The following is a 53,560-nucleotide window of genomic DNA, read 5'->3' on the forward strand; positions in this document are numbered from 1 at the left end:
ATGTGCTTTCTCTTCTAATGGCTCTGAGTCCTTCCCAACAAAAAAACATCACAGTAATTGGTCACCTGAGGAAAAGATTGTTTGGAAGTCGGAGCAAAAACATCTTTTAATGAATTTAACAATGCAATGCGTGTGCAATCACAATTGTACCACCTGTGAAAGGAGAAGCAAGCGATTCTGGAGAGAGAGTGATGAAGAGCCACCCCTCACTGGTTGAATCCAGAGAAAATATGGTGTGGAAGGATACGGATACTGTTTCTTAGCTGTAGCAAAACAAAACTTATAATATCAAACAGCAGTAAAGAAACCACATGCACACAGCTGCAGCAACTAAATCATAACATTTTTCCCAGGAACAGAAGAGATTTACCTTAAATTTGTACATAAGCCACCAAGGAAGGTAACATTATCAAGCATTTCCAGTTATGTAGCAATCGAAATAATCCAACTGTGCTAGCAAACTTGTGTATTTAGGTCTGTAGTAAATGTTATATGTCGTACATACAAAGGACAAATAATGAGAAAGCAACTAACTACTGTTGCAGCTGCAAAAAACTAACATGCACAGAGGACGAGATGGTTTCCCAGAGCTAGCACACCAGCTGTGGACAAAGTTACTGACAACTCTCCAGCTTCAACAGCTAACATCACACTAAGAGTGACAGACCGTACAGTATGAATAATGTCCGTGGGAAATGACTCTTAGTGGACATGTTGCTTGCTAACTAAGTTGTTTTGCGATTTGCTATTACAAATGGATACTGACCTTCGCTCTGTCAAACAAATATAATGTTACCCATGTGTCAAGCAGAAAAAGGGCAACATGAACTTTCAACCCGAGAGTTGCCATCAATACAACCAGAACAAATACTGGCTAGCCCGCGCAATACTGCTCAGTCTACACTGTTGGAAAGCCTTAATGCGGACCTTAGCCTTTAGCATTTCTTTGTCAACTTTGGCCTTCTGACCTTCTTCACTTTGATTGATGCTCAGCCTCCTTCTTGACAGGGAAATTACGTTGTGGAGTACACACAGCCTTCACACCGCTGATGGTAGACGATGCATTCACCTTAATGTTGCTGCTGGTCTCTCATCTGCAGTCCCAATCAATCTTTTTCAAAACCCTGCACAACAGTGAGGGTAAACTGCTGGCTCACCTTTCCATGTGGATCCTGAATTGTCACTATCCATTTGCCTGATTCACCGTCTCTGGCACTGTTAGATGGTATCAAGCCACAATCATTTCAAATGAACACGTAGGACCTGACAGGTGGTGATGATATAGGGGATGAGTTTAGCTAACGGGGCTGTGTTGGTTTGTCAGAAAGAAAAAACCTGGTAACAATTGCACAGTATATGTCAAATATTGTATGTGGGGTTGAAGCGTAAAACTGGATGCAGTTATATTGTTTCCTACCCGACAGCATTATCTTCAGTAGACTGTTAATATAGTATTTGTGAAACCTGTGTGTGTTGTTAAGACATATATGTAATGTGCAGCATGTGTCCTTTATCCTTCACATTATCCTGCTTCTCCCCATCATCCCTCAGCAGGTGAAAGTCACATGTGAGCGGCTGCACCATTTTGTAAACTTCCTCAGCACTTAACTGCAAAGTATGGAGCCAATGAACACTGAACAGTGATGCTGCATTCCTCCTCCTCTACTCATTTTGAATGCCTATTTTGTATTTTAGGAAGAACAACAGCCTTCATGATGGATCACTGACATTTCTGAGTTCATCTGCTTCCAATGTAATTTGACAAAGTTTGATAAGACTAAGAGAATGGTCCCTTTTTCCAAAGTATCACGTAATCCTTCAATAGAGGCATTTGCATTAAAATAAGAAAAAATGGACAAGACAGCAGCAGCAAGCTTTGAATATAAAAAAGTCTTCATATGTTAAACCCTTTTACATCCAGTTCAGTTGTTGAGGTGGCCCACGCAATTACATCCAACTAATTTGATATGTAGACTCTCGTAAAAATTTGCGAGTAACATTTTTTAAAGATTTAAAACAGTGTTGGAATGCTGGGTTATGTAAAGTGGTCATGCGTATAGAGACAAACCCAGATAGAATGACAACCTAACTGTGCAGTTCATACTAAAATACTAAATCTTTTTCAGCTCCACAAATTCATAAGAACCCATGTGTCGTACGAAGGGCAATCTGGTTTGATTTTGGTGACACCCTGACTTTTCCTCTTGCACCACCTGGTTCTCTTAGAACCCTCACAAAAAATCAGCAGGTCATTGAAAGCACGTTAGCACGCTGACATTAGCGTTTAGCTATTTAGCTAGAAAGGCTACACCCAAGTATTGACTTGAAGTCTTGTTAGTACAAGATTATAAAAGTGGTCCTATCCCTAATGCAAAACAGGAGGAGGTAGATTGCGAATGATTTTAGAGCATCACAAACACAAATAATATAATACAATTAAATGTTCTACAATGATACAAAAGAGTGCTTCACTGTATTGCTGCAGCAAGAAAGTGAAATAGGAGCAGCACAGAAAGTGCACTGACCCAGAAAACATTAGGCCCCTGCTGAGCCGGGGCTGTACTCATGATAAGTCAGCACTGAAAATTACTCTGTGTTTTTTTTCTTCTTTTGAATGTGACATTAAACCCATACTTTGGAGGCATCATCAGCCTCTAAATTACTGAACTCAACTAAATATTCCCTTATGCACTCGAACAGCATTAAATTGCACAGTGCCAATGGTGCCATAGAAGCATGAAATAGATATTGATCCCTGTGTGCGATTCTTATTTTTTCTGCATTTGGTCTCTTGCATGGGTTGTTGATGTAGTCATACAAATAGCCGAGCAGCTTACAAGAACCCACCCTTATTTTTATTGCAGTTTAAAAGCACAAGATTTGTCACATTAAGTGATTGTTAACAAAATGTTAATTTATTGAAGAGTTGTAAGGTAAGTTTGCAAAATAGATTCACTTTGTGTATTTTTACAAGTAGTGTATGTAAGCAGGACAGGTCTTTTCAGAGCAAATTGATCAGTTAGGGCCTTGATGGAAATTGTATCAAATTGTCAATGTCATATTTTATGGCCTAGAGAAAAAATTACGATCTTTAATATTTATAAAGTTCAATGAAAGGCTTTACAGATATTTGATTGCTCTCATTCAAGGACACTTTCAAGGGTAAACACTTCTGTCTCTGAATATGGAAGACAGCTGTGCACTAGTGTTGTAATTTTCAAATTTCAAGGTTGTCTTCTTCCAAAAACACCGTGAGAGACTGCGACTCATTTGAAGATTGTATCCATTTTATCCATCCATTCGCATTTCTACTTGTATATTGTAAGTCTGCTAGAATAAGAAATAGGCCTAAAGCTTTCTCCTTTTTTCCCTGAGAAAATAGAGATATTTTGTGACAAATGCACAAGGCTTCTGTTCATGTTCAGTGCCCATTGTTATCACTGAACATTTTCTGCAGATGATGTGACCGAAATGCTTCTTGACCCAGTTGGACAACGCATCAGGAATGCTGCTCCATGCAGTGACATTTAAAATCACAATCCTCACTGTGGAAGGAGCTGAACCCTGACGTGGCCCCATCAGTAAATGTTTAAAAGAGTATGTTTTCCTCTGGCATTTTCCATGACTGTATCAATAGGGAGACAATTATTCTGCTACTATTAAAGAAATCCCCCTCAAACTAATGTATATGTCAGAAGAGCCTACATTGAATGTCTATTATAATTATATATATCGCATATATACAATCATAGCTTTAACATGAACCCTCTTCCAATAATCAGACGTCTGTGACTTTTAGAAATTGTTATGACATTTAAAGACTGAACACATATTGAGTGTTACCCTTTACTCTAACAGTGCATGTGACAAAAGTGAAATATTTCAAATTAAAGTGACATTAAAACTTCCTCATTTGTAAATGCATTTTTAAATAAAGCAACACTCTGTTTTAATGGCACGAGCTGCTGAGAACAGCTTGACATCCTGCTAAAAGATCGTACATTACCACTGATAGTCTCTTTAATTGTTTTTTGTCATGTTAGCATTTGCAAGGTGTTTTGTGGTGTCCATCAGGGATTCAATTTACGTCCTCTTTAACTGACAGTTTTTCTAAATTCCATCCAAACAGAGTAGTAGGGCCAAATTGAAAAAAAAACAAAAAACACTGAGAGTTAGAGAATACAATCTTAATAATATGAGAATAAAGTTGCAATTTAATGAGGACTAAAGAACTAATATATCCAGAAAAAGATTTTAAAAAATGTGGAAATAACAAGCAAGGAGAGCTTGTGCTTGCCTGCATTCCATAGCTCCAAGTTTTTATCACAAATGTCATTGTCTCTTGAGAAACTACGAAACCCCTTTGAATAAAAACTCGCAATAGTCTTACACCCCCAGCCATTTCAATTTCCTCTTCCACAAAAGAGGCAATTTACTCCAATTCGTGTGGTTCTTCCTTTGGAATAGACTCAGTTTCTCGCTCAATCTGTTCAAAGTCCTGATACTTGTGAATTTGTGGAGCTGATGTGCCAAAAGATTTAGTATTTTGTTATCTGTGAAACTTATGCTTAAGTAAAACTCAACAAGATGCTCCACATTCCTCATTTTAACACAGATGAGAGGCTGATCTTGTCATGACTCTTAGCTCTGAGCTCTGAGAAAGAGTTTGGGGATCTTTTGTTGGACTTGTACCTGTGTTTCCTTGTGTTTAGATTTGTGTCCATACTGCTTTGTGTGTTTCCTGTTTTATTTTGAAACTTGTGTGTCTGTAACTTTAGCTCCTGCCTTTGTCCTGTTTCCTTCCCTTGTGATCGTCTGCACCTGTTCCTCATGTGTTTCACCTGTGTTCAATCAACCTCCCCTGTGTATATAAGTCTCTGTGCGTCTCATTGTCATTCAGTGGTCACCGTCTTTTACTGTCATGTTTCCAGCGTCTTCTTGCGCCAACTTCCCAGTGTTTATAATGTATTTTTAGTTCAACAGTTTTTGTACAGATGGTCTTTTCTAGTTTTCAGTGTATTTTCAGTTTTTAAATTTCTTTGTAAATACCTTTGCCTTAATGAAATTACACTTTCCGCTAACCTTGCAATTGCACACCTCAACTGTGACAGATCTTCTGATATTCCCCCCTCTAATATGACACGTGGCCTAAAATTATGACTTTAATCTTGAAATCTCTGATTTATCCCCCCCCCCCATTGAGTGACCCTAATACTCGTACACCAACATGTGCTGGAAAAAGGTAAAGCTTTTGTTCTTGTTTACATGCTCTAGAATCAGTTACAGTTTTGATAGGATGGGTCAACAAAATGTAACCACTGTTTGTTCACCATCACTGCAGTTGTTCCTACACCCTAACAGAGTGGTTATCATTTTGACCATGAGACTGAATGTCTCATAATTTTAACAAAGCAGTCATTTCTACCCAACTCACAATGTTTATATAAGAACACATTTTACTCAAAACCATCATCTTTCCCTCAACCAAGTCGTCATCGTTCCCTTTGAAACAGATTGGAAAGGCCCTTAGAAATGATGTCCTCCTGCAGATTGGAGCTTCAGATCAGGGGATGCTTTTATGCATCGTTCCTCAGGGCATGGATGAACAACGTACTTGTGATTTTCAGACAGTCGCCAATGTCTTCAGTTTTATTGGTCCTTTTATGAAGCCACTTATCTCCGTCTCAAGGTTCTCCTCTGTTTGCTCATAGCTGTAAGAAATATTGATATCATTATGGATATTACATTTTAATTCAGTATGAAACCACTGGGAACACAACACTATGATGCATGTCTATCCTCAATGGAAGCTTTTACATCTCCAGGCAAATGTTATATTACAGTGTTAGTATGTTTAATGTTCATGTACATAGAATTAAAGATAGAATGATCTGTAGGAGTACAGTAAATCTAGTAGGTTTGATGTGAAGTGAGAATCACTAGGGGAAATATCACCTCATTCACTCGGCAGCTCAGATGTTGAAAGCATAAGTCGAGCACTATTATCTTATTGGCATCACACTCAAAACTGCTGTAATTTGTGTTGATTGCTTAGCAGACCTCGGAAACTGCCAACATGCAGTGTGTGAAGAAATAAACCAGTTAATATCAGATAACCAGGGAGGATGAACACATTTAAAAAGCTCTGCACACAACGTCCAAACATTAAAAAGTGACAGTATATTGTAAATCTGTTTTTTAAGGTGAGCTCACCAATGACGAGGAATAATTCTGAAGTAGCTCCACATTACCACAGGCCAAGCAAACGTGCACGTTTACAACGGGCACTGCACCAGTGTTTATAATCTGCAAAAAATGAAATGCAGTTTGTTGTTTCAGGTGGTTTAGTGGTGTTAGTACTGCTACTGTAAAGGCTTTATAATAGTTTGTGGACGGACTGCATCATCCACTGAATAGCAACAGATCTCAGCCTCTCTTGTTTCCTGTGGTCCGTAACGTTGTTGTTCTCATTAAGCAGCATCCTGATGCTCCAGTCAACTCAGGTCTGGACGAACAAGAATAGTGCAGTATTTAATGGGGTCTCTGCGTGTGCCAGGCTTGGCCTTCAGAGCGATGGACATGGTTCATAGAGGAGTCGCTTATCCTTCAGCCCGGCCCTCCGTGATGCCTTATTATCTGCAGCAGCTGCGTACAAGGTGAGCACAAATTTATTGATTGTCACTGCCCTTAAATGGCAAGACTCCGGGGATGTGTGAATGCATGTAGAAGCTGGAGTTGGAATGTTTTTTCAGAGCGAAAATAGACGAAAAATGCTGGGATGTTTAAATTCTGCATTTTTCTCTGTGGAGCCCTGTGGTGACTAGCAACAGCCTCCTGCTTTTTCTTCACTTTTTAAAAAACTGAATATTTGTAGCGTCCGATCAGGATGGAAGGGAACATTTTTGTGCACGAAGAGAAGCACACCCCAGCAGTACATGATGGAAAGAACGTATTTCACACAGGGTTGACCTCCATCTAGTGGCTAAACTGATTCCCGCTTGAAACGCATTAAGATTAATGACCTGTGACACAAGACAATGGTGGAACTCAACTAACACCAGAGGGCCACAGAGAGGAAAGCTGAATGGAATATATTCCAAATATTCTTTAAAAGGGAAATTGGGGGGGAAACCTTCTTTATCCTACACTAATAGCACCATCAAATCCTTGTATGCAATCTTCTAGTAATTTATAGAGGCTTTCTTGAAATGATCTGGTCATGTCACCTTTATTCAACATTCTCCATAAAACACTGGTTAAAATCTACATATATTTACCATTTAGAACATGTATTAATGCAAATTAATACACAAATATAATCAAGAAAATGACTGTTAATGCTCTCCCCCTCTCCTCCCCCTCTCCCAATCAATCTCTCCTCTCTCCCCTCTTTTCCACCCTTCTTCCCTCTCCTCCCCAGTTTTCTCTGCTCACCCCAACCGTTCGAGGCAGATGGCCGCCCACATTGAGTCTGGTTCTCTTGGAGTTTTCTTCCACCTGAAAGGATTTTTTCTTTTTTTTTCTCTCTGCACAGTCACCAAGGTGATTGCTCATTGTTGGGTTTCTCTATAATTTAAGATCTTGACCTTCTATGTGATGTGCTTTGAAATAATGTATATATTATGATCTGGCGCTATACAAATGAAATTGAATTGATGAAAGAGTGAATGCCTTTAAAAAACAATTCATATTCAGGTACTGTAGGATGTAGTGTTGTGACTGGGACCCTTACTGCTCTAATTTAATTGCAAAGGAGAGCTATAACTATATATGTAAGACTGCACTGGGAAAAGCTGCAGACAGAATCAGGCGATGGATTAAACAATACTTTAAACGGATGCTACAGTGCTAAAATAAGGATAATGTAAGTTAAGAACAGAGACAGTTAACAAAGGAACAAATTACGATGGCATTTAGAACAGTCTTAATTTATTTCAGGTATATATTTCTCAAGTTAAACGTCTTTTGCAGACTAGATAACTGCACAGAGCAGAACAGACTTGGACTGTGTTTATCTAGCGTTTTTCTAGTATTATCAGTAACTCAAACATTCACACAGCATTTTTCTATCGCACACCATTCCTACACTGCACAGGAGCTCAGTGTCTTGCCCAAGGACACTTGGAATGCAGACCAGAGGAGCTGAGGATCGAACTCCAGACAACCCACTCTATCTACCGAGCCCCAGCCGCCACCGTCTCTCATATGTACAGAGAGGAAGTTTGCCCAGAATAATTATAAAAACATTTATACAGATAACACAGGTCATTTCATTGACAGCAAGCACCTGGCAATGCAGAGCAGTTTACTATGGTTACAAAGAACAATTGTGGTGATTCAAAGCCAACATCAAATCAAAACTGGTGAACTCTACATTTCCTAAAACGCCAGCAGCAGCAGCACTGACCAAGTGATAAAGGGTCTTGAAAAGCGAGGCACATTCATTGTGTTCCCCTTTTTCACTGAGCACAAAGTCGGCTTCGCTCACAGATGTGCAGTTCAGTGTTGTTGTTGACTTCTGCTTGTGACTCTGTGGCGATCTGAGCCACTGCACAATAACCTCATCTTTTCCCCCTTAAATATCATGTAAATGGACTATTAAAGAGAGAAACCCTGGGATAAAAGCTCAACATGTGAGTAATATACAAACTAAATACCAGAATTCACAGCCACAATAAGACTTGAAACATGGTTGCAGGCATTCTCAGCCTACGTGAACAAACAGACACTGAACAATAAATGAACAATTAATATTTGAAAATGTTTTCTTCTGAATTGCATTTTTCTTTGTCCCATAATTAAAAAACTGCTCTTTCGTTTCAGTCACAGATTCGACTAAGCGTTCCAAGCTCTGGTTGGTTAAACAGCTGCTTTGGTCGTCTCATTACTGTTCAGTCTACAATTCTAACACATCCTCTGAGGATCCATGCAACAACAGACAGTCCAAGCATGAAATGTAAAGCTGTTTCCTTCAGTTAATTTGTGAGCTTCTTCTAATGTATTCAGTTTTTATTTGCTCACTTCTGTTTCAATCCCATAATAACATCTCATCGCTGCGCTCATGTCATCAGCATTCGCCAAAACTACTTTTCTGTCAAGCAGACTGTATCTGAGCGGAAACATTAATTAGCCATTTCATTTTTGTCAGGACATAAACTGTAATTTGTGGAAACAAAAACTGATGATGCACTAACTATTTACGGTCATGACGATTATTCAGTCACCCTGGACTTAGCTCTCTGCGACAGTTAGAAGCTGTCTAATAATGTGAGGGTTTATTATTTCTTGATCATTATGCTTGGTGTTAACTGCTGATATAATTTAAAAACTAGAATTCTCAGATGTGTGAACTCCTGTCAGGGCTGTGGTCGGGAGTTTAGCCTGGATGAGTCAACACTCCAAAAAGGCCAGAAAGTCTTGTAATCATGACTAATGTCACCTATTAGGGTTATTGCTGAATTATAGTTTCAGCAAACTTGACTTTAAATTCAATTATTTTATTTTAATGTAAAATATTCCAAGAAATGCTCCCTGAAAAAAAATTACTTATCTCTTTTACTTCTTCTTTTACTCTTAGCTTTTCTGTTTCCCCAGCGCTACATCAAAGTCAGCAACTAGCTCGTAAACATAATCAACCATTTAGCAACAGAAATTTTTCCTCAACAGGTAAATGTAGACTGAATAATGGATTTATCGGGGAAACACTGCAGTAGATTATTAGGCCCAGACATGAACAATCTGGGGAGGAAGACTGGTTTTTCTTTTTTTGCATTTCAAGAGTAAAGTGGAAATATTGAAAATTAAGTCGAAATGTCTGGCTCTATTACCCTGTAGTCCAGACATCACCGCTATTGAATATGCTAATGTTGCTTCACATCGGCTGTATGTGTGATTATCTTACAAATACTGTGAAAATAAAAGGTGATAATATGTCGTCGTTTCTGTTGCCCTCAGGTGACCAACATTTCAAGCAGAAAACTTTTTACACCAGGCTGTAATTCGTGACTAAAGGCCTTTGCACTTCAATTCAATAATATTTGTATAGCGCCACATTAAAAGATACATATTTCAAGGCACTCTACATGTTTTCAGGTTGAGACCCTAAAATTATAGACAAAAAAAAAACTGTTCCTACGATGAGCAAGCACTTTTGCTACTGTGGAGAGAAAAAACCTTGACGCATGAAATTGCAAATAAGTTGGTGGCAAATTTTGACATACCTGACTATTCACATTAAATGAGATGCGATTCAGCAAATAAATTATAAGGACGGAAGAAAATTGTGCCTCGGGAAAGGAAAGATGAAATTTACATGAAGCAATGATGTTCTGGTCTTTTAACGCGATAAAAACCAAAAAAGATGAAATACCTTGGTACACAATTTGTATAAAGAGAGGAGAACTTGGTTCAGGAGCTTGAACTGTTTCACAGCCACGTATCAGGACGTTTTTTGTCACCTACTTCTTGACCCTAGCTGCAAGTCGACTACATCACATCCTTTTAAAGATAAAAATAACTTTGAGTGATGGTTTAAGACAAATATATTAAATTAATCAACAAATAAACTTTAAATATGACTACACAGAGGAGGCGATTGTTCTTCCTCTACTACTACTACTGTTTTGAAATGTGACGTCAACAACACGTATTCTGATTGCGTAGACGTATACGTGTCTGAAGCAAAACTTCGGAAAAATCAACCTTGGTCCGAAAATATAAAAGTTGCTCGCTTGTATTTTGTCACTGATTTAAAAGCTTGAATTGACTTGATACAGGTTTCAGAAATATTAATTAAGAGCAAATTAATGGTACAAATGTCTAGTGTGCAAAGGCCTAAATATATGTTTTAATACCTTTCTTAATATTGTGCATAACTTATATCATGCCTGACACAGAGGTCTGGAGGCAGGACTGCATTAGATTACGGTGCTTTATGTTTTGTGTTAAGAGTTGCCCTCTTGTCTCTGTCATTGCAAGATGAACCTTGAGTCAGACTCTTTTCTTAAGAAGATAATAACAATCCTGATGAGACTTCTAGTGACCCAGACCTTTTATCTGCTTCTTCCCTTATGGTATATATATATGAAATGTTTCTATTGCACTTCAAGGTTTTTGGTTTGACTGTTGTAATAAACTCATTTATTAAAGTAAAGACAACTTAGACTCATTAATTCTTTTATTCACTTTACACCAATTAGACATTCAACCCTCTTTCATTAAACACGTGTCCAGAAGATTTTCTTCTTCAACTTAAGTAACAACATGAACAATTTCCCACTTGCACCAAGTTCTTTCCATTGAATATAATAGGAAATTACGGGGCGTTAAATTGAAGTGTCGTCATTTAATTTCTCCACATAAACAAAATAGTGGAGAAATCCCCCTTGGCTGTGAAAATACTCAACTCCTAAAAAACAATATCAGTGACTTTAGTGGTAGTTATGGCCAAAGTTAAAGAGAAGACCACACGGCTATATAATGGAAAATAGGTGTTAAATTAGAGATGAGCCATTTTCAGACATGAACTCCGGAGAATGTCCGCAGAATTGAGTCCAGACTTTCTCTGGAGTTTGCCATTCACACATGAACAACACAGCCGCAGATTCTCAGGTCAGGTGCGTTATCAACCACACAATCTCCAAGGCGTTCAGGTGAGGGGTGGTGCAGCAGGTATAGAGGCAGGGCATAATAATACTGCTGCAGAGATCACATGTTTCTGTTTACAGCACATCAACACCACTGTCAGCCCTTATCACCAAAATCTTAAAGGTTCACTGTGTAGAATTTAGTGACATCTAGTGGTGAAGTGGCATTTTGCAGCTGAATACCTCTCACCTCCACCTCCCCTTCCAACCAAACATGATAGAGAACCTGTGGTAGCCTTCAATTGTCATAAAAACTCAAAAGGAGTTTAGTTTGTCCATACTGGGCTACTGTAAAAAACACATCGGCCTACGAAAGAGAGGACCTGCTCCCGATGTAAATATAATGTATTTAAATATAAAGGGCTCATTTTAGGGTAAAGAAAACATTTGTACAATTGAAACACACAAGTAAAAACGTCAATAGCATTATTTTATATCCAATGTCTACCAATAGATCCCTTTCACCTAAATCTTACACCTTTAACATCTTATTTGATGTCTTCATCATGTATGACACCGCTTTTTAATCCTGAGATATTTGTTTCCTTTTTGTTTTATTCATTTTAGAAACTTCTTCTGCTGTGTTCGCAAATGAGCTCATTCGGACATTTTCCAGAGTTTCAGGAGATTATCTACATTTTAGTGTAGGTCTGAAAATATATATATATGCTAAGATGTCCATACTATACCAATTATGTACGGAAAGTAGTTTGCAGAAAACATCATAAATGTCTTTTAAATATGCTGCTTTATGTAATATACAAATAATGCATGTGTTCTTGCAGTGAAATAACAAATTACATTCAGTTACCGGAGAAAGAATAAACACGGCACAGACTCCATGAGTACAGACAAGCTCAGTGCATAAAAACCTCCTGGGAATCCTTGTTAATGTAAATGACAGCAGTATCTTGCAGGTCACCTACATCCCTTGAATACTCCTGCGGGAGAAGAAAAGAAAAATGAGCGCTATAATCACTAGAGCAGATCCTTGATAATAGCGTTTTCAAATGATGTGAAATAGAGTGATGACAGATATTTTAATGGAGGCTTACATTACGCCTCGCTTTCATCTCTTTAACTTGTCTCAGCACAGGATCCTCTGGAAACACATAGTGAGCATCTTTAAGCCACAAATAATGATGCAAATATACATACTTATAGGTATATTTAATGCATTTACAATATTTCATAGCCCAAAAAATGATTCTGCCTCGATTTATAATATGCAAAGAAATGAGAGGTTGCCTTACTGTAAAGTTTCCACTTCTTTCTTATCAATATGGCCAAACCCAGAAGCGCCATCAGAGAGGAGCACACCAGCAAAGACTTCAGGATGAGACTAAAACACAAACAACTGAAATCACTCACTAATCACTATATAGGGAATTTGCCATTTTGTAGTGCGGTCTGCATGTTAAGTGCATTTTTTTTTTTTTATACCCTCTAAAGGACACTATGTGGACTCATTGTATCCTCACAGCATTGACAGGAGGAAAAAACGCCAGAGAGACGAGAGGAGGGAGCGCGTCTGAGCCGTCTCTCTCCGGTGATTCTACTCCTTCTTATTCTTTTCAAAAAACATCGGAGTTATCATGCGGATAAAGACATGTGGATCCCTAATATTTCCGATGGCTATAGATAGTTTTTAATGAGCTGCACGACACAAATTCATAAGTCGTGGTGGTAAAATATCTAATAAGAGCAGAGCAGCACATCACAGCACAAACTGCAACAAATAAGTTTATTTTTACATTTAAACATGGTCATTCAACTTGTTTTTTTTTTTTACCTAAAGTATTACTACCGAGGTGTAAATTAAACATTTAAAATTTATTATGGGATTTTGCACTGGCCGATGTGTAATCCTGTGACAACCAGCGAAGAGAAATTAGTAGATTCCGAAAGCATTTTTTTCTTTTGCCGATGAGGTCACTTTATAGTCCTCATTGTAAAAGTCTATACAGTGAGTAGGGGGTAGTGAGTGAGAGGGTGATTTCGGACACAGCCGTAGTGATCTTTACAGCCAGTCCACTAAGAGCATCTCCGGTTGATACTTTAATCGTCCTGACATTGTAACACAATGGCCGAGATGATGACGGATGGATATTCCTCTGCAAGAATAGTCCGATCATTATCTGTGCTTGGCGGAGCTGAACTCTGGTGAACTCCATCGTGATGGCAAGGAGAACCATCCATAACGGTTAACAGCGGGAGCAGCATCACATCAAACATAGGAGGCATGGTAAAGGAGTGGCAATTTATGTGTAAATGCAATGTGTAAATATTCAATGTGGGGGAAGTGGAATCATAAAGAAGTGCTTGACTCTTACCCGTGACTGTGCCAGGAGTCCATGGTGATGTGTCCGGGTGGCGGGAGGTCAACAGACTGATGCGCTGTAGGTGGGAGTGTTACAGATGTCGCTGCGGGGATAAAGATATTATACAAAAAGCAGAAAAATGATGTACAGTTATAGGCAGCAGCAGTACACACAGAGTTCTACCGTCAATATCCTTGATATGTGACTTGTAATAATCAATACAGCTAGAGACCTGAGAGCCTCAGTCGTATGTCACAAACACATATTGATCTTCAACGCTGGACGTGGCTATTTGTCATTTCAGCAGCTTGAAAATTGACATGGGGAAAAGGCCATAAGTCAGACAATTGTGCCTCCTTTCTTATCTACAATGGCCTGGTTTGAATAGAGCCCAGTGACATTTTGGAATTTCAAGAAGCGAGTCAGATCACCACGTAAATAACTCACAGTTCACAGATTTGTCTGGTTTCTATTCCCTATAGGCTCAGCAGATGTTTCCCACACTGAAATCTCACGGTGAAAGCTTTGATTGTGAGATTTGGGCTTCGATAGACTCATTATTTTTAAAGCAGCGAAGATCATTGTGTTTCATAAGTTTCTGTTATAATGGTGAAATGTCCGATTTCAGATTAAACGTGGCCAAAGTTTCAAATAATGAGGAGAATGTGTGTAAAAGTAATCGCTGTGAGACAAAAGCTCAGGCTGCAGACTGCTTTGATGTGACAAGCTGATGTCAGCATGTCACTGATTTCTTTATATGGTCTCCCTCTCAAAAGACACTGCCTTTCTCCAAGAAGAGTCTACTTGAGCATTGTAGGCCTTTAATGTATTCTTCCACTGTAAAATCAGAGACGTCCTGCTGTAATCTTTGTTTCTGTCCACTCTTCTATCAGTAGGAGGATGAGGTGGAGCTCACAAGCAATGAATGCGAGACCCCGTGGTGGGCTTCCAGATGTTTGGCCTATCAGACAAAAGTGAAGTTGAAGGAGACCTGAGCCCCATCACCTGTTTCAGTCAGAGGCTCAACTGAGGGGCTGCATAACCGAATGTTTGAAAGAAGTACGGACTTTTCGCCTCTCCTCTGTTTGTTGGTTGGTTTGTGTGTTTACACAAGATTACATAAAAACAACTGAATAGATTTCCACGGAAATTGGTGGGAGCCGGATCAGAGGATATATCCAGGTTTTGAAATTTGGTGCAGCTTGATTGAATATAAGGGGACTGTTGGGCCTTGGCAGAGCAGTGCGCTCGACTGAGTGCCACTGTAGTTTTAAACTGTGAATTATGGAAAACTTCCATTGGAGTTCCAAGAGAAAAAATATAGAGCTGGAATCACAGTGAGTCAAATTTGTACGTGTGATGAGAAAGTCCATCCATCCATTATGTAGACCGCTTATCCTTTGACGGTCCACAAAGTGGAGCATTTAGGAGATATTTGTCGTCAGTAGGCCATGGATTAAGAAGAACTTTTTGAATGTATTGCTAAAGTTGCTCTGTGTGTGGGTAGTCAGGCTGTGTGCTAAAACTTCTGCCATTTCAACTTTATGGCGACAGTATGTCAGTGTTGTGTTTGCCTGTTCCTTTGCCCCCAAGTGTGAAAAATATATCAGAAATGCAAAATCCTGTCTTGTGCAGCTTCAACAAATAATCAAATGAGATGAAACACTAACTTGTCTAGATCAGTGATTCTCAACCTGGGGGTCCAAACCCCATTGAGGGGTTGCGAGAAAATTCCCAGGTGGTTGTGAAGAAGAAAATAATAGAATATATTAAAAATAAAATTACATGTTTTAGTCTTGGAATTTTTTGAACATTCAATTGTCTGTGCCGGCTTCTATATTTTTGTCGCAGTTAAAAAAATTTTTGGCAGTTTTTCCTCACTCTTGTTTAATGAGAATGTTCAAATTGGGATTTGTGAATATGGCCTGTAGAAATAACATTTTATAGATTGATTAATTGATTGACTGACTACGGAGAAACACATATCGGCTTCTCCATCTAATCCAACAGGGGCTGCATTACACACTCACGGTGCAGTGGCACCAGCGACCCAACCCATCCTCTGAATTGAGTGATGGGGGAAAAAGTTAACTGTCATTATACTGATTATACTGTTGGATCACGACTCTAAAAGGTTAAGAAACACTGGTCTAGATTCCCAACACATGCACAGATTTGATGTGAAACACGTTTGTCAACCTACTAGTCGTGGGTCGTGGTGTGACCAGCACCTGCACAGCTATCTTCTGGTATCCTGAAGAACACCAGTACCAGCCAATGTCTCTCATCTGCAGATTCTTTAAGGTTACAGTGAAAGCCGTAGTTCTGTCATCACTGATGGCCACTGAAGTGTCTTCGTAGCTCCCTTCAGAATCCGTCACCAGACAGGAGCTCCAGTCTCCACTCCGACACCACTTCTTCTCAATCTCTCTGTTGGCAAACAGACACAGCAGACAGGGAGGACAGACTGTCCATCAGCGTCTCACTTGGATTGAAGATTTCTAACAAATAACCATGTTTAGTGAGTTTAGTTTGTAAATGTTGTTTTCCTTGCAGACGCACTGTAAAAATGCTCAAGGTTGTTCAACTTAAAAAGTTATGTTCAATTACTGCCTTGAAAACATATGTAGACTCAACTTAAAGATCATTTTTGATTCGATTCAGGGCTAAGAAAAACATGTGTTTAATGATCATTCATTGTTTGAACTTCATACTCTGAATTTAAACAACTATGTTACATTAACCATTCATGAAACCTTCCTTTCTCTTACAAACAACACTTACATTTAATCCCACACCAATTCAACAAACATTTTCAAGTTAAGATAACAAACTAAATTCATACCATTTGCCTTTTCAAGTTGCCGTGTTAACTTGTAATTTAGGAGGCAATTTAACTTAAGTTTTCAAATTAAGTCGATGTAAATTGTTTCATTTAATATTTATATAATTATATATGGGTAAAACATCCATAAATCTGACCGAACTAAACTAAACTTGACATGAATGGGAAAATCAAACACCTGTATCTCTTGCTGTAGAGGCATTCAACTGAAACACTGCTCCCTTCTTCTCCTGTCAGAATGTTGTTTACTACTGACATACCTGCAAGAAAAAGATCAACTCATATCAATAGCCTGCATTTGTAATCCAACCATTTGATGTACATGTTTTTTTTTTCCTCCAGGGATAAATATTGATTTATGAGTTCAGAATATCTCCATCACTCACCATGAATAACCTTGATGTAAGGGTATGTAGCAACATCTCGGCTCCATATACCAGCTACTTCCACGCCGCACATGTACCACCCGGAGTCCTTCTCCTTCAGGTTGTTCATGGTCACCGTGAACACCAGCTGGACCGGGTCGTCGAAAATGCTCACTTTATCCACAGCCGGGTTGGTTGAACGGGGGTCATCTGTTCGGGCTAAGCTGGTGCAGAAATCCCTCATCCTCCCCTGACACCAGTATTTCACATAGCTGGCATACTGAGGGTCGTAATGACACGGGACTGTGAGCGATCGACCCTCCAGGACCTCAAACTCTTCTGCTGTAGTAACCCCACAGAGGAAGGCTGATGGAAAGTGGAGATGATTGAACACTGACCACAAGCTTGAACTTCTGCCGTCAGAACAGAACAGTCGCTCAGTGTTTCTTATCTGTGACTGAGTAACAGTGAAATTGGCCTTGAGCAACATTTAGTACAATATTTATGGTTTCAGTTTCCACTGTAACAAATCACTTCCTACTTTTAAGTTCCCTCTCCATACTTCTTATTCCAAAATTGGATTATCCCTCTATAATACAGAATTTTTGAGGACAAATAGAAGAGGCTTTTGAAGACTCGACAAAATAAACATCAAACGTAGTTTAGCTTTGGGGCAAACAATACAGAAGCTCGGAAGATTGAAAAAGAAAACACACAAAAGCCTCCTCTGGCTCTTACAGCAAACGGCAACTTTAAAACCCCTTCTACTTTGGCATTAACAAATGATAAATACAGGGAATAGATAAAACTGTAAAGAGAAGTGAAGCATAGGAAACATATGTTGCATTGTCGGACTAGGATTTGCCAAAAGCACAAAATAAAGTGAGGTGGCGGCGGAATAGACATTAATCCTCCTTAGAAATCTTTTTCTTCAGTTACCAGCAGACATAAATAAGCTGCAAATGATTATTGAACAACTACTAGAATCATATGACAGTAGTCATAGTAATTACCTGAGATCCATGGTAATAGGCTGAGAGTGCGTGTGAAGAGTTGCGGCATGTTTCAGACACAGCTTGAGGTTTTACCAAATCAGTTCTCCTCCTTTTGGAAACACAGACGTCAGGTTCCGCAGTGACAACTTCCCATTGGTCACGGGGGCGTTAGTTGGATCCAGATGTTCTAGATATTAACCATGTAGTTGCCAGTTAGGCTTAAAAGGCGGGGGATGCTGTCAGGAAACATCTAACAATGATTTGTGTATAAATAAAAAGTGTATCCCTGCTGGTTTGTTGGATCAACCTAATAAAACTGAATTTACTGCAACAAAAATGCATGAAGAATGTTGACCTATATGCTGATGTCCTATATATCCCTTTGCTTCCCAACAGGATTTATTTACTTTCTCAGATGCACAAACCTCCAAAACGTTATGATACTCAAGATTTCTTTGACCTTCCATCACAATTTGAAAATGGACATATTTGCTTTCTTGGCAAAAAAAATCTGAGAATGGATACTGCTCATATCTGTTAAGTAACTATGAAGCTACAGCCAGCAGCTGGTTAGCATAAAGGCTGGAGTCAAGGGGAAACAGTTAGCCGGGCTCTTTCCAAGGGTAACCCACCAGCATCACTATAGATCACCACCTGACACGTTTATGGGGGAAAACCACTCCTCATCATAGACATGAGTGCCTCCTCAAAGTGAAGCCAAAGCGTCTTGATTGCCCCCTGGTGGCTGGCTGCAGTAGAGGTCATAAAACCTGCCTCATCCACGTAAGCAGTAGGGACATGGACCAAACTAAAAAGTCAAATATACATGAAATAAATTTTACTCAAAGATGATTTCGGTCATTTACAGTGGTTCATATCACCCTGCTGTTTGTTCAAGTGTTCATGTTTCCATCCCCCGATCGCTATCGCACAGCTTCGATTATGACGTATCGGCACAAGGTGGCAGCATTTGTATCCAGGATATTTTGACTTCATGTCTGGATAGTGGGAGGAAATGGAGACTTGTCGTCCATCTTTACATATAGTCTATGCCTCACATAGGTTTTTGTACATACTAAACAAACAAGATGTAAAGTATACAAATGCTATGCTAAACTAATTGCTTTCAAGCATCTTCTTGTCTGACTCTCATAGAAGCAGCACATAAGGAGTCCTTCCCCAAAATGTCAGACAATTCCTCTAAGGTTAAACATCCTTCTGACATTTATATCTCCTGCTTTTATGATCTTGGTGCTTGCCATCTTTTTCATAGCCTATATTCTCCCAAGGAACAAAATCCTGAGCGCCTTCCCCCCACGGACGCAGATAATTCATTTGGCAGGCTACAATGAAGTTATTTGATTTTGATGCCTGAACATATTGGATTTGGTCCAGTCTTCATTTGTTGGATTAAGCTTCTACACACAGCCCCCACAGCCAGCGAATTAACAAACAATTATTCCAAGCCTCTCAATTTGCTCTGTGAAGGGTGTCAAGGATGTCCCAGAAGTCCCTTGCTTTTTAATGGGGCTACAAAGCCATTTTATGGTCGTCCATTTCCTGGAAAAATGTGGGCACAACCCAGAAATGAAACTGAACTTCCATGACAGTTCAGGCTGATCTCAGAAACGAAACTTAACTTTCACAACACATTCCAGCTCTGTGAAAGACCAGTTTTCACATCTGTATTAATAGATTTCATTTTTTGTGAATCGTGGCATCAAAATAACAAAGATAATAAATAGTCACAATTTTCCACTTGTCTCACAGAGTAAACAAGCGTCAACAAGAAATAAATTACTCTCTATTGACAGTTTGGTGGAAATTAATACCCGTTTTTTTCCTAATCTGCCATTACTCAGAATGAATGTTAGTTAATGACATTTTCCTTCCAGTAGGCGAGAGTCAGAAAAGACATATCACAATCTGATTGTGATAGAAAGTACATTTACTCATGTACTACTGTATTTCTAATTTTATGGTACTCAATACTTTCAACCTTTCAAATCATAATGTTATAGTTTATTTTACACTGCCATGATGTGATGGATTTAGTTACTTTCTCATTGTGGAACATATATCTTAAGAACCGTTCATCTTATCAGCTTCACACTTGTGAAGTTGTTACGGGCCCAGGGAAGTGCAGTGTTGAATCTGGTGGGATTTGGACACCAGCATGAATAAAGGGCTCTTTCACTGTGGAGACTGGGACTCATCAACGTAAATTATGTTTCTGATCATGACAACAGGCACGTTCACAACAACAGCAACAATTTCCACTTCTGTGCACTGAGCCGAGCTTCACTGAACTTTAAATAAACTGGTGAACAGCTTTCTGTACAGCAGACGTGCTGCAGCTCCAGGGTTCTGCGGACTGAGTCCAGCAGTCCAGTCTTTATTTGACGCAGCTCGATTACTGCAGGTCACTTTTACAGTTTCAGAAAGAGAGCTGCAACTGGCATTTACATAGGTTTAGCAAACAGCCTATTCCAAACCAGCAGGTTTAGAACAGGCACTGCCCTAGAGTTCTTAAAATGAGCTTGACTGTGCAGCACCTTAGCCAACCACAAGATTAAAATATATCAGCAATAAAATACAAAATTCAAAATATATAGCAATATAATAACACTTGTACTTAAATGTTGGGAAGAATTTTACAGTGTGGTATTGCTACTTAATTTTCTTTACCCCACTCACATGAATTTGTTTCCACTCACCTTTACCTATAACCAGGACAAGACATTAATGAGTTGACTAAATGTTCAAAATGTTATTGACTTCTTTGTAGAGAGCTCAAACTTCTCTTTGAAAATTTTTGTTACGATCATATCAGTCATATACGTCTCTCAGAATCCCAGAATAACCTATCCTACAACTTTAAGCTATCCTTTTGCAAAAGGACTGGTGCTAATGTCATCTCTTTAATGTGTGTAGAGCCCGGTAGATAGACTACCTCTTTGACTGCTAATAAATCAGCAAAGGAAGAGATTTTAGCTCTGACCTTTCCAGCAGAAACGTGGGCCGCCGGCTCGATTCAGACTATTTTTCATCTCCGCGTGCGAAACGGTTTCATATCCAGTTGAAACTGGTCCTCAGATCTGTCAGAGCAAACTCGCTAAAACGAACCCCCGGGTCAGAGCATTCAGTGACAACTGTAAGTGAGCGATGGTAACGCCTCAGTTTAAAGCAATTGAGCAGTAATGTGTTTCATTCTATCTGAGAGGCAGATCCTCTCATTCCTCTGCAGGGTAATGTTCTTTTGGGCGTGTTGCACGAGTGGAAGGTGTCTGCTCCCGATACTTTCACGAAGCATTGAACTGTCTTCTTCAGCATAAGAAACAATGCAATCTGTAAGTTCAGAAAGAGTTCTCCAAAGTATAGACAGTAACACAGGATGTAGATCCGTAAAACAGACAGTATAAAAGCACAGTAATATATTAGATATATTGCATCAAATATTGAGAGAATCGTGTAGAGATCAGCCTGTTTTCTTATATTAGTGGATCATGTCATTGATACAATAATTTGCAAGCAGCACTTTAACGTTGTAGCTAGTTCAGAAGTAGCTGAGCCCTTCTGTAAGGTCTTGTTTGTCTGTTAGTCAGCAGGATTACGTAGAAAAAACTACTGAAACGACCCCCCCCAGTCAGTGCAGGGCCCTTAGAGTTACACTGAATTTCCCCTGCCTTTCGACACCCCTGATCTTTTATGCTAGTTTGTATTTCAGCTCGTTTACATTTTGAAAACAGATAAAAGTACATTTTTACCATGTTATATTTATCTGAAAGATTTAGTGATTAACATTGCTGGATAAAAAAAAATGTAACTAACTATCTTGTCAACAAATAAAATGTAGCACATTGTTATAGGTCAACCTACCCAACAGAATATAATACTCTGCCAAGGCCCAATAGTCCTCTCTTGAATTGACAATTACATTCACTCAATTTGGGGGTAGAAAGGTTTGATCCCCAGCTCTTCTAGTCTACATGGACAAGTGGGTGTGTGGATAGTGTGATAGAAAAAGCGCAGTGTATATTAGTGCTGTATAAATAGTTGAATTCTACTTGTACTGTGAAGCACTGTGAGTGGTCAGTATAATACAGTCTGTTACCATTTATTATTAGTGTTCTCAGGTCACTATATTGTTTTATTTCATAAAGGCACAAAATATCTTGCGACAGCCCTGCATAACATTTTAATAAACTACTTACAAAAACGTACTTGTGTAACTACTGGGTATGGAGTCCTTTTTACCATTTTTTTGTAGACAGGTGGATGTTTAATATTTAGTTGTTTGCAATAAGCAGATCTTCATGTAAACTCATAGCTTCCCCAACAGTGATGGAAACAAAGCTGTTGTATAAATGAGGCTGTAATATAACAGCAGAGCATAACAAAGGGAGGATATAGAGATGAAACTTGTACAGCACTGTGTGGCGAACTGGTCTTATTAGAAGGAGGCTTGTTGACAAGCAAAGGAACAATCATCTTGTTTCTTTTGAGATTCTGATACAATATATGCAATTATTTTTCTCTAGAAGAGATGTTATTGGGGAGGAGACTGAAGCTGCTAAGAGTTTAATATTTGTGAAATCAGGTACTTTTAGAAAACACTTAAATTCGCTATTCACCACGTCTGTTGTTTTTATTTCGTCACCTCAGTGCAAAAAGGGAATGCTTTACAAATTTGTACATTTAAAAAAAAAAAAGTTCAACCATTTTATCAGTAAGAAAATTGTACTGTATCACATGTGACAAGATGCAACTGATTCAGTGTTGACGGCGGAATGCGGCATCATGTCTTGACGGGGAGATTTGCTATCTTCTCTTGTCGTGATCTTTGGGGAAAAAGAAAAAAGCAGAAGAGGTGGACGGGTTAATAACATGGAGGCTATGAAAAAGAAAACAGAGTGTGACCTTTCCTCCACTGTCTGCTCGTCTAAAAATTTTATAACGCTGTTTTCTAGCAAAGCAAAAGGCAATATGTGGTATCCTGTGGATCTACCCTGAATAGCAAGAGTCTGCTTTATCACACTCTATCTGGAGCTGTTCCACTGAGAAATAAGTGATGACCTGGCAAGGACGGTTAATGTGACTAAGAGCACCCAAAGGAAAAGGGCATGTCTTATTTTCCAAGCATATATCTGTTTAAAAGCCCTTTTACTGTCCACTGAGAGACTGTGTGCTATATCCACAGGAGGGTTGGCTCATGTCCCTGTAAACTCTTATATCAAAGATACTGACTCTACTTAAAACCGATCGTAAATTCATCTATACTGTAGCAATGGTGCTGAACAAAATATATACGTTATAAATCCAACTTTACTAACTCTTAAAATGAGAGATGTTTGTGTAAACTACACACCTTCTGAGAGGGGGCTAATTAATTAGTTTCAACCAATGAAGTTCATCACAACCAGGTGGAGGACAGTGTGAGCGAACAGGAAGTCAGCAAAGGCCCTCTCTGGAGAGATGGACAGGAAGTCTCCCTTGTTCTGTGGGTTGATCTGGATACGAAGACACACTGGAGAGAGAGAGAGAGAGAGAGAGAGAGAAGACATGGAGGATTTAGTTTGTTTTGTGCACCACAGATTAACATAAAGCAATAGGACTATAACTAATGATCATTTCCACAATGACTTAAGAACATTTTCAATTGATAGCTTAGCAAATATTTGTCAGAACTTATCAGAATAAGACTTGTGATGATGACCGAATCATTCTTCTTTGAGCCGTACTGTTTTCCCATACTGAATCCTCTCCCACAGTGGAGTAACAAAGTGGATGTGTAACAAATAGGAGCGTAACGATTTTGAGACTGAGACTAAATGATACAAATATCCACAATCTCTCCTCGTGACAGGTCGATGGAAGGGCGATACCCCAACCGGCTGCCTCCTGAGCTCTTTATGCCATCTTCATTGTTCTATTTGGAGTTAGGGTACGCTTTGTTTTTTTTATATTGTCTCATGACTATTTTCGATCCAATCCTGATCCAGTGATTAAACCATGAAGAGTTGGAAGATTTTGGTTAATGTCTCGTCGCCCCAAAAAAGAGCCCCCTTTGAGCTTTTCTAGTCTTGATGACCACTGTACCGCTTTACAGAAACAAAATATTTCAACATTCAAAAAATAAATAAAAATCAAGGTATGTATCAAATGGTGCCTCATTAATCTAGGTCTATCAGTGAAACTGTGAATTTTGAGGAAAATAATAACGTTACTTTAACGCATTTTACTTTCAAAGCTGAAAAATTCAGCCCTGAAACCTTTGAAGAAATATTATCAATAAAGTAATATTTGACATCACTCAATGACACCTGGCAGGGAAGCTGAGACAAATAGTTACTGACTAATTATCCTGCTGCTTAATGCAATGATCTGTATCATCGCCATCATCATCATCATATCAGCCAAAGGGCCTAATGCCACCCAGTCGAATGTTTTATGGAGAAGTTGTCAATGAACTCGGAGTACCAGGGTCTCCACTCTCCTGCACTATGGGAACACACACAGCTCTGAAACCTAAAGAGAGTTATTTAGTGACCTGCTTATTAGATAGATGCACTTGAAATACCAACACTTCAATGCAACGAACCTGCAGTCAACCCGACTACAATGAAGGCTGGGATGTGCAGTACATTTTAAAATCAGTGGAATCAGCTTCGTGGTCAAGTTGGAGGCGGAGGTTTGTTCTGCTGTTTAAGTGTATTGCAGTAAATATTATAAATGGTGCGGGATTAATTAAAACTGCCCCTCAAACCACTTTTATACAGCTTTTTGATAAAGCTACATTAGCTCGTTAGCTAGCATGGGTCTGTGCGGGTCGCTGAAGGAGCACTGACCCCGGGACTCGGTGAAACCTCCCGGTGACAGTAACAGGACATGTCCCCGCGGAGACGACTGACCTGCGAGGATGAAGCAGCCCACACACGAGATGAACCCGGACAGAAAGCTGTTGAAGGGGAAGGTGCCGACCAGCAGGCAGTAGAGGAACTGCAGAGCCCCCGTCAACAGGATGTACAGCAGATAGGCGTCCACCACCTTCAGCTTGTTGTGCGTCGAGGAGCCGTACTCCTCCAGGAACCGGGCGACCACCGAGATCACGGAGTTAGACATGCTTCTTGGGTTGGGGGCTAAGTGTGCAGCTAGCAGCGGTTAGCACAGCTCCTCTTCCTCAGTCCAATGAGTGACGTGTCCTCGGCCAACCGGAAGCCGCCCCGGTGTTACAGGGAATGCAGTCCGAGTAGCAAAAAGGGCCCGTGTTGAATAAGGGATAGTTAGCACCGCCCTCCCAAAATTATTGAAAGAAAGATATGCTAAAAGTAAACAGATGTTACTCTCTGTCAGTTTCATGACATGCATCCATGTTATTGTAATTTACATAATCATACCGTCACACTAAATGTAAAACTGTTTTAAAACTTGATGAAGTGATTGTTTTCTAGATTCAATTTCATTTTCAGCACGAACCAAGAATAACTATGAAATCCCAATTTACTGTAGCTACTTTGGGTACTGTAGCTTTTTCTAAATAAACTTTATTAATTAACAATTAGCCAAACAACATAAAGCACACATAGACTAATATAACGTGCCCATAGAAATGAACAAACATACAGAGTACAAAGTAAACAAAGTTTCATATTGACAAACACAAAAAGCTAGTTGGTATAATCTTAAAGTTTGACATGTAAATAGATGATTATGTATTAGGTTTATCAAGCAATTAATAAATGGTGAGAAATTATAATTTAGTGAATTGTTTGCAATTAACATTTGACCTCAATCTTCAAGTAATTTTTTTCTCTTTAGTGAAGAATGAAATGTACAACTATATATTACAGTTCAATAGTGTCACATAGAACAGAGTTCACAATGCAACTATATAGTTTAAATACAGACAATAGATAAACCAAATAAAATAATAATAGTAAAGGGGATGTTAAACCCAAAGTTGCACACTTGTCACCAGATTATCACAAATTTTCTGAGAGACAGCAAGCTCAAATCCTGGAAGCGGCAATTTAGTCACTATTATCTGCATTTGGAAAAATTACTCAAACATACAAAAAAGTGATTATTTACACATTTTGAATGTCTGTCATAAAAAGCAATATATATATTTTTTTCAACTTGTACTTGGTAACCTTGGTGTAGATGTACTTGAAATGAATGGTTAGCCAGGAAAGTATAAATAACACTTTGCTTCAATATCAGTACATTTCACTTTATTTTAACAGGATAAGCCAGCCTGTATCATTATTGCTGTCCATGGAGTTATTGTCAGTTAACTGAATTCATATAAATACTGAGGACATGGGAATAAAACTTAAAAAGTAGTAGGTCAGTAGCTATTTGTTGTGTACAGCTTTGTTTGTTATTTGTCTAGTATATGCACTGATACTTTTACAATAGAAGTTCATAACTGATCAAAAATATTTTGAACTTGAAGGAGCACTTATTTATTTTAAATGTTCTTATGGATGTTAGTGTATTTAACTAAGAGTCCTTGGAGAATGCCTATGAGATCCCGTCATAAAGAAAACATTTGGGCCAAAGTCAACTTATGATAGTAAATAAAACTGTAAATGGTTTATTTGCAATTGGAAAGCAATTTTTTTGTGAGTCTCTCTTTGCTGTCTTGTAACACAAAAACACTGAATACATTTATTCAGCCTAGAGAGAACCTAAATATAAATGGAGAGTCCTACTGTTACTTATACTTTGTTCCTTTGAGGTATTTCCAACTACTTTGGTACAGTTGTAGTCAATAAATTGCAACATGAGCATCTCTGTGCATCACTGCTATCATGGAGTTATTCACCATCTTGAATGTGTCTCATGTAGAATTTAAGGCAAGGATAACAATTAAAATTTTTCCTTTGGTTTATCACAGTTTACTCAGGCACAGTATCAGTCACACTGTAACTGATACTGGGAACACAGTCATTGAGTTCCTCCCTATGCATAGACACCAAGATCATGCATATGGATCTGATAGATGTGGAGCTTTTCTTGATTCATTTTGAGTCCAACCCCCGAGAGCGAACAAACTATCTAATAAACTTTCATAAACCCGTATATATCTCATTGAATAAATTACAAACAGCTTTAGTTGCTCTCAGACGGTGTGGCGCAGGGACAACTGCCCCCAAACACGTGTAGCAACAGAGGCAGCTGCCTCCAAACAGTGGCAACAGAGGCAGATAGATGCCAGACACCCTCCCAATTTGGCAGCTGCCTCCAAACAGTCTGGCAACGGAGGCAGCTACCTTTACACTTCAGTGGCAGTTGCTTTTTGACGCCGGAAGAGCGCAGGTTTATTTCGTTTGACCGTGATCATAAGAGTGACGCTTCGGTGCATCTTCACGAATAGACGATCTTTGCGCCCGGTCAGCTGATCCTGTACGAGTTACAAAACACGAGCGGCTCTCTGACGGCGGCTCGTTGTGTTGTGTTGTAGCAGGAGCAGAAAACGTGTTGTTCAACCGCGATCGACTGAACTGAATGTAAACACCGGAGCATGTTGACAGATGGATCCCGGTTCAGCTCCGATGCAGAACGACTGTGAGACAGAGTAAGTCCGCGGCACAGCTGCTCAGCTACACACACACACACACACACACACACACTACACACTACACCGTGTTCCCTGTGTGTCCTGCTCACGTTCACTCAACAGCAGCAGGAACATGTGTTTCCACTGGGTCACTTTCTCTCATCTGTTGTCTGTGTGCTCCGGTGCTTCACTACACTGCTGAGTCATTGTATCTAAATCCACTCAGAGGAAGTAGGACACGATGTGAGATGGTGTGAGGACTCATTGAGTTTGTTCAACCCACATGTGGATTGAACAAACTCAATGAGCCCTGACACCATCTAAAACAACACTAAAACATAATGAGGATTTAGAAATGTAGCCATCTCATGTGATACCACTCAACCAATGCATGTCAGCTTTATGGGAGAGACTGAAGAATCTTGGTCAACTGAAAAGTGAACCGACTAGTTTGCAACTGGAACTCAGTCATGTAGAATCAATATGCTTATTAATCACTGTATTATACTATGTGGAGCCGATTGTGAAGCGGCGCATGCTGAAAATATCAACTTGTCACCAGGTTGAGCTCCTAAGCGATTTAAAAAGTGGTGTGTATTTTGTAAAGTCTCCTTTTTTTTACTAGATTTACAGCAATATTTGTGAACTTTGTCATCTTTACCTTCTTCGCAAAAATTACACCGAAGATAATGTCAACGTTAAAGTTCATAATTTTCTTCTTCTTTATTCTTAAATGTTAGATTAAAAACGTTAAATGCTAAACCTACACGTTAAATCTGAATATTAAGTCTTAATCTATACGTTAAATGTTGAATTTAAATGTTAAGTCTAAATGTTTAACTCAAATGATGATTTTAAATATTAAATCTGAATGTTAAATGTTGAATCTAAATCAAAATGTAAACTCTAAATGTCATGCCCCATATAGTACTGGTTTAATGAGATTATCTTAATGTGACATGCCTTTATTTTTTTTAATTGTCACTGAGGAAAGGAGCAGCAGTGGGTGACACATTCCAGGGGGAGGCGGGCTCACCAATGACTCAGCAAATCTGAATAACCTGTTGGTATGAGGGCAGGTGAAAGGCCTGGACCTGGACCTGCTGTATTGGTGGTGGTGGTGGTGGAGCTAGAAATATGACACTGGCCTGTTTCCACCTGCAATCAGAAGGGGATGGTTTACCCGTAATTAGTTTTTCAACATATTTTAAGTAAAAAGTGGTCAAGACCGCAATGTTGTCAGTGTATTGACTTAAACTGCATAACAATGAAATATAGATTGACTAATAAGAAGTCACCGGTAACTGGGATAATCTTTAACCTCTGCTTCAGTGCTGTGGCTCATGTGTGAGGGTTGTGAAACGTGACACCCCCGGATGTGTAGTCGTCGTGCCTTGTGTAAATAACAAACCACACTGGCTTGAAACTTGGACTTGTGCCAGAAGCATTGGTGCTGTACATTCATCAAACACTGAGCATTTCCTGTCCTGTCTCTTCATTCTCCTCATGCCTCTGTGTTTGCTTCTGTGCTGTCAGGGAAAACTCAGTCTGGAACTGGTGGCCCTCCTGGCGTCCAACCTCCGTGTCCCTCTTGAAGACAACCGAGTCCAAGATTCTTGCCTGTAAGTATGTCTCGACTTATACTGGCTGATTACATAACCACTGGGAACTAATGTAAACATAACTAGGCACTTTGATGGTGTATTAAAGCGGCTAACCCTTTATGAAATATCACATTTCTCCATCTTTATTTCTTTGTTACTCTTCTTTTCCTGATCACATCAGGTATTAAGAATGACCTGTGGGCCCGGTTTGTGACGTTACCAAACCAGGATCAGCTATGGACTTTGACTCTCACCAACAAGATGGTTCACAAGCCTGCAGGTATGACCCTCCTCTTGTTGTATATCAGGGGGCAGCAGCTGTATTCTCTGCACTGTAAAACCCACAACCAAATTCCTGCTCTGTTACCCTCCTTTCTCCACCAGCCCCTAAGACTCCCCTGGTGATGGTCCATGGCTTTGGAGGAGGGGTGGGGATGTGGATCAGAAACCTGGACGCGCTGAGCAGGTCACGGCCCGTCTACGCCTTCGACCTCCTGGGCTTTGGCAGGAGCTCCAGGCCTCCCTTCCCCTCAGACGCCGCCAAGGCAGAGGAGCAGTTTGTCGCCTCCATTGAACAGTGGAGACAGTCTGTGGGCCTGGAGAGCATGATTCTGCTGGGGCACAGTCTGGGGGGGTACCTGGCTACCTCCTACGCCATCCAGTACCCTTCAAGGTAGTATAGATAAAATAATAACTAGAACCATCAACATCAGGGACGTATACAGAAGCAAATACTTCAGTGTTTGTCATGTTGAATATAAGCTATTTTATCTGAATTTAAGACGTGTACTTTTTATTTGGTCGACTGGTGGAGTTTTAAAACATTTTGTGATCTTGTTTTATTGGAGTCCCGAAGGCGAGTTGGATAGCACTGTCGTTTTTGTTGGGTTAACATGAAATACTGCAAGTAGACAGTGAGCTTCAGCTTGAGAGGGGCTAATAGGTGGATTTTATGACTGAGGATGATCAGAGTCAAGACTGGTTCAAGTCTTTATGCTAAGCTAACTGACTTAATGCTAAGCTAACTAAGCTAAATACTTAACAGAACTGTAGCTTATTGTTTTTAATGGCCTTAAACTAGAGACATGAGTTTGTATTAATGTTGCTCAGTGTCTTGTAAATCACGCATCTCTTTGCCAAAATATTTTCCAGAACAACTTTGTAAGTTGTTATTATGTCCAGTATTTTGTTTACAGATTTAATGCTTTAAAAAACAAGTTAATGCTGCTTCAAACCTGTATTTATACTAAATTGTACAAAATTGCAAGAAGGAATCTTTCGATATTTACCTTTTATTCTCAGGTTATGCTCCTTCAAATGTGCATCTGTGTTGTCTGGTAAAGAGACACAACTACTAACAAAAAATTCTAAATTGTAAAACTCTGTCCCTAAAACCCATTCACCCCAGCCTCCTAATTATAGTATTAAGAAAGACAGCAGTGCGTACCACGTTATGAGTAAGCAAATAAATGGTACTTAATATAATTTGTCTTCTGCTGTCTTTTTTCCAGAGTATCACATCTTATCTTGGTAGACCCCTGGGGTTTCCCTGAGAAACCCAATACACAGACTGAGGCGAATGGCGGTCAGGTGACAGAGATGAGGAGGCCGTCACCTCCACGCTGGGTGAAAGCTATTCTAGCGGTGGTTTCCCTCTTCAATCCACTGGCTGTCATTCGAGCAGCAGGCCCATGGGGTAAGAGACGTTATTGTTTATCGAGTAGAGCGCTGAGCCACATAATACTCTTTCCACTAACATCAGAGTATGTCACTGATTCAGGTCCGGGTTTGGTGAACAAATTCCGCTCTGATTTCAAAAGGAAATTTGAAGATCTGTTTGATGACGACACTATGACGCAGTACATCTACCACTGTAACGCACAAACCCCGAGGTATGCAGACATCGTGTGGTCGAATTTTTAGCAATACAACATAATGCCTGATAATGGCCAACACATCGCTTATCACCCTTTCTCCTCGTCTTCCTCGTCCCAGTGGTGAAGTGGGTTTACGTGCCATGTCGGAGTCTCTGGGCTGGGCCAAGAGGCCGATGCTGCATCGGGTCGACCTGCTGCCGCCCTCCATGCCCCTCACCATGCTGTTTGGAGAATCTTCCTGGGTGGACAGCTCATCGGGGGACATAGTGGTCCAGATTAGGAACCAGGCCAACACCAAAATGCTGGTGAGTGGACATGCACAAGCAAAGACATTAGGCTGATGTTGTCCAATTATGTCTATTTCAGCACATCACTGAATTATTATCATTTTAGTTCAATGTATTTTCTTCAGCACATAAACGTAATGTGTCTGTACATAACTAACTGCCTTTGTTATCTTTGTTTATCTGCAGCTGATAAATGAAGCCTCTCATCACTTGTATGCTGATCAACCAGAAGAGTTCAACACAGCGGTTGAAAATATATGTAACTCTGTTAACTGACTCCGTGTTTATGTGTGTGTGTGTGTGCTCCTGTTCTTATATCTTTGTGAGGACCATTTTTAGCATAGACCCTACAAAGTGAGAACATTTTTGGAAAGTGAGGACATTTAGGCCAGTCCTCACTTCTTCAAAGGGCTGTTTGAGGGTTAAGACTTGGTTTTAGGGTAAGAGTTAGAATTGGGTTTAGGTTAGGGTTAGGCATTTAGTTGTGATGGTTAAGGTTAGAGTAAGGGGCTAGGGAATGCATTATGCCAATGAGTGTCCTCACTAAGATAGAAGTACAAACGTGTGTGTGCGTGGGCTTGTGTATGCACTGAATGTATAGAGACGGTTCATGATGGTGGTTTTAGCAGTGTAATCTATGCATGTCAAGCGTCCTGGATGTTCCTCTGCTCTGTAACAAGTTATTACTGGCATCAAAAAACTGTTTGGTATTTATTACACCAATTTATTTAGAATTAGAAACTTTATTTATAACATGTAATTTTTGTATTCTGCCATGTGTTCATACAGAGATTAAATGATCTGATTAAACACTGAGTAATGCAGCCTGTCTTTAACAAAGCCGACACCAGTCTACTGATACGCACATTTTATATATACCTCACATCAACCAGTAATACACTGTATGTTATATTTTCTTTGACTTCTGTACCTTTTCCACTGTATCAAACAGATGATTGTGTTTTATACATTGAAAACAATAAAAGCTGATTTGACAGACACTGTCCCTCTCTGCTACTGTTGTATTCCACATGTGTTGCACTTTGTGACCCAGCCAGCAGAGGTCAGTAACAAGTGTCATCCCCATGAAAGTCCTCTGAGCAAACTGCTGCACAACTAAAAGTACATAAATATTTTCAGCTAAATATGTTTTACCAGTAAAAGTACTCTCAACTATGCAGACAGAGCAGCCCTTGTCATTACATTAGTTAAAATAGCATTTGTAATTAATGTAACAGTCATATGCACAGTGGGTTTGTTTGATTTAAAACAATATACAATTGTTATTAATTGTTTTTAAAGTACCATGAAATTGGAATATTCATGTCAATACCTTTTTATATTAGAATTTTCCTTCAGTACAGTACTTAAGTAAAAGTATTTCCTTACATCACTGCATGTGCACTACATTATATATTCAATTATTTTACTTAATCTGGCAAGGCCATCATGTAAAACACTACTTTGTGAACAACATGCTAAATGAGAGAGTAAAAGTAGAGAAAAAGGAGCTCTGAGTATATCTGTAAAATGCAATTTTTGTACAGTGATGATTCAGACATTTTAAGAAAACTTAAAGCGAGACATTTTCCTCCACTGACTAAGAAAAGAAAATCAACCTCTTAACTAAATAAACCATGAACTAGTGTAAAGTGGTTATCTAATGAGTGTCCCAGTGTCACATGCTGTAAGCAGTTTTGGATATCATGGAACATGGACGTTTTGGAAATATATGGTTTTCATAGGACTGCAATGAATATACGTCATAGTTGACTACTATCACCAATGAGCACATCATATCAGAGAAGTGAACGACAAACCTCAGTGCAGTATGTAACTCAAAGGTAAAATACAATCACTGCCTTGAAAGTTCTGAGCAAAAGATAAATATGTTTGACATCAGTATCTTAAAAATGATGAAATGTAGCGAAGGTGTGTCACATTCCTCCAGCTGTTGAAATGAATCACTATGAAGTAACCTGCCATGAAACACTTTCTCTCCTCAAATCAAAAAACAAGTGGTATTACAGAATGGGAATTTTACAGGCCCACACTTGCCTCCTCTCTAATCTGTCATTCATTATTTTTCTTTTCTTATTTCAACCCCTCCCTCCTCTGACTAGGACACTGGGTGTGTCTGTAAGAATGTATGCAGATAGAAAATAACTATTACTCAGAGCCATCATTTCAGTGTAAATTTTATTACCAAAACGACACAGAAAACAGTCCCGCTAAATAAGATAGATAAATAATGTCATGTTATTCAAATAGCTCCTTCACATTGTACTTTGACTGCTGAAGTCAAATAGACCAGAACAAGCAAATCTGTGTGAATTCAGGTTGCTCTGGGCTCTGCTGTGACACGGTTGTCTGTAATTCACAGCAGAGGCAAATCCAATTTTGTAGGTAAATTGCAAAATACTGTAAAGCTGATGTCAGTATGATTATACACACACAGTGGAGACATACACACAAGGCACAACAGAGCAACATCTTCTTCATCAAGTTCAACCACAAGGAACACTCTGCAAATGGAGACGCTTGGGTTTAATGAGTGCTAACTTTTTCAAAATAAAGGCGGCGTTATGAATTTGCATGAATCTTCTGACTGAAATAACCCTTCAGCCATGTCCTTCCAGATACATTTTTTTCAAATACACATTGTCGACTAGTCTGGAAAAATTACTTTGTCTTCGAACTTTGATTACAAAATGTTTCTGTCAAATGTAACAGAAAAAGAAACTGTGGGGAATTCCAGTGTGCAATTTGCAAAACGCCAATTTCAATGTCTCCTTTCAAAACATTTCACAGTACCCTTCCTTCATTTAAGCCATGTGAGGTTCATTTTGTCTGAAAATAGTTTTCACAGATTCTTTTTTTCCACCTTGTGACAAGATACATGTATGACACACATACAGCATGTTCATTATCACGCAATACTGATGACCTCACTGCAACTTCACATCGTTCAACGTCTTGAAATGCACTAGTTTAGAATCAGTCTAATAACTAGAACAGCTTAATTCAATATATGAATGCTTGTTAGTTACAGCACTGCATAGGCTAGGCATGCATTTAAACCCTGCCCTATACTTCTTTACCACAGGTTTAACATTTTAGAGCAAGGCAGAAATGAATTTATATTACTTCAGGTAAAAAATAATACTGATAATGCTACAGTTGTTAAGTGTCTATTCATAGTTTTAAAAATATCATGATTTCATATTTTTGCTATATAAAATACACAAGATAGTTTAAGATAGAGGAACTTGGCAGACTTCATATAATCAAACGCTTTCAGTTTATAAGGCAGAGTGATGGTTCCACAGGCTCCATCTTATTTTTCAAGAACGACGATATCAGCCACTCCGTGCACTTGCGTGAGCTGTTTGCAGTCGAGGGACGCCACCAGCTTCCTGGGTCCGGGCTGGGTGGGGATGAAGTGCTCTGTCAGTGTCACCGTGGAGTGACCACTAACGTCACTGAGAGGGACAAACAGGAGAGAAAGGTTAGTCTGGAGAAGGAAAGTAGAGGGGAATTTTGAAGGGTAAGAGACAGCGAGGCAAAAAGAGAGGGCGACGTCTCATATTCTTACCCTACAACCACTTCATGGCCCTTTTGTAGACCCAGGCCTTCCACTCTGAACACCACGTCCTTCAGCGTACGTGGCAGGGGGTTGGTGAAGGTGATCTTTGCTGCCATCTCCTTGCCAACGACAGCTTCTCCCAAAGGCTGCAAGGCACAGATTACAAACAGAAAGGGTTGAACAAAACCTTTCTTATCTTTTTAGAGTGAAGGTTTACACTGGAGGTAACCCACCCCTCCAAAAATAGAAATAACACTACCGTAGCAATGCTGTGCTAAATTGCCAATTGACCTACCGAGATGTTGAGGTCAGGGGTGCGGAGCCTGAACGAGGTCTGGTTGGCCAACACTTGCTGCGTCTCGATGACTCTTCCAGACAGGGTCAACATCAGGGCGGCTTGATCCACCAGCTGGTTCTGGTACTGCTGGTAGGGCAGCACCCACTCAATGGTTTTTTCTGTGTAAAGAGATACGGAAAATGAGCACAGCTCAATATTCGATATTTTTACGATGGAAGTTTTACTGTTTTTCCAATGATTAGTTAGTTATCTTCACATTAAGATCAGAAACAGCTAGCCTCTGTCCAAAGGTAACAAAATGACGTGTTGTGTAGTTTAATAGTTAGCGTATTGAAATGAGAGAGAAATGTGTACTTTTCCTTCCAGGGAAAGACTCTCCCACCCATGACCTGACTATTAACTTTGACAACTCCGTGTTAACCCCCACTTAGACTGCTAGGAACCTGGGTGTGACACTCGACAGCCAACTCTCCCTTACTGCCAACATTACTGTAACAACACGTTCCTGTCGATTCATGCTGTACAACATCAGGAGAATACGCCCCCTTCTCACTCAGAAGGCGGCGCAGGTTCTGGTCCAGGCCCTGGTCATCTCACGCCTAGACTATTGTAACTCCCTCCTGGCAGGTCTACCTGCTAGTGCCATCCGACCTCTGCAGCTCATTCAGAATGCAGCAGCTCGACTGGTTTTTAACCTACCTAAATTCACTCACACTACTCCGCTCCTCCGCTCCCTTCACTGGTTACCGGTGGCTGCCCGCATCCGTTTCAAAACATTAGTACTTGCGTACCGTGCTGCGAACGGATCGGGTCCAGTCTACATCCAAGACATGGTCAAACGTTACACCCCAGCCCGTTCACTCCGCTCTGCTTCGGCCAATCGGCTTGTTGCTCCCTCACTGCGAGCTAACCACTCATCAAAATCACTACTGTTTGCTGTCCTGGCTCCTAAATGGTGGAATGAGCTCCCCATTGACATCCGGACATCAGAAAGTTTACACATCTCCCACCGCAAACTAAAAACACACCTCTTCCGACTATACCTTGAATAACATTTTTAAACTAACAATTTAGTAGCACTTAAATGGCACTTACTTATAGCACTTTGTAGTTTGGCTTTTTTGAAGAAATTGTACTTTCTCTATTGTTGTTGTTCTGGGTTTGTACCCTCATGGTTGAATGCACTTGTAAGTCGCTTTGGATAAAAGCGTCAGCTAAATGAAATGTAATGTATTCTTTTTTAGTTTCACTTCTTCCTCTTCCTCTTGCAAATAAAAAGTTTGTTCTTGATAAAACACACCTTTGCTTAATAAAGTAAACTCAGGGATTTTATTGCTTCAGCTTCACTCGGTCTGATATCACCAGCTTAGCTTACAGTGACTAATGTTAGCTAACTTTATCTAGATATCGCCGTGTAACAGACGCAGTTTAATGAAGTCATTGCCCGTGAACAATTGTGCTACTTTTAACTTTTACCATCATGTCACCATTGTCACTTATGGCCACAGAGGTCACTGTTAAGCAAGATTTACCGAAAATCGCCAGAAAAGATCTTCTTGAACTGAGCGTTTCAACTGCACCGGAGCAGCAGACACTAGCTGCGCAGTTGATACGACAGACTGCAAACACTTGCTCATCTACACATTGAGCAACATTAGCACTATACACATAATCGTTTGATACATTGTTGATATAAAAATATAGACTACGGCACTAACAAGTGGTTGATACTTTAAGGCTTAGTGGAAATCTGACCTTCATTGGGCAAAAGCTCCACAGGTATCTGTTCCTTCTTGATGGTGCCCTTCAGCACACCGGTGTAGTACATGACGGCCACCTGGCTGTGCAGGGTTGTCTGACGAGGCTCTGAGCTCAGGTTCTTCACCAAGATGCTCAGCTTAGCATCGGCGCCCATCCTCGGCCCCTCGCCCTCCATCTTCACCTCCACGGCGACGTCCTCAGCCATGGGTGTGGAGTAGACTTCTGGCTTGCTGCCATAGCGACTGGCGGTCTCCACAGCGATGCGTTCCTCCTCTGAATCTGATAGGGTGGAGGGAGGAGAAGGTGAGTGAGTTATTGACAGAAGCGAGAGATTTGGCACACAGCCCTTCCAAACAAAGCAACACGTGTTTTAATAAATCATTACATTTTAATAGTGTTGGAATGATTCTGATGCTCTGAAACATCAATCGAAATAAAACGTGTTTTTCCGCACCTTCTTGGTGTTTGTACAGGTGTGTGATGTCTGCCCGCTCTTCAGAGCCCACGGCTTTGGTGCTGATGCAGTGGCCGACCGCTTTCTTCTCGATGTGGAACTGGTTGAAAGTGCCATCCAGGTTCCTCTTCCAGTAGATTTTATCACTGTTGACCTGATAGGAAAAACAGGAAAAAAAAAAAGGTCATGAGAAGAGGAAACAAAGTATCCATCACACTTATTTATTATTTTTATCCTTTCGTACAGTTGTAAAGAAATTATGTTTTCTTTAACTCTCTTTTGAATCAAATGGGGAGAATCAGGGGCCCATGAAATAGTTCCTGTCAAAGACCAATATTTCATATCCTTAATCCCAGAGATTGAGTTTGTCCACCTGTCTCTAACTGGGGCAACCCATTCTTATTTATATAGTGGTGAATAAAAAAGATTTCTGTCCCACTTGCCAATTCATACCACTCACCTCAGCGAACACAAAAGGCGTGTCATGTTTGAGGTAGACTTGGCCGGAACGGATGGCGTTGACGGATGCGGGGCCACAGCGGAAGGTGCCCTGACTTGTTTCCTGTGGAGTGGAGTCAACAGCCTGCCAGCCTCCATGGCCAGGAGGCAGGTCCGGTCTGGCCATCCAGCAGTCGTTCCATACGTGGAAATTCCTGAGGGAAGATGGAAATGAGAGGTTTTAATATGAGGTTGTTTTAAGAGGAACAGTGTGACACTTTGTGAAATATGCTCTTTAGCTGATGAGGATGATCTACACCAGCCTGCTGTGTGCCACCCATTTCAGATTCAGATCAATCATCCGCCTTTTGTTTGTATAGCACTTTCCATACAATGTAACACAAAGTGTTTTACAGAACAAGGGCATAAAAACAACATCCTCCGTCCCTTCACTCACCCCATCCACGCACACAGCAAAACAAAATTAACAGGAAGTGAGGGAGCGTTATCGTAAATCTCATAAGTTTGAAATGAGGATACAGCAAAGACAGGAAAACAAAGAAAGATAAAATGATATGGATATAATAATGAAATACTAAAAGAGATAAGTAAAAGATAAGGATAAAGTAATAAAATGGTTCCAACAGTCTCATGATTAGTTTTGTATTAACTGACAAATACGAGAGTGAAATCATTCTTCTCATCTAACACTCAGCGAGAAAAGCTTATTAAATCAGCATATTTCCCAGTATGTAGAGCTGTTTCTTTAATATTTCATGGCATGTTCTTCAATTATACTTTTTGAAAGCTTAATTTCAGATTTGCATTATTAAAATGTCCATGAGAGAATGAACAGTATAGTGGGCAAAACCTGTGTCAAGCATTTACAGAGCAAGTAGAGATAAAGTGTAATTTTAAAAAAGAGCATTATCAGTAAGCTTGTAGACCTGGACGATATGGCCAACAATTATATGTAGATAAAACATTTACTATCAGTCAATATCGAAAATGATCAAGACAAATGTCTCAATATTATCATTTTTGCACTTGATAAACAGCAAAAAAAATGGTAGATCAATTATGTGTCAAACCTCACTCTGATTGTACAATGCATAATCAATACACCAATATAAATTGGACTTTTGTTATATTGCTATTCATGAAAATTATATTGTGATAATTATATATTTTTTTATTGCCCAGCCCTATCAGCTGGTATGGATTCAATGAAATTCAACATAAATCATTGATTCAGAGGGAGTTGGCTAACTTTGCTCTGTGTATGGAGCAACAGGTGCCTGGTGTACTTTTGCTTCATAGCTATAGAGGGACAAGAAATGGCACCCATCAATCTAAGAACTGTACTTCACTTATGGGAGATAAATATCAGTTCAGCCTCATGAGTCTGAAAGGAGCTGCAGATAATTGTAAGTACACGACATCTCAGGGTCAAGTCAAGTTAGGAGACTGCTTTCGGAGCAGATCTAAATATACGGTGCATTCCAAAGGTATGGATTTAGCAGCGGGCAATTTTCCACGCAGGGTGTTCCTGTCAATGTAAAGATACACATCTTACCAGACGGAATCACTATTGAGGTAGTCGATCGGCTCCGCATCCTCATCGAAATACACATCGGTGGTGAGGGACACATCAGTATCGTGAGCGGACTGGAAGTTGGTCACGCTGCGGGCTGGTATTCCAAGACACCGCAACACTGGAAACAAAGACAGACACATAAATAACATTTACATTAATTCAAACTCATTTAATAGTTGAATTATGTTTCCAGATGCAAAAGATGTGAGCAATCACTCTGCACATTTCTACAAAGATGGCGTCTGCCTGGTTGCAGAGAAAGCTGATAAACCTGCATGAATGAAAGCAACACATGTGGCTCTATCTGTGATAAAAGTGGGAGGTATGACAGGAATGCCAATGCAAGGTATTTATGGTGTACATGAGCTACGTCCTGCTATCAAGAGCAACGCTGCAGTAGCGCTATCATGTGAGGAATCCTGCAAGCACAGATTTAATGAAACGTTCTGTTTCAGAGAGGTGAGATCTGATTAACGGAGCCTGATAAACAGGAAGTCAGGATTACGATTCATTTAGACACTGTGAGTCAAACTCATGTGAACACTGGGAGATACAACACTGGTATTCTCTGTGGCATTTCACACACACACTCATACACACAAATACAATCTCTTCACATGCCTTCCGCCACCACCCACTAAGCTCCAGCCCCTCTATAAAAACACCATCACATGATCTATTTCACATGCTCACCTGTTGTGGTGACCCCAGAAAAGACCCAGCACTGTCCATATGACACAGGCGTGCCGCTGGAGGAGTGGTACTTCCTCAGGATCTCCACGCTGCTGCTCCACGCCGCAGGAGAGACTCCGTCGGAGTATTTCCCAGACCAGTTCCCGACCAGAACCCCAAAGTCATCCTGAGCGTTAATCTGGAAAGAGGATGGAGACTCAATCAATAACATGTGACTGCCATCATACCGTTTTCAAAACAGGACGCTGAAAATTATATGGGCTGTAGCTAAAATTAAAGACAGTGAGACAGTCAATCCTTAAAATTTAAGATATAATAATGTTACATTTAATGTGATAGTGAAAGGCTTAGTTTTGATATATTTAGAAGTAATTTTCTGATGTAGCATTGCACTCGGTCTGCTGCAGGGGTTCTCAAACTGGGGTGTAGCCTATAAGTAACACACTAATAAAACTAATAACTATTTTGGTTCAGAATTTCCTACACTTCCTGTAGGAAAACATCCAAAAGCACAAATCTTTTCAAATCGGGGTCTGTGGCAAAAGTTTGACAACAACCGATCTAAAGTGCAAGACACACGTGCATTTAGGGTGTAACTAATTTAATAGTAAAATACCCAATGTAGACACTGGATAGTAAAATTACAACTGTTTCTGTCTGAAACCAGCAATAACACTTCCATCTCTTTTTTATTCTAGATATTCTTCTTCCTTATCAAGAACGAGAGCCTACTTTACCCAAAATGTAAATTCACTGCTCAACTTGAGAATTGGGTGTCTTATGCTATTAGTAGCTAATGTAGCCTCAGGCCTCTAGCCTCAAGCAAAGAAGAACTGTGCTTTCAACAGAGGTTTAGTAATTTAACGTCTCTTTAACTCCACACCAACAGATCTTTCTCATAAAAAAAAAAAAAAGTAAGCAAACTTCAGACACAACCAAATAGAAAAGACTTCAAACTACAGAATGCTGTATATAACTTCTTTAATATGTGCACATTGCACTGCTCGAGGCCTATAAATGGCCTTTGATGTGTAAAGTTAGTTAATTTTGACTACTTTGACTGCTACTGAATTAGATCATATGCAGTATACCGTATGTGTGTTATATGTGTGTGAAATACATGAATATACATTTTTATATTTTATCAATGTATTTAGCAGTATATCCATGTAAGTGTCTTACCAAGGCAGATAGGACCCTGACCACATTGACAGAATCCCCTCGACCAGACGGAGGCATGTCACTCTTCTCCAGGATGAACAGACACGCATCCAGGATTCCTTCATGAAACTATGGTGAAAAGAAACCCCACACAAATTAGTAATAAAGAAAATAGTTCATTTAGATGGGAATTGATCATTATTTTAACATTTAAACATTAAAAGATAAAAAAAACTCCATTGATTACAAAGACTTTCATGCTGAAAAAAAGGCCTAACAAGTAGGTTAACCCTGGTGATGTTCAATATTTTATATTTTTATATTTACTAGTCCATAAATCCCATAAAAAGACAGAAACCAGCGATTAGTTTATCCAAGTATTGCCCGAGTAGCTAGAGCCTGATATGTCTGATCCTATTAGCTCCCAGCTGAGCATTTTTTTAAATAAAACAAAATCAAAAGCTGTTTTAAAGATGAACAACTCCAGTATAGGGACAACTGGGCGTGATAGTGCCTACCTGTCCAAAGTTCCATGTCCGGGCCCCAATTTGATGCTCTGTGCCGTAGTAAATCCTCCCAGTGTCATTCAGCACATACTCCTTCCTCTCCTCCTCATCATCCAGGAACACTGTATCCTCTGGAAACACATGACAGTTATATATCTGTGTATGATCATTTATCATCATCAAAACAATTATGACAATACACTGTTTCATATAAGTGTGTGTTTGTTTGTGAGGGTGTGTATGTTTTCTGTAAGATTCTACACTGGCACATCTTTTAATTATTCTTATTTCAGTAGAACTATATGGGTTTATTTTAATGATATAGACTCTAGTGAAGACTTTGACTTATTTTCCTGTCTGCGAAAAAAAATGACCCACAATCCTCTCTTTGTTCACCTCTTCAGTGACTAAGCCCCGAAAGAATGTGATTTATATTCACAAATCATGTCCCCAAGAGTCTCCTGGACCAGGAAATGGTTAAGAAACACAAAGAATCCTTGGACCTTGAAATGGGGCCCACACTCATTTATGGGAAGTAGTCTGTTTTGAGTGACATCAGCGCCCCAGACTTGGGCGTGCACCCCTGACGTGAGCTTCACAATCACAGTCTTTCTTTTTACTCATTATCTCTTGCTGATTCTACAGTGGTTAGTGGCGGGTCGCGAAAAAGGAACGCGACATAGGGAAACAAAGAGAAAGCAGTAAAAGTAGCAGAGTATTCAAGATGGAGGTGAAAAAAGCCCACAGTCCAAAGTGAAGGGAAGAGGTCATGAGGGACGAGAGAGAAAGAGGGGATGTTATGCTTGGGAGGGAAATGAGGGAGAGAGAGTGGAGCGTAGCAGAGAGTCTTGAGATTTCTAAAGGAGAGATCAGAGGGAGGTGAAGTTGACTTTATCTGGCAGCTATGATGGTTGTGGTTTTCACTTCTTCCCTGAACATCGTGGAATGTATGATGAAACACACACACCCCCACACACACACACACAGGATGAAGAATGAGGAGGAGGCCGAAAAACGGGGCAGTGGGGTGATGCAGTGAGGGCCGGGTCAGCAGATAGCAAGAAGGGAGTAGGACAGAGTGGGCGAGGCATATAAAGGAAGGAAATACACATGGAGGCAGTAAAAGCGAGGGAGAGGACAGGTTGTCACCAGCTGTGGGATTACTCTGAGCTCGCCCCGTGGCATTTTATACAGTAATTGTAGGATTTTGACTTTTATGAGCGTGAGGGAGAAATTGGTCTCGGGAATAAGAGATTGAAAAAGGGAAGAGGAGATTGGGAGTGCTGCCAAAAGCAGCAACCCCATAATAAAAGACCATCTTTTAATCAAATCCAGGTCCACATTTTTTTTTTGTTAGCTGTGTCGCAAATACACTGCTTTTCTGCTAAATTTCCTGTGGGCATAGTTTGCAGTGCTCAGCAAACTGAAAGAGACTCGGGAGAATAAACAATTCTTAAATTAATAAGAAACTAATAAATCCACAATACATTATTCAAAAAGAAGACGGACCTTTATTTACTTGTTAAATAAAATTAATTTAGAAATGAGGAAATACTAATTCCAGCAAAAGTAAAAGATGATGTCTGCGTGCAAAAAACACTTATTTTATATAAGGAGCTATATGTTCTGTTCACAAACATAACTCGCCGTCAAGGAGCAAAATCTTTTTGCCTAAACCAAAATCAAAGATAGCTACAGTATTTCAGACTGATTTTGTTATGTAAGGCTTACTAATGCAATTAAATAGTTTCACAAGAACCAAGTCTCAATTATCACTCAACATTAAGCCGCTCAACCTCAGGGAGGCTAGCTAAAAATGTATGCCATCATATCAGATGGAAGGTATCGATACCACGTTCCGCGCCATGTTTGAAAAGTAAAATATATAATATCATTGACACCTACTAACAATGCTAATTATATAGTGCAACAACAGTCTGGACACCAAGCCAATGACTGAAATCATGTTTATTTGCTCTTGTAGATGGGTCTGGCCCTCATCAAATCCTCACTAATTTCCATTTGATCCCAGAGCTAAAAGAGGAACAACTATATGAGTAACACTCCTCAGACGGCCAGAGAAGCTCCAAATGAATGAAAAAAATGTATTGCTGGTATGTATTAACTGGCAGTTTGCTAAGATGTTATCATATCAATTTAAAAGGCTATAATATTCTATTCAGCTTGTTTTTGCTGCCCTCAATTGGCTAAAAGAATTAATGAACTTTAACTGCAAAGGTAGCTCAGTGTGCAAACACCAGGATCAACCTTATTTATCTGTGAATGTTCTAATTATCTGTAATAATTTCAAAAATGATGTTTAAAGATCGGTTTCATCTTGCACACAGATGTTTTAGTTATACACAATTCAGGGTGGAGCTGTAGTAGCACAACCAAGTTCACCAGCTGTCTTGAACTGTAGCCAGTGGAGTTACATAACTCCCATAGTTACAGGATCACGCTGTAGCTATTTGGTTGACAGCAACACGGATCAAGTTGGCCTTTTTCACCCATGTGTAACATTATATCAGCACTCCTCTCATAGATTCGGAGGCTGTACACACATCTACAGTATTTTGTGCCAGTATTTGCCATCTGAATGATGATGCTGTTACACAGCAGATATTTCCTGGGAACATCTTTGCTGGCAGCTCAGCAGTTTTTCTGCCATCAAAAATATAGATTTTCTTTTAAAGCTATATGGCCTCAAAAGCTTATGTTAGGACGAATGAAATGTTATTTATTCCAGACAGGTTATGTAACACTGTCTGTCTTCTACCAATGTTCTCCTCTTATCACCAATCTTATTTTCTTCATTTTATTTCCTTACCTTCACACCAAGGGTTGAAGAGCATGACGATGTTCTTGTTGGAGTTGTAGGTAGTTGCGGCCTCTCCCTTTATAGAGCAAGTCACCACGCTGAGCCCGTACAGGCCAATCACAGCGCTGGCTGGAGAGTTGACGGACAACTTGACCTTGGTGCCGTTCGCCGCTACGATCTTTGCCTCCCAGCGTTCATCCTCCAGGTGATCCACCAGAGGAATGATGACGTGGGTGCCTTTGGACACCATGGGCAGGGGACCTACACCAGAGAGGGGATATTTGAATCAGAATGCACCATTATGGAAGAAATATAAAGAAACATGTTATTATGTTCTGTATTGTAATGGTTTCTATGTTGTGGCTTTAGATGGCAGCCTACTGTACAATGTACTATCTTTTGAAGTAATGCAAATGCAAATACGAGTTCCATTTTTGTTATTGCAAATATATACTCGTATCTGTCCATTAAATCTGAACAGCCAGGAGGCTGTTGCTGAGCTTAGCATTAAGAATATAACCAGATAACGCAGCAGATAGTCAGAATGAGGTAGACAAGACAATAAAATAAAATAATATATAATATTTGAATCACACTTTGTTTCACAGTGAGTCAAAATTGAAGTTGTTTTCTCATTCTTTGTTAGCTTTGAATTTGGATGAACTCGAGTTATACAGCAGCTATGGAAGCAGAAGGACTTTATGTTTTAATAAAGTCCTTCTGGCTGGGGAACAAACCCAATGTTATATTATCTGTGTCAAAGAGTCCTCTGACTCTGGGTCTGGAAGACATCCAGTTCTGCATAAGACACACCTCCCCGCAGATGTGTTCCTGTGTACGTGACCCGATGTTTTGTTGCGGAAAACTCCAAAACAGCTGAACCAACTTTCAATTAAGTTTATCATAAAGTCCCTTCTATCCCAGCAGCTATGAAGACTTATTGGAAGCTTTGCTCTGAGCTATGTGCTGTTTTATTTGAGTATGGAGTTTACCGAGATCTCATTGTTCTCCAGCTGACCCCAGTCAAGACCCCATTCTTCCTTTCTCACCACTGAGGACTTCTTCAAAAGGAAACCAATTAAAGAAACGTGTTGTGTCTTTTCGGAGGATGTTGTCGCCTTCATTGAAACAGACTTGGAAGTTTTTTCTTTTCTTAGAGAAGTTTAGTAAGTGACGATGATAAAAGCTGCTCCTTGTAGTGCAACGCTTAAAACCTTCGCCTCAAATGCAGCCGTTAGTTCAAAGGTAATAAGTGCATGTTGAATGTGGTTGATAGTTACTCTCCTCCCGTTCGAGCATGTAACAATCTAGGCTGCCGCTGACTGATAATCATTTCTCCCTGGTGATGTAATAGCCTTTTATTCCTCAGCCGGTCGTAGCAGTGTGAGGCCTGTAAATACCAGAGGGAGGTGTTCTGTGTCCTGAAGTCTGGAAAGTGTTAGCACTGTGCTGGGTGGTGGAATCCAAAACTTGTGGCGTACGGCTGAACTGCTGATCTATTTAAATGTGATCGGTATGCATAGCATTTTGACCACATTTCCCAGGCTCTGTTTTGAGTCAGGGGTTCGTTCCTTCACATTTCACATGGGTTTGCAATAAATACTGGTTAAAGGGGCAGTCCACCAATTGTACACATTTATATTAGCTTATTCTTCATGGACTGGTAATCTTAATCTGTCAAAAAACAGTCAGATGAACTCGACACTGCCCGTCATGTTCCAAATGTGTAAATTTGAGTAGATTTCATCTTTCTTGTTATTTAACATTGTTAACTAGATGAGGCAATATGTTTTTGAACTGAACCATAGGTTGGTCTGGTCAAGTTTACAATATACTACAATACTACGAGGAGGGTGCGAATTATATGTCCAACATCCACGCCCACATTTTTTTGTTTAGAGATAAGGACACTTCAAAGGGCCAATCGGATTTCTATTTATTTCAAGTTTTTATCTTTTACTTCTAGCTGACCATTCTAATTGTTCATCCATCAGCTGCATTTAGTTATTTTCATTATTAAAGTTGCAGTGTGTAGAATTTAGTGACATAAAGTGGTGAAGTTGCATGATGCAGCTGAATACCCCTCACCTCACCCTCCCCTTTCCAAACATGAAAGAGAACCTGTGGTAACCTTACATTTTTATAAAAACTCAAAGGGTGTTTAGTTTGTCCAGTCCGGGCTACTACAAGAAACATGGCAGCCTCCATAGAGAGGACCCCCCCCCCCCCCCCCCCGATGTAAGTATTTCAATATAAAGGGCCATTCTAGGGTAAATAAAACAACAATTTGTATAATTCAGATGAAACACACTCGTGAAAACATCACTAGGATTATTTTATATTAAATTTCTGTCAATAGATCCCTTTCACCTAAATCATACACACTGCTCGACCTTTAAGGTTTGGCGTATTTGAAGCAGTCAGCTATGTTATTTCATATGTTATATTAATCCCTAAACCATGTATCACCCCATGACTCCCACTGCATGAATTTATTCATCTCATACCTGTTTTCAGGTCCAGATGCATTTTGTCATTTTCAGCATTGAAGGGCCTGTTGAGCTCCAGCTCAATCTGGAAGGTCTGTCCTCTGCGGATGATCAGCTCGTCGCCGTGATACAAGTCCGTGTGGTGCTCCTGTCTGTTCTGACTTGTCTTGGAGCTCAGCGGGTCAACCGAACGCACCGACAGCTTTATTTCTGAAAGATTATAAAATGTGCATGATGCAAAAACAGTTAGAGATTTGATCTAAGCCTATAGTCCCAATATACAACAGTTTATCCAAAAAGTCAATCACACTACCTTCCATCTCCTTTGCTTCTCCATTCTCAGGCTTTGGCTTGGCGGGCTCTGGGGCTGGAGGTTTGACCAATTCAACTTTGTCTGTGATATCATAGGAGGTGCTGTTCTGGCGCTTACAGCAGCACGGACACATCTTCCTGAACCATCGGCGACAGGCTCCATCTTCCTGTTTCTTCTCCCCCTCTTTCTGAATGGTGAGCTCCACCCTGGTGGGCGGGGCTGCTCCGGAGAAGCGCCCTACCTCCGACACGCCCCTGACTGTCAACCGCTCGCTTGGCATTCTAGAGGGAAATAAAAAAATGCTTGAATTGTCTAAAAAAAAACTAAAATATATTACCCCGATAAGACTATTGAATCATCCCCCTCTTTGGAAAAATGAATGTTTTGCAACTTAAAGATAGGGTTGGCAATTTGTTTCTTTGGACAAAATGAAATGATTGGCTGAATCAGAGATGATAGCCACAAGTTAGCGAGCAACACACAGAAGAGTCGGTTTCTAGGAGTTCACAATCATGTGGGTGTAGCTTTGACGAGACAGCCAATGGGAGGGGGTGGGATGTATCAATTGCATTTTATTTAAGTGTAGCCGGCTCTTGCGAGCTTAGCTAGTTGAAATTACAATAACATGTTTTATCGCCTACCCCACGCAGTATTTATCATGCAGATACAGTAGTGTGAGGACCAGAAACACAATTTCATTCGTCTCAACGTTTTTGGCACAAAAGCAGAAATCTCAGACAGAAAAATGAGACCGAACATATCTGAAACAGGGCATTGGTTGAGAAAACGTCGAAGCAGCTCATCAACATTGTAGGTGCAGCAGACAGAAAATGGACAACGCAAGACATTGTAGAGGTCATTATAGAGACGGTATGGAATTTCATTCCACCGAACTTTGTATCCATAACAAAAAACATCTCTTCAATCCTTTCATCTCTCCATCAGGAAAACACCCATTATACTTTCTCTTTCGCTTTTTCCCACAATTACCACGTTCCAGATGTGCGCTCGCCTCGGTCGTTAGGCTTTCCCAAAGCATTCTGGGGTATTTAGCCTTTATCCTTGTCAGCTACACTCGGTGAACACTGTAACACGCCTCCTGCAAGGAACTGGATTCTATCTGCCTCACCCCAGCTGCTGGGGCGTAATGTAGTTCCCGTGCATGTCCCTGTGCACGTGGGTGTAGGTGTACCGTGGATCATATGAACATCTATCACACTGCCATGTTTCTCCCTCTCATACGGTGAGGGTGGGATCACAGCGGAATTAGATCATTTGTCACATTAAAGATAAGCCTGTCCTAGGGCGTCGTAATATCCAAATGATTAGGGTGCATACCACATACCCCAAATTCCCTGAGCACTGCGTTCCTGGTTCAACTCTGCTCAACTATTTAATGCATGTCATTCCCCTACTTTCTTTCCTGCATTTCCTGCCCGTCTTCACTGCCCCTGTCAAACAAACAAACATATTAAAGAAATATATAAGCCTCTAAACTCAGGGTTAAATGTCATGCAGCAAATATGGCGAAGCGAAAACAAAAAGTGTTTACATAAATGGAAGGCAGAGGGAGGAGGCCTTTCCCTTTCCCCCCCTCCTTTCGCTCCTTTCTCTCAACATCTGCAACTTGTCAATTGCATAAAAGACAATCAAGGCTGAGCACTGCACGCAAAATTCAATTCATTTTACTCGAACTTTAAAGCCCCGTTTGAGTTTTGTTGACTCTTGTGAAACACTGAGCTGCAGTAATGCACGTAGTCTGGAGAAATGGAGAATTGTAAGGCAAACATATACACAATGTTTGGTTTATGGGCTTACTATTCACATTTTTACAAACACCCTTCACTGAGCCCTGCCTCCCATTAGATGCTGAATCTACTCCTGTAAAACTTTCCATTCTTTAGCACTCTACAGTTTGAAGGGTGGAAGATTCACACTAGAATGGGTCGTCAATGTCACACAGAAGTGAACAGAAGATTTCTTTTCTAACCGACAAGGATCTTATCTTTGACTGAGACAATCACTAATACATCAATCAGCTATAGAAAGCAAGTTAGTCAGTATGATGGTGTATTAGTGATTATCTCAGTCAAAGATCCTTATCTCGTCTTGACTTGTTGTTGAAGAAAAAGAATTACGAGATTTCAAGATGAATCGTTACATCCGCATCATCAAGTCCAAGTTTTACTGGAGCCTGAAAGAGTTGAACTTCAGTGAGCATGAGTTATCCTTGGTGCCTATTTCCGAAAAACAATTGTTTAAAGAAGGTTTTTAATCTTACAATTACGACTTAGTTTTTGTAAAATATAAACTTTATTTTAACTTGGGTTAGGGTTAGGGTCACTTTACAACTTTGTCATGTAATATTGTGACTTTATTCCCGTAAGTATTTTTTTCTCGTAGTATTACGACTTTGTTTTAGAAATCCCCGATTTTTTTTCTTCAACATGGCCCTACTGTGTTGTAAATTAACGCTAATTTCTTTATCTAATAAAGTAAAATAACGCAGTTAGCTGGTAAAATGCTCTTTAGTTTTGTAGGTGGTAAGCACCAGACTAGCTAGTGTTTGCAGCTTACTTTGGAGGAGACAAACCTCACTACCATTTCTAATTAGAGTGACTGAGGTATGACTGGGTAACAGATTAGGGTAACAGTTCGGCAACTTAAAGTTAAGGTTAAAGTAAATCTCCAGGAAATCAATGTAAGTCAATGTAATGTCCTCTGTCTTTAACAGATCATCATCCAGAAGTCAGACTCTCTAACCTGATGTTGATCGAAACAAAGTGAAACACATTCTCCTAACTGGGCAATTAAAGTAACTTCATTGAAGTTTGTATTCCTCTTTATACTCACAGACAACAAGGGACTGAATATTTGTGAAAAAATGAAAGGTAAAAACATAATTGTTTAAAAAATACAGCAACAATGATGCTTTTCAAGCATAACAACAGCTTTTCATGCTGTGCTGCTCATTGTTTGTGTCTTCACAGGCTTTAAAAAAGGCAAGTTATCTCCCTGCTGCACCTTAGGTGGCCTATAAATTAGCCAATTAGTCACCCACTCAACCCCATAAAACCATGAAAAGCCTCAAGCCTCTTTTTTTTTTTGGCAGCGCTGCTCTTCCCTCACGCTCTAATGCACAAACTTAAATGGGTTTATAATACAGCCATCAGCCAAGCTTGAAATGAAGTGTAACTTCTTCATCTCTCTCTTGCTTTGCCCATCGCCACCCCGCAGCATACATCATGTGTGGTGCATGTGTCCTGTCTCCTTCTGCAGCTCTGCACTTCTTCCACAGTCAGTTTGGATTGGCATGCTCACACGCCTGGTACGCCCACCGGCCTCTGAGATAAGTGAAACTTTGGCTGGGCTTGTATGTCAGGTGATGTTGTTCCCATGTAACACTGATTAGTTGATTTAACTCAAAAAAGGGAAAAAAAGCATTATTTAAAAAAATGTATTGCCTGGAATGTCTTAAGAAAAAGTTGAAATCCTGTAAATTCCTCATCCTTCAATGTTTCTAAGTATGGAAACCACATCAATTATTATCACAAAATAACTTTCATCACAAGCAAAAAAGTTCAATATATATCAATATATAACTTGTGCATTGTGCAGGCACAGTGAGGAGGTGTAACACATTATTGATTATTGATGTCTGATTGACCCCTGTCCTATCAGTAGACTTTTTTTTAAAAATAAACTAGTCACTTACTAACAATACTAACAATGAATATGACAATTTGGTTAGCTTTTTTTACACCATGTGCTTGACCAAGGAACAATTTATAAAATATTTTCAATGACGTGTGGCTTTGCTCAAAGCTATTGGCCCCTTTGACTAAATTGTGGCCCCTTTATTGCCCCTGATTTAGAAAAATCCTTGAGCCGCCACTGGATCAACCTCAGATTTCTTCAATGTTTTGCTGTTTATCATCCTCTGCTCATAAACCTCACCCAGCAAATAATTTTGTAACATTTATTGTGATAATCTGTATAGCAATATCAACAAATTTTGATCTTCATAAAATTTCCTCCAGCTTTATCTCTGAGAGAAGGGGAATGATCAGCTGCAGCTGGTTGGCCACCAACCAACCAGGCTGAACACATGAAAACACTTTCACTTGTTGTTTCTTTCACTGAACATGGTTGTTGTTGCAGTTTATGACAACAGCAAAAGTTCAGCTTTTATTCAGAGCTGACAGAAGCTTGATAATGCTCAAGTTCAACAAAGTCAAGAAAACACCCAGTGAATAAGACAATAAGTTCCACACTGTAATATACCTTTGATATGATCTCTACTTTTGTAAACATGTATTCCCCCCCCCCCCCCCCCCCCCCTCTCTCTCTCTCTGTGGACGAACCATCACCGTTAGGTGTTTGGAATAATAAACTCTTAAAGTAGCAGTGACTTACTTTCTCTTCGTGGATTCTCCTCTTCGAAATGTTCCTTCAGCGTATGAAAACTTTTTTCTTCTTCACTCGCTCTGTTCTTGGATCTGAATACTTATATGCCCCGGACACACCCCCCTCTTCTCCCAGCTCAGCCCACCGCGCCCCACCCTGCTCCGCACGGCTCAAGTTACCCCAATCCCACCAGCAGGACCTGGCGACCAGAGCGCGCTGCGTAAAAGAGCGCACGTAGTGAATTATAACCACACACACACACACACGCACGCACGCACGCACACAAACACTCACACACACATACACACTCACACACTGGGGATATAAAGTTTGTTACGCAATGTTCAGCCAAACTTTTCCAATGCAGGAAGGGAGTGGGAGCACACCGATAGTGGAGTGCAGGAAGTAGACTGTAATGCTTGAATATTGTGAATGTTAATGTGACGATATCATAAAAAATCATAAAAAAAGGTCATAAATGATAAATAAATAAATGAATACTACTAATACTCACCAAAGAACAGACAAAAACTATAAACCACACCAATCTCAAACTAAACTATACCAAATCAGACCGATTTTATTTATTATCATAACCTTATCAACAGGCCCAATAAGGGTAACAAAACTCAGATCATTTCTTTGTGTTAATAGGAAGAAAAAAGTATATATTTTTTAATGTTGATGTTCTTTTTTGGTACCAACATTTTCCGTCCAGCCCTCAGCTACAAAAAAACTCTCCCCATCCATCCCGATATTTTTTAAAGGTCATCATTTCTTTTTACAACATATATCCTTCCAAAATAAAGTGGCATTTAATAGATACTCTAAATTGATACATATTCAAAGAATCCACATCCTCAGCTTTAAAAAAAAGTATATTCCCAACAAATCCTGAAGTTAGTAAAGTAGAAACTAAATTTTATAATGTGACAAACATCCAGTACTCGACGCAAGGAATAGGAATTCCCCTCAATGTTGTTGGACTCACTGTGCAACACATTGCAAGACATTTAACTTCCCCTGCACACTCACTATCAGTTCTCCTCTGCTGGTCACATGACAGAAAAACCTCAGAGGACAAACCCTTCCTGACCTCTTGTCCACTAAAGCCACATCCTAAGTTTAAACCACGGCTGAAATGATCAAACCAAAATATTCAGAATAGGGTTGGATCAAGACTTTACACATTGTTGATTCCAGTCCAACTACAACGTGATTCAATGTTTCTTACAGGTAATCTGTCTCATGGAATCCACACCCATCTGGTCCCACTGATGTGAATGACTGAGGTTGGTCGTCAGCTTTGGGGTTGCCAGGAAATCGTAATGATGTCATAGCTGATGAGTGCTGATGATGACTGGGGCAAACTGAAGCCTTCATTCATGTCTAAGTCTGCCTCCCTCTCTTAATCACTGTGGTTGCGTGGTATGGTTACCATAGAGCAGTGTAGGATTAAAGTCACACTGAAAATTTATATTCAAGTTTACCTGTCATTACATGTTTAAAGAAATGGGATGTACGTCAATGTC

At 39.9% G+C, this 53,560-nt stretch overlaps 4 protein-coding genes and 1 long non-coding RNA gene across 7 annotated transcripts; 2 read left to right on the forward strand and 3 right to left on the reverse strand.

The window, feature by feature from the left end:
* Window positions 1-12,287: 12,287 nt before the first annotated feature.
* Window positions 12,288-18,316, reverse strand: pigr (polymeric immunoglobulin receptor). Its single transcript, XM_034614860.1, has 8 exons — window positions 18,190-18,316; window positions 17,198-17,542; window positions 16,990-17,071; window positions 16,170-16,396; window positions 13,979-14,069; window positions 12,899-12,987; window positions 12,701-12,747; window positions 12,288-12,586 (listed from the first exon to the last, which is right to left on the reverse strand). Exons 1-8 carry the CDS (start codon window positions 18,236-18,238, stop codon window positions 12,503-12,505), a joined length of 1,014 nt encoding a protein of 337 aa, XP_034470751.1. The 5' UTR covers window positions 18,239-18,316; the 3' UTR covers window positions 12,288-12,502.
* A 4,173-nt stretch (window positions 18,317-22,489) lies between these two features.
* Window positions 22,490-22,895, forward strand: LOC117778947. Its single transcript, XR_004616861.1, has 2 exons — window positions 22,490-22,607; window positions 22,782-22,895. It is a non-coding gene; the product is annotated as an uncharacterized LOC117778947 (long non-coding RNA).
* On the reverse strand, window positions 22,737-25,425 carry dad1 (defender against cell death 1). Its single transcript, XM_034614872.1, has 3 exons — window positions 25,083-25,425; window positions 23,540-23,698; window positions 22,737-23,012 (listed from the first exon to the last, which is right to left on the reverse strand). The coding sequence occupies exons 1-2, from the start codon at window positions 25,291-25,293 to the stop codon at window positions 23,568-23,570; spliced, it is 342 nt and encodes a 113-aa protein (XP_034470763.1). The 5' UTR covers window positions 25,294-25,425; the 3' UTR covers window positions 22,737-23,012; window positions 23,540-23,567.
* Window positions 25,426-27,488: 2,063 nt separating this feature from the next.
* On the forward strand, window positions 27,489-45,656 carry abhd4 (abhydrolase domain containing 4, N-acyl phospholipase B). 3 transcript variants are annotated; one of them, XR_004616860.1, is made up of 9 exons: window positions 27,566-27,754; window positions 29,273-29,358; window positions 29,522-29,620; window positions 29,725-30,013; window positions 30,852-31,036; window positions 31,121-31,232; window positions 31,336-31,522; window positions 31,691-31,944; window positions 31,979-32,507. XR_004616860.1 is itself a non-coding variant. In XM_034614857.1 (9 exons), exons 1-8 carry the CDS (start codon window positions 27,711-27,713, stop codon window positions 31,778-31,780), a joined length of 1,092 nt encoding a protein of 363 aa, XP_034470748.1. In that variant the 5' UTR covers window positions 27,566-27,710; the 3' UTR covers window positions 31,781-31,812; window positions 45,643-45,656. The 3 variants fall into 3 exon arrangements, 2 of the variants coding, with proteins under 2 accessions (XP_034470747.1, XP_034470748.1); XM_034614857.1 differs by lacking the exon at window positions 31,979-32,507 and adding an exon at window positions 45,643-45,656 and having other exon boundaries at window positions 31,691-31,812; XM_034614856.1 differs by having other exon boundaries at window positions 27,489-27,754; window positions 31,691-32,507.
* Window positions 33,687-52,223, reverse strand: tgm1l1 (transglutaminase 1 like 1). Its single transcript, XM_034614811.1, has 14 exons — window positions 52,038-52,223; window positions 47,622-47,902; window positions 47,327-47,518; window positions 44,829-45,080; window positions 42,011-42,129; window positions 41,514-41,621; window positions 40,332-40,509; window positions 39,618-39,756; window positions 38,064-38,256; window positions 37,604-37,757; window positions 37,144-37,428; window positions 35,386-35,546; window positions 35,100-35,236; window positions 33,687-34,986 (listed from the first exon to the last, which is right to left on the reverse strand). Exons 2-14 carry the CDS (start codon window positions 47,899-47,901, stop codon window positions 34,842-34,844), a joined length of 2,343 nt encoding a protein of 780 aa, XP_034470702.1. The 5' UTR covers window position 47,902; window positions 52,038-52,223; the 3' UTR covers window positions 33,687-34,841.
* Window positions 52,224-53,560: the final 1,337 nt, after the last annotated feature.

The sequence above is a fragment of the Hippoglossus hippoglossus genome, chromosome 17 (assembly GCF_009819705.1).
Source record: "Hippoglossus hippoglossus isolate fHipHip1 chromosome 17, fHipHip1.pri, whole genome shotgun sequence".
Classification (NCBI taxonomy): domain Eukaryota; kingdom Metazoa; phylum Chordata; class Actinopteri; order Pleuronectiformes; family Pleuronectidae; genus Hippoglossus; species Hippoglossus hippoglossus.

What these genes read in the sequence shown, in the direction of transcription:
- pigr (XM_034614860.1), bottom strand. Translation starts at nt 18,238, where the DNA reads ATGCCGCAACTCTTCACACGCACTCTCAGCCTATTACCATGGATCTCA. An exon ending in TTACATCAAGGTTATTCATG is followed by an intron (nt 17,072 to 17,197) that starts GTGAGTGATGGA and finishes TTTTTCTTGCAG; the next exon opens with GTATGTCAGTAGTAAACAAC. An exon ending in AAAGAAGTGGAAACTTTACA is followed by an intron (nt 12,748 to 12,898) that starts GTAAGGCAACCT and finishes ATGTGTTTCCAG; the next exon opens with AGGATCCTGTGCTGAGACAA.
- dad1 (XM_034614872.1), bottom strand. Translation starts at nt 25,293, where the DNA reads ATGTCTAACTCCGTGATCTCGGTGGTCGCCCGGTTCCTGGAGGAGTAC. An exon ending in GGGCTGCTTCATCCTCGCAG is followed by an intron (nt 23,699 to 25,082) that starts GTCAGTCGTCTC and finishes CTCTCTCTCCAG; the next exon opens with TGTGTCTTCGTATCCAGATC.
- abhd4 (XM_034614856.1), top strand. Translation starts at nt 27,711, where the DNA reads ATGGATCCCGGTTCAGCTCCGATGCAGAACGACTGTGAGACAGA. An exon ending in GATGGTTCACAAGCCTGCAG is followed by an intron (nt 29,621 to 29,724) that starts GTATGACCCTCC and finishes TTTCTCCACCAG; the next exon opens with CCCCTAAGACTCCCCTGGTG. An exon ending in GCCATCCAGTACCCTTCAAG is followed by an intron (nt 30,014 to 30,851) that starts GTAGTATAGATA and finishes TCTTTTTTCCAG; the next exon opens with AGTATCACATCTTATCTTGG.
- tgm1l1 (XM_034614811.1), bottom strand. Translation starts at nt 47,901, where the DNA reads ATGCCAAGCGAGCGGTTGACAGTCAGGGGCGTGTCGGAGGTAGGGCGC. An exon ending in CCCCTGACCTCAACATCTCG is followed by an intron (nt 35,237 to 35,385) that starts GTAGGTCAATTG and finishes TGTGCCTTGCAG; the next exon opens with CCTTTGGGAGAAGCTGTCGT. An exon ending in GGCCATGAAGTGGTTGTAGG is followed by an intron (nt 34,987 to 35,099) that starts GTAAGAATATGA and finishes TGTCCCTCTCAG; the next exon opens with TGACGTTAGTGGTCACTCCA.